This window comes from Trachypithecus francoisi, unplaced genomic scaffold (genome assembly GCF_009764315.1).
Source record: "Trachypithecus francoisi isolate TF-2019V2 unplaced genomic scaffold, Tfra_2.0 Lachesis_group6, whole genome shotgun sequence".
NCBI classification, from domain to species: Eukaryota; Metazoa; Chordata; class Mammalia; order Primates; family Cercopithecidae; genus Trachypithecus; species Trachypithecus francoisi.
In genome coordinates this window covers 5,941,333-6,013,421 of record NW_022681471.1, presented here as the reverse complement: position 1 = coordinate 6,013,421, position 72,089 = coordinate 5,941,333, and the positions used below count along the sequence as shown (strand labels likewise).

Genomic DNA, 72,089 nt, shown 5'->3' with positions numbered 1-72,089 from the left:
AGCTTCGCTCTCATGAAAGGATTAATGCCTTTATCTTGGGAATTGGTTAATTTATCAAAGGAGTGGGTTCCTCATAATGAGGATGTGATCAGCCCAATTCCTCTCTCTGTCTTGCACACAGATTTCATCATGCGATGTCTTCCATCATGGCATGACCCTCTCCCGATGTGGGCACCATGCACTTGGACTTCTCAACCTCCAGAATGATGAACCAAATATATTTATATGGTTTATAAATTACCCAGTTTGTGGTATTCTGTCATAGCTGCAAAAAATGAACTAAGACAGTTGGTTTGAGACAAAAGAGTGGCAGAAAAGGAAAAAAACAGAGACAAGTAGAAATGTCAACTGAAGAGAAATACTCAGTAGCTTCCTGTCATTACATCATAGCCAGCTTTACACTTTCCCTGTCTGTGATGGTTAATACTGAGTGTCAACTTGATTGGATTGAAGGATGCAAGGTATTGATCCTATGTGTGTCTGTGAGGGTGTTGCCAAAGGAGATTCACATTTGAGTCAGTGGGCTGGGAAAGGAAGACCCACCCTTAATCTGGAAGGGGACCATCTAATCAGCTGCCAGCGTGGCTAGAATATAAAGCAGATAGAAAAACATGAAAAGACTACACTGGCCTAGCTTCCCAGCCTATATCTTTCTCCTGTGCTGGATGCTTCCTGCCCTCAAACATCAGACTCCAATTTCTTCAGTTTGGGGACTTGGACTGGGTCTCCTTGCTCCTCAGCTAGCAGGCGGCCTATTGTGGGACCTTGTGATCAGGTGAGCTAATACTTAATGAACTCATCTATATAGGATATATATATATATCCTGTTAGTTCTGTTCCTCTACAGAACCTGACTAATACACTGTCCTTCACACGGGTTCCTGAGATTCTTTAGAACACTTCCTAGAAAATTCCCTTTTTGTCTAACCTAATTCAGTTTGGGTTTTTTCTCTTGCCATCACAAGAGGCCTGAAGAATGCCAACATGCCTAGCACCATTTCTCACCATCTCTTCATATATAGTGCCTCACATGCATCCCAGACACTTGTATCTCTGTACCTTTGCTTAGGCTGTCTCCCTGACTTTCTCTGCTACTTTTTCAAATTCACCTATATTTTAGCACTAAGATTTATTGTCGTCTTCTTCACTGTTGATTTCTACAGGTGGAATTAAGCTCTCACAATTTCTTCTTCTCCCTATGGCATTTACCTCTTTTAAGAATACCTAATACCTGTGTATATGTCTTATTTGCACAAGTCTTGTGTTCACTGGACTGTAAGATGTGTGACAGGTACCACATCTTATCCACGTCTATGAATAAGGGGCTTGTACATAATCAATGCATCCTAATTCTTCAATGAATAAACACCTTTCTCCCTCACTATCTTCGTTCAAACCATCTCTATGTTACCAATCACTTGGTCTCTAATACTTCAGGTCATCACTGACTTTTCTTGTTCCCTATCCTCTGAATCCAATTATTTGCCTTTTTGTGTGTTTCTCCTCTCATCTTCTAGGCCTGATTCAGTTATCATCTGCAGTAATATTTTCCAAACTTTTATTCTATCCCACCAGATTTCATGGATTTGATACTCTAATTAGTAACAATAATTCATACTAGAAATGATTCTGAAAGGCAGTGAAGGTAGGATTTAAAATACATATATGTGGTTACCCCTTCCTGAAAATTTTGTTTCACCTTTTTCAAGGTGGAGCATGCTATTTTATTCCCCAGTTGACAACTACTGATCTGTACTATATCAATAGCATCTGTGGTGATTATTGTTCATCAGTCACTCCTTCCCCTTGAACGTCCATGGGAAGAGTCTTTTATTTTTTCTGCCTCATCGATGTTGGGCTTCCTTTTGTACCTGCTTTGGTCAATGGTAAGACACAAGCAGGGACTTGATATATACTGTGTAGCTGAGCTTGCCCTCTTGTACTGGTGACAATGCTAAGTGAAGAGCTTTCCCTAAATGTCCAGTTTCCCCTGGACATTTCAAATCAAAAATATAGAACTGAACCTTCAATTTGGTGATAAAATAGCCCAGATCAGTCTAGATCAGCCAACCCATGCACCTGCAGTCTAAAGCAGAGCCTATGCAATGGACCTGCAGACCCACAGGCTGAAGTAGCCAAACTGAAGCATATGCAACTGAGTTTGAAGGCAGTATTTTAGGCAGCAAAAGTTGACTGATATTTTAATTTTCTAATTATCTTTGTAATATCCTAATTATCTTCTTGCCTTCAAAATTCTCTCTCCAATCTCCACAAATTAGCAGATTCATCTTTCCAAAATAAAAATTTCAGATAGTGTCTCTCCTTTCTCAAAAATCTTCAATGGCTCCCCATTGCCTGCAGAAAAAAAAAATCAAACATCTTAACATGGCATCCAAAGTTTTTAATAATTTGACTCCAAACTAACCATCTCACATTTCATTTGCTGTTGTGACCATTAATATATTTATTGATTCAACAAATATCTGTTTACCACATACTACCTTTTAGGTACTATGCTAGGCACTGGTGATAAAAGATAAACAGAATATAGATCCTGTGCTCCAGAAGCTCTTATTTTAGTTGTAGGATACAGATAAGAAAACATGCCTTTTTTATTCAAGGTGCCAAGGGCTGAAATGCGTTAGCACAGTGTAGTATGGGGATATACAGGTGGGGCTTCTTAGGGGAGGTGGTGAATAAGCTGATATCTAAGATAAGAACAGAAGTCAACATGGCAAAGAGAGGAATAAAGGGTGTTTTAGACAGAGGGATGCAACTGCCTTGTCCATTTAGTTTACCATGTCACATAAAATATACGAAAGAAAGGGAGTCTATGGTGTGAGTTAAGGCTGGAGAGTCTGGTAAAGGCCCAGCCATGCTGGTTATGTAGACCACGGTAAAGAGTTTACATTTTGTAGGAGCCATACACCATGATGCAGAAAAGTGTGGGATATATAGCCAAAATGCCCGGGTATGCTTTCCAGCTTTGTCACTGAAACCAGTGTACAAGTGTACCAGTGTACAAGTTTGGGCAAATTTTAAAAATCTCCTTTTGCTTCCATTTTTAAGCTGTAAATTAGGGACAACTGTAGTGCCTACAACATAAGTTGCCAGAAGAAAAGATGGGGAAAAGTTCTGTGATACTGATCTTGCCAACAATTGTTTGATATCACGCCAAAATCTCAGGCAACCAAAGCAAAAATAAACAAGTAGGACTATATCAAACCAAAAAGCTTCTGCACATCAAAGGAAACAACCGACAGAGTGAAGAAGGTAGCTTACAAACTGGGACAAAATGTTTGCATACCATATATCAGATAAATGGTAATATCTAGAATATAATTTTTAAAACTCACATAACTCAATAGCAGAACAAAAAAAAAAAAAACCTGATTAAAAACAGACATAGGACCTGAATAGACAATTTTTCAAAGAAGACATAAAAATGGCCAACCGATATATGGAAAGGTGTACAACATCACTAAGCATCAGGAAAATACAAATAGATACAACAACGTATCACTTCACACCTGCTAGGATTGTTATTCTCAAAAAGACAAGAGATAAATATTGGTAAGGATATAGAGAAAAGGGAATTCTTGTACACTATTGGTGGCAATGTAAATTGGTACAGCCATTATAAAAAACAGAATGGAGCTTCCTAAAACAATTGAAACTAGAACTGCCATATGACCTAGCAATTCCCGTGCTGGGTGTATACTCAAAGGAAACAATCAGCACCTATAGACGTATCTGCAGTACTGTGTTCACTGCTGCATTACTCATAATGTCCAAGACATGGAAATAATCTAAGTGCTTGTGGATATATAAATAGATAAAGGAATTGTGGTATATACATACAATGGAATATTACTCAGCCTTTAAAAGGGAAATACTCTCCAGCCCGGGCGACAGAGCCAGACTCCATCTCAAAAAAAAAAAAAAAAAAAAAAGGGAAATACTGCCAATGAGCCGAGGGGACATTATGCTAAAGGAAATAAGCCAAGCATAGAAAGAAATACTAAATTATCTCACTTATATGTAGAATCTGAAAAAAAAAAAGAAAAAAAAAAACTAATGCATAGAAACAGAATATAGAGTCCTGGTTACCAGGAGCAGGAAGAGGGAGGAACTAGGAATAAGTAGGTAAATGGTTAGAAACTTGCATTTATTAGGAGGAATAATTCTGAAGATCTAATGTACAGCATGAGGACTAGACTTAATAGTGGTGTATTATATACTGAGTATTTGCTAAGAGAGTAGACTTTAGGTGCTCTTACACACACACATACACACACACACACACACACACACACAGTAACTATAGTAGGTGATGGATAGGTGAATTTGCTTGACTACAGTAATAATTTCACTATGTATACATACATCAAAACATCATGTCGTACATGTTACAAATATATACTACAAAATATCAATCTGAGGTTCAATAAATAGTATAAATGGCAAAAAAAGAGTTAATTTACATGGCACATGCTAAGTGCTTAGAACAATGACTGGTAGGTAAGAAGCACTCACAATCCCCAGGTCTTGCTGCTGTGGGGTGAAGGACATGGAGGGGCTGAGGATGATGCCCAGGATTCTGGCTGGAGTATCCAAGTAGCTGAGAGGATGGGCACCAGGATGGCAAAGACTAGAAGAATATTCTGTGCAGAGAGAATGATGAATTCAATATGTCATATTTTGAGCTTGGGGTCCCTTTGAGTCAGAGGGACATGGCAGGTAAGCAGTAGAGACAGCCCTCAGGAGGTACATGCTCCAGCCACACTGAACCACCTAATATCTCGAGAACACCAAGCTTCCCCACCCCTCTGTTTTTACACACACTCTTCTCTCAGCTGCAGCATCCCTCTTCTATCAAAATCCAATCCATCCTTCAAAGGTTAGGTCACAATGTACCTCCACCATGAAGCCTTCCTTATGCCCGATGGCTCAGCACCTGCTCAAGTACCACATTCCCTTTATGTTATGGCATTAAGGATGTGATATTCTAGTTAGTCATTTTCATATCTGCCTCCTTCACTAGATTGTAAGGTCCATGGGAGCTGGGACTTGGTATAACTCTGCTGTCTCTTCCATCATCCGGTCCAGAGAAAACACACAGTAGGCATTCGGTGAATGTGCATTAACTTGAATTTAAAAAGCATTCTCTATTAAGGAAAAGTTTCTATGGCAGAGTAGGGGTGGCAGTGGGGTTTTTCTGGCTGAATTTGTTTCAGTTCAAAGACCACAGAAAACAGCTAAAGCTCCAAGATTCTTCTGTTTGTTCCTCATCTCTGTTGGGGCAGGACTACTGGACATAAAGTCATTTATAAAGTGCTAGAGTGTGGTGAGCTTCCACCACAGCCCACCCTGTTGCCCTCTGATGCTGACTCTAGGTGCCCATTTTGACCTCCTACTCTGGGTATAATCCTGCTGCTGGCTTTGCTGTTTCCATGTCTCACCTCTGGAATCCTCAAGTCTTTCTTGCACTGATCTTTGCTTTCACTTTGCCCAGTATTGTGGTCCTGATTATTCTCTACCATTTCTCATCCACCATCCCTTCCCTCTGTGGAGTTTCTTTCTAAGATTCTGTCTCTTGTTAGGGAATGAAGTCCCACAGCTGTTCTGACATCAGCCTTTCATGCAGTCTCAGTGGGGCCAGTGCCAGAAAAGCGTGCTTAGACAGCACGGCTGTCCCTCAGCAACACTGCACATGGTCAGTCACGGAGTCCTTTGTGGAATGCTATTTTTGTCTTTGCTCCCAGGACCCCACAGCCTCCTAGTTTTCTGTCATGCTGTCTGGTCACCCTTTCCCTTTTTTGCAGGTACTTTATCTTCTAAGTTACCTAAACAGCAGACACTCTTACAATTTAATGTGAATAAGAATAACCTAAGAAAATTCAAAATGGACATTCCTTGGGTCCTGACCACAAAAATTTTGATTCAGAAAGTCTGGGATGGGGCCTAAGAGTCTGAATGTTAACAAGCACCTTAGAGATTCTGATGCAGAATGCGCACAGTACAGATGACACTGAAAAAGAAAGCTCTAAAGCACCTGCCATCATTGCAGGGTCTTGGGTTTTTTTTTTTTTTTTTTTTTTCCTTCTGTGACCTTCTTCCATGACCTTCAGTTTTAAAATGATAATACTTCTCCATTCTGTCTGTGGCCTAAGCTTCTCCTCAGAGCTCCTGTTGAACAAAGTCAGTCACCAATCTGATAATTTGAAGACTTTCAGCCACTTCAAATTTAACACGTCCAAAATGGAAGTTTATTTTATTTATTCATTTATTGAGACGGAGTCTCACTCTGTCACCCAAGCTGGAGTGCAGTGGCACAATCTCAGCTCACTGCAACCTCTGCCTCCTGAGCTCAAGCGATTCTCCCGCCTCAGCATCCTCAGGAGCTGGGATTACAGGTGTGTGCCACCACACCCGGCTAATTTTTTATTTTAGTAGAGACGATGTTTCAGTTTGTTGCCCAGGGTGGTTTTGAACTCCTAAGCTCAGGCAATTTGCCCACCTCAGCCTCCTAAAGTGCTAGGATTACAGGCGTGAGCCACCACGCCTGGCCACCAAAATGAAACTCTTACTCTCGTGATGCCTACCCTGCACAGCCACCGCTAACCTAGAGGTCCTCATCTCAGAGAATGGCATGTTTATCAGCGCAGGTGCTCATGGCACAGAACTCAGGGTTTTCCTTAATTCCACTGTCACTCTTGACCTTCATATCCAGTATATTGACAGGTGCTACGGAGTTGACATTCAAAATATAGCTCACAACTCATATTCTTCCTTCATCTTAGCTTGGATTATGTTTGTCATTGGTCAGCACTATTGCAAGAGCTTCCTGACTTGTTTCCCCACTTATAGTCTGCTCCTCACCACCTCTAGTCCAGCCTCCAGAAGCAGAAGGAAGTCTGTTGTAAACAAACTTAATCATATCACTGCACTGCTTTTAAAAAAACCTTCAAGTCAAACTCCTTCAGGGCCCTTCAGAATCTAGCCAAGGGGTTGATACCTCTGGCCTGTAGGTCAAATCCATCCCCCAGCTTATTTTGGATGACAAAGTTTTATTGGCACACAGTCACAACCATTTGTTTACCTGTTGTCTGGGTTTGCTTCTGTGCGACAACAGCAGTTAACTAGTCAAAGCACAGGCAATATGGTCTGTAAAACCTCCAATATTTGTTATTTCAGAAAATTATTTCAGAAAAAGTTTGCCAACCCTTGACCTAGGCACTGCCTACCTGACCAGTACAACATAATGAGTTAATTCCCAAACTGGAGTCAAAGACCATGTTGTTCTCTCAACCTCAGAGGCCCTCCTCAACCCTACTCCTCAGTCATTAATATGAACTTCACCCTTCAAGACTTTCTTTTAAATATTATTTCCACAAGAGAGCCTTACCTAACTGGCTCACACTCCTTCCACTCTAATATGAATAATGTGGAATGAATGAAAGCCACTAAGGAGACATCAGATGGGACTTACTGAGAGAAGGTTGAAGTCAGTCTCTCTCCTTATTGGTCTGAACTGTACCAGCTTTACCCATGGTAAAACTGAAGGATACCAAGGAGGTCCCCTAGTCCACTGCTTGTCCCAGGCCTGAAACACCATTATTGGTTCGACTAACGTGGTCTCGTCTTCCACTCCTTGATGTCCTCTCTGGAAAATGTCTCAGAGTACTGACACATTTGATGGGCCTGTGAATTAGCGGCATGTGAATCTGGTATCCGAATGTGGATTTTCAGAAAAACACTGTTAAACAGAAACAGTTTTAGTGAGGGTGGGGGCATAAGGCCACTGTCCCAAGAGGTAATGTTTGAGTGAGGAGCTATGAGGCTGCACAGGGAGCAGGCAGATAGAGTGGTATCATGCAAAGGCATGTGAGATGAAGAGAGAGGGAAGGGTGGAAGGTCAACGTGCCTTGCACATCAGTGTCAAGTCAAAGTAAATATTTTTATTCGCTTCTATTCTTCTCTACTAAAACATAAAATTACTTGGGCAGAGGTTATTTACATGTTTAACACTGTGACTATTTAAAAGTGAAGTATGACTCCAAAGTATAAAACTGCTAATTTTGAATGAGTTGCTGGTACCTGAGGGAATACTCTTTATTACTAAAGGAACCAGGAATTGCACGGTAGCCACATTTGATGCAGCTCTAGTTAATGATATGGATGGAATAAAGAAAACCTAGGAACTGCATTTCAGAGTCATCCTGGGTGTACCCACAATCTTTAAAAATTAATAACATCCCAAATAAATAAACAAACAAAACAGTCCTTGAGGTCTGAATGGTTTAATTTTCCCTTTACTATTTTTTAAAGAAAACTATCTTTATGGAAGAAAATTCAAATAAATATTTCTAATAATTTTTTATTGGTCAGATAATTTGCAGTTTCTATTCTGAATATAGTCTGTTGAACTGCAACCTGAATTGCAATTCTTTGGAATAAAGTTCAGTTCTATCTTATTGAGAGTAAATTATAAAAAAAACGCACCCAACTCCAATTAGCAAAGATGATGTTACAAGATATTAACCTTTGTGTTCCACTTGGCAAGCTCAAGAAATAGTGTCAAAATTGAAATTAGGATTGAAATAACGTATACCGGCATGTCTCAGCATTTCCAGTGTGAGGTTGTTGCTACAGTGCCATCTTCAGTGCAATGTACAAAAGAATTTCTTTTCCTTTGTAAAAAATTAAACAGCAGACTGTTCGTTTTGAAATGCTGACACTTAAAACACAAACATTATATACTGGGGGAGATTTCACTCTATGTCCCTTTTATCATGATGCCTAATACCTACCTGGTATTTTGGGGGATTATTAATTTGTTATTCTACTAGTAGAGATCATCTGCTGGTCATTAAGCTACAAAGATCAATTAATTAAATATTCTGGATGAAACATACTTGATAGTTTGACTTTCTGGGTAAATGATTACAGTGTATACACTACAGAATCCTTAGTGCCTTAGAGTTTCAAGTGTCCTCCAAGATCACCTAGTCCAAGCTAGCATTCAGATACATTTTCTTGAATAACATCCATCCTCCTTGTTAGAACCATCCTCAGCTTGAACACTTCTAAGGACTAAGAGCTCTGTATTTTGTATCTAGTTCATTCCAGTTATAGAGCATTCTAAAACCTTACAGAAAATGTCCTTATGCTGCATTGGAATGTCTGCCTGAAGCCTCACCCACAGATGCTCATTTTCCTCTCCGGAACTTCCAAACAAAGCAGTGTAATGAAAATAACATGGTCCTGTGAGTGAGGAGAATCAGGTCCTAGACCAGACTGGCCGTAATAATTTTATGACCTTGGGCAAGTCACTTCCCCTCTCTAGCCCTAGTTACTCTTCAAAAGAGAAGAAAATGAGGACCAAATAATCTGACTTGGAAATTCAGAGTACATATACTCAAATACTCAATCTTCCTGTGATGGCCTTTAAACATGGAAACTGACCAACAGCCTCTTAGTTTACCCCTGCTCTGATAACCTTTCAGATGAAATAAAGGTCATTCAGTGAAGTCTCAATTGGCTGTAGTAAAAATATTACGTTAGAAACTGGTCATGTCCAATGTGTTAATATTCAGATGAGCAACTGAAATCATATATGCATTTGGATTTAAAAACAAAGTTACTGTTCACACATTCTACACTGCAGCACAGGCTAGGCAACCAAGAAGAATGAGCAGAGAGTGAAAATGCTGCATATAAACTGAGTCCTATTCCCCTTATAATGCATACATTGGAGTCTTCAAAAAGTTGACAAGTTCAAAGGGAGGTGGTAGATGTAATATTTAATAAAATGCCTGCATTTTGCTTCCTTAAAACCCTCTTTTCTTATGAACACACTAGTTATCTTCTTTATCCTGATGTTTTTATCCAGTTTCCAATACGCATTTTTGTGTAACTGCTTAGTTACATATAGAAAAAAAATTCTTTTTGAATTTTCATGGTGAGAATTGATACAGCAGCATTTCAGCAGCTGTGCCAAATCTGAGAGAATGAATATTTTCTAAAGTAGAAAGTGCAAGGAGAAAATAGCAGCCATGTTTATGGCAACACATGGCAAACCTGCCCACATGTCAGCAGTAATATCATTTCTAGTTATTGCGCGGCCCCAGAGTGAAAACTGATTTCATTGGGTCCAGCTCAAAAGTGAAGGCATTGAAGTCTAATTGCAAAGCAAGGAAATCTAAAACTTAAGAAATGATTTCCTAAAGTTGTTTTTTTCTGGTAAGTCACTCTGTCTTCATATCATGATTTTTGTGTGTGTCAGTAGGACTTCCTTTTAAATCCATCACTTACTGTACTAAATTTTCTATATTTCTAGAAGTTAGAGAAGGAAATGGGCACATAGAAGTGTGATGATCATTTCTATAAGTAACTGAGATTTCAGGATGGTGATTAGCTTCTACTTTGAAAGAGAGGGATGAATAAAATAACTAGTAGCTTCTGTGGGCTAGAGGATAACTGATGAATAAAAACAAAGATGCAATGTGTAAAACACACAAGACCCAAATGCTCTCTAGTATGGTAATATTACAAAGGTGAATATACGCTTGTATTGCGACTCCTAGATTTTTTGTGTGTATTACCACTAACTACCAAAAAACAGTGAAAACAATTCTCCCTAAGCTAGCCCATGCCATAGACAGTGTTGGTTGTTTGTAACAGCAGAAGAGAAAAATTTCCAGCAGGGAGGACTTGGCAAATGTGACACATCCTGCCATGGAACAAGGGGAACCATGGCAGATACATGGCTTCCTGGGGATTCGTACAGGAAATAGCTTCTGAAATCGGCACTTGATTTCTTTTTTTTTTTTTAATAAGATTTCTGAAAACAACCCAAAAGGTCTAGCAGCTTTTTGACCACAAGTTTTTGTATCTGGGAACCCAAATGTTTGTACTCATTTATTTTGCTCCCTATCATGATGGTTTTCTGTGATATGCATTTTTCACCTCTTATTCTCATTAAACACAAATGCTACTTATCATTTTTTGACAGCTAAAACTGTATCGGGAGGCTTTGAGATTCAGTCAATCCTTGATGTCAGTCAATCAAGGGAAAAAAAATCCATAGGGGTTGCAAAGGTAACTAAATGTTTTAATTGACCAGTGGATTCTATAAAAACCATAAACTACTATTATGTTGACAAAGCCTAGATTTCATATTTGTTTAAAAGAAATAAAGCCGAGGTAAACAATAAGGAGAAAGAAATCTACAATTTGACTTATTTTACGATACTTTTGTTCAGTATTTAAGTTCTGAATTCTATCTGATAAATAAATATTTTTTCCCTTAATACTCCTTTGTTCTCATCCTGCTCTTTAGTCATAATTTTCAAACAACTTTTCCTTCTTTAAGGGAAAAAAAACCATACCTGTTCCAATAATTTCTAATTCAATCCTCATCGTGGGATTATTTTGGATCTAAATGCCTCTGTACAGTTCTCTGAATAACGTTTGTGAAAGGTAGTAGCAGCATTGATTTGCACCTGGGCGGGCTGGTTGCCTGAACATCGTACACAGCACTATACATTTATTAAGCATATAATTTGGGGATGATAGTGATGAAAAATGTTAACAAAGAAAATCAAAATAAAATCTGAAGACAACAAACATAACTGAAATCCAGAGAAGTCTTGGGAGATAAACTGGGCATAATTTCTACTATATATGACAAAGTGGTCAGGTTTTAATTTCAAGTGTGGGGGGGAAAAAAAAAAAACAGGACAAATAACATTTAGGTCCCAATCTACTTGGATTTGAAAAATCTAGGTGGTCAAGGTAGAAATATTTTGTTTACATTAACTAGATAATTCCCTTTGTGCATAATTCACTATTTGCACATATTACCCTCTATCTTTCTTACGTGTATGCATGTGTATGTGTGTAGGCAGACCTGGCCTAGACATGTAAACTAACATAATGACTGCATCAGCTAAAACCAGATTATTTGCATTTCTTTTTGAACTTGAGCTTTACTAATTTCACACTAATAAACACACTGAATGGCTACAAATGTGACCTATAAGAAAAAACTTTTATTTGTGAAAACAGCATTAAAGTTACTCCATATCAACTCCAAAAGTTTACCACAATGGTTCAGTTTACATGAAACAATGATGGAAATATACATAGCAAGTCTTAGCAGGGAGAACAAAGCTTACTATGATTTTCAAACACTTCTATGAGCAATGTCCACTGCACAACATGCCTTCCTTCAGCTATTAACCAGCAGCATCTGACATGACCTAGTATTTGTGAGGTGCCAACTAAGAGAAATCTATTGTTCAGGAACTTAAAAAGACTATTTCCTTCATATAGCTAATTTAAAGGCACTGCCCTACGGTTATTCATTATATTATTAACATTATTTCTCTGAAGGCCTCATTCATGACCTTTTTAAATTAAACAGGTAATTTGTCATTTTTGATGTTACTGTAATCACCAGAATTTCTATTTCTATTTAGGCAGTGTCTACAAAAGTAAACTAAAGTGGAGGGTTGAGTAATTCTCTCCTGGTTCTGGGGTCTACTGTCAGTGGAAATGTTAATTATGAATTAATGAGAAGTTTGAATCTTTATTCTGAATAGCAATTATTTGGTCTAAAATATTCAAATGCCTCAGAGCCCTAATTTATCTTCCTCCTGTAGACATAAGAACAACAGGTTAAAATATTTTTTAAAAAATTTTAAAAAGTCATGTCATATAAGAAAAACAACACAATTTCCCTTCCTCGATTTCTCCCTTTTAAAACACAATCCTATCAACCAGTAGAAACTGAAAAGACATTAAATAAATAATAAATAAATAAATAAAATTCAAAATTAGATTAAGGGCAGTTCTGTACAAAGTAAATTACTAAAATTCATTTGACTTCCCATTTGCTTTTAAATAAAGAACAGATCCTTAGGAAATCTGAAATTGAGAGTTAACAATTATCAGGTGAACTTGATATATGTCACCAGTTATTCTCGGTAAGTGAAGCCACAAACAGGATATTTTATTTTAGTTCAGCCCATCTGACCACAGTGACTAATTGGATAGAGCATGAGAAATGATGCCAAACCTTGATTTGATGCCACTTGTCTACATAACAGAAGTGGCTGGAACCCAAAGCTCTGTGCTCAGTACTCATAAATAAATAAAATAACACAATCCTGCAGTGTATCTCCTCAGATGCATAAGGCATTTAGTCTATAAGTACTTGTATATGCTATCTATACTGTTCACACCTTCAGCATACCTATGTATACGTGTAAAGCAACAACAATCTTAATTTATATTCTCTTTCTCTGTTTCTGTCTTTACTTGTCTTACCATAAATATATGAACCTTAAACCCACTGTATTGGGCAATATAGTCAGTTATATTCCTTTCTGCCCTCAAGTTAACCATAATGCAATTAGTTCATTTTCCACAACAGTAATGATTTTGGTCAAGTGATGGATTGATAATTTTGGTCATCTTTAAAAGAACCAAATACAAATCACAATTCACTCCATAAGTGGGTAACTAACCTGTAAACATGCAAACTGGCAATGGAATACAGAGGTACTGAAGGTTTTCTAAAAGTATTTGAGCAGATAGTTAAGATTGTTAAGATAGTTAAGATTTGCTTATCTGAAGTTATGTCAGAATCCAACTGATTCAAAAGAATGGGCAAGAATCAAAGCATGTTGATCTTGGCACTGTCTGACTCTTCTCCAAAGGGGCTGCCAGTGGGAAGGAACACAGATTGAAAATATGTTTCTAAAGAAAGCATTTCTTTTTAACAGAGATTTAGCAGTTAAGTTGAATACAAACAGTATTCTAAAGCTATATCTTACCCTCAAATCTGGGTGAAATGATCAGTTTGGTTACTGCTTTATTTTTTCTGAAAAATAATGGAAAGACAAATATATTTAACAAACTGTGGCTTCAGAAATATCATTGTAGCAAACAATTTTATTAATACTTTCATAAAAATGGCAATTAATAAATTCTAATACCTTGATGTTATTAAAAGCAAACAAAAGTCATTAAAACAGTTCTTTTCTGTGATTTACATTAGCTTTTACAGCATTACTTGATTTTTCTCTTACAAATTAACCTAAAATACTAATAATCAAATCAGGGTAAAAACAATACAATTTTTTTTACTTTATTTTAAAATAGTGATTATAAATACATTCTTAATATAGTTTCTCCCCAACTCTTTGGATGCGACAATAACAACGAAAAAAAACCTCACTGTGCTCATTTCATACAATGTCAATGTACAAATCATGCAAAAAATATTATAGATTAATATTACCACCATACATCTCTAGACGTGTTCTGTTATTTCTGAAATACCTGTTGATATTACTCATAAGGTCATGTCCTGTATAATTTATGCATCCTTATGGCTTAAAAAAAAGTAAGTGTTTAAAAAAAGCGACAAAAGAAAGATGGTCTTAAATAAATTTCTAATTAATATATTTTTTCAGTTTATTCAGAATGAAAAACTAAATATAGAATATAAATTGTCTTATAGACTTGAATCACTCTACTTTAATAGCTGCTTTCTCATAAAATTACACAAAGACTTACTTTTAAAGAATTGAATCATCTTTATTGATTTCATAAAAAATAATTTAAAACTTGATTTATATTACATGGACACAATATATTATCTCAACCCCTTCACTGACTTCATAAGATCTAAATTTGTTTGCAATCATTCTAACATAGTCCATATACATGAACATAGTGCCAAGAAGCCCACGATGTGTCAGACCACATTAGAAATGAGCACTTCTTGGATTTTATAGGTTTGCATCCAAGTTCCACTGAAAATGCTGTACTGATGTGCATACCATACCTCAAGGGGTTAAACTAACATCAAGGTTATAGTTGAAGCCAACAAAATGTAGATACAGTATTTTAACTGTGTTTGTACTCAACTCAGAACTTATACCTAACTACATTATCATAAAATGTACAACTAGAACTAATGAAAGACAGGTGCAAAATTGTATACACTATATAATGTAGGCACAATGACTTCAGTTAAGGAAAATATATTAGCCTTAACCAAGAATTTGTTACTTTCATTTACAATTTGAACCTCCAAATAACCACATATGTTAAATTACTTTTTTAAAAAAAGTTGAACATTTATACCTTTTAGCAGAAGAGTATGAGATAGCCAGTATGCTACAGCAAGCTTTTGAGATGGTGGCAGGTACTCTTGCCATTGAGAATTCTGCAGAAACCTTGAAACATCTTCAAAACATCACCACACTGAATAAAAGGTATCATTCAAATGACCTATTATCCCCAGACCATGAATGGAACTTTCTGATTCCTCCTATAAGTGTCTATTTAAGATCCCTCAAGCCATACTTTATTGACAGACTAAACTAAAACACTTTCTTTGAAGCCTTTGTATCTTTATCCTGTCAGTATACATTAGGAGCCCTTTAATCCGTGTATGTGTGCATGCATGGTAATGGCATATCAAAAGTCCTTATGAAACTGTAGATGAAAAAAGCTGTTGGGCACACATCTTGTCTTTTCTTTCAAGATCAGAAAGCAATTATTTGTTTGAATTATTTTATATTCATATAAAGTTTTCACAGACATCATAAAAATTAAAATTACACACTAAAGTTTTAAGAGCACCAGCACATACACATGGAGACGTTTTTTGCTATTTAAAAAAGATTTCCAAATTATCTATATGTATGAATATATACCCACATATATATACACACACTCACACACACACATACACACACACCCAAGAAAGCCAAGCTTCTTTTATTTTTTTATCTTGCAACAAACACATAAAGCCCTGAAATTAGTGATTAGTAAAGGAACAGCTACTGCAACTATAAACATAGTATCATTTTGGAAGCTGCAACAAAAAAATATGCCACTTGCAATCATGAGGAATGGCTATGTTTACTTTCTTGGTTATCTTACTGATTCATACGGTAATTAAAAAAGATGGGACACTCTCTCACACGCACACACTATATATATACACACACACACATACATATATGTATATATATACACACATATACACACACGCATATATATACACACACACATACATATATGTATATATACACACACATATATACACACACGCATATATATATACACACACACATATATATGTATATCTATATAGATCTATATATCTATATATATATATATGCAGGCAGGCCAAGAAGACAATGTGTTTCTGAATATCACTTTGTTAATCGGGAGCTCCTACAAAAGTTCTGAAATCACCCATTCTCAGTTACTTTATTCCTTTAACAAATTTTGACTTAGATCTTAGCAAAAACAAACACAGGGGTGTATCATTTGTAGTTGCAGACTGTGAACTCATCTGAAACCAATGCAAGCATTTTTACAGTGTGGCTTTCATAGCCAAGATTACCATGATGTTTACAGTTCTACTAGATTATCTGATAGTGGTCTGAATGATGAAAGAACAGGATACTGATGCATACAAGATATACCTATTAACCTTATTCATTATTTTTTAAATACTTGTAGCGAAAACTATTTGAATTAAGCTCATAGAATCCTGAAAAGCAAGACAACTGATGGCAAATAACAACTGCCCCAGACACAATACTAGAAAACTAAGGAACTTATTTTTAAATGCACAGTTGGTAACAAATCTGAAGATAATATGCTAAATTCACAAGAATAGCACAGAGTTAACTTCTCTTTTGTAATTTTTTCTTGTTTTTGTTTTTAATTTTTTTTTGTTTTTAAGTTACACCTGATCACGAAGTCCAGAATATTTCTGTACACATCGGCTTATTTCAGTTTAGTATATTTTTTTCTGTCTACATTTATACTTACTGGTAAATTCACTGTGATCAGGAAAACAAGTCAGGCATATTAAATACATATTAAGGAGTACATATTTTTCTATTTAGTATACAAAGTACTTCATAAATATGAATTATGTTACAAAAATAGCTTTGGGTGCGCTCACACAGTAAGCACTCTGCTTATTTTGGACAACCTTTAAGGATTGTGGGTATTTCACCTAACTGAGAACAAACTCTAGTGTTAATTTAATTTGAGCCATGTTTAATTCTGATAAACATCACATATTTCTTCAGATCATCACAAATGCTATCTAACTCACGTTGATTTTTTCTTTTAGATTTTTATGTATAGACAGGTAATGCTTAAAGTATTCAAATTTATTTTATAGTTATGTAATGCATGTTATATTTTAAACAAGTATTTGCACAATTTAACATTATAAATCCAGCAGTTTCAAGATGCAGGCCATAAAGGTTACCAATTTACAAATACTATCGAGTGTTCTCTCTTTGCATGCTTTTTTTTGTTTTTTTTTTTGTTTGTTTTTGTTTTTTTTTACTTTTCAGATAATCTTTACACAGAGTTGTTACAATGCCACAAATCAAAAGGATTATTCCAGTTCCACCAACTTAATCTACGTGCAAGATAAAGGACCCAACTGAGGTACAAACACCTGTACCAGTTTTCTTGAGTTTGCTTTACAAAGCACAAAGAGACGAAGGTTTTGCATTGGGATACAAAACAGATTTGCCTCTTGAGGTTAAATTCAGTATTATGTGTATAAAGCATCCCTTTGGCAATAGAGTTTGCAGTATCCCCACAGGACTCCACAGTATAGGTTTTATGTAGTAAAATCTATTAAACATATTCTCTTCTACTTGACACATCTTTGCAGCTACAGTTAATGAGACACCCTTGGAAACACCTGCCTCTATGCCTATTGATAATATAGTATTTGGAAGTTAGAAGTCAACAAAAGGCACTTTCATCATTAAATAAATGTCCTCTGTATGAAGTAAGATTACATGACCTAGATCTTGTTCAAAGCTGTTTGCTCCTCAAGGACCTGTAGGTAGTCAGGGGAACTCTGCAGTTTCGCCTTCAGTTCAAAATACTCGCTCTTCCTTTGTTCCACAACAATTTTACTGTGGTTGCCACCTATCAGTGACTTCTTATTTTTTTTGTCTGGTTGTTTTTCTGGATAGCGGATCTCAAAGCCACTGACACCTATGCTATTATACTCCTTTTTGCTTTCAAGAAAATTCTGAATAAAGACATTGGAATCCCTGCTAGGGAATAATTCATCCAGCTCATCAATTGTGCTCAGTCTCTTCCTGGTATCTACATGTAATAAATCTTTTTCCTTGTCGGCCACATTTCTCATAACAACTTTCTGTCCTGGAGGATCTGAAAACATGAACCCAGTTTCTGACTCTTTCAAGCCACAAGTATGGCTCTTGCTCATCTGCTCTATAGTTTGTGGAATGAAAGCTTCTGTGCTCAGTCCATCTTTTTTATTGGTTTTGTGGTCATGCTTCCTTAGCTGCAGCTGCACAGAGCCACACTCAGGATTCCCTAGGCCTTCGTGCTTCACTGTGGGTTTCTTGTTGCGTCGCAGGACAAAAACAAGAAGGCAAAAAGCAACAAACACAGTTAAAATGAGGACCACTAAGATACTTAAGATTAAAATAGACAGAGGCACTGGCCCACCAGGAGGACTTCGAATGGGACCCAATGGAGTGGTGAATGTAATGGCAGGTGCAGGGCTTGTGAATGGTGCAGACGGCTTATTTAAAAGTTTGGGACATAAGATTTCGTTTTTGAGGGACTTCAGTTCGATGTTGGCAAACTGAACAGGCGTCTCACATTTCAGTTCTTTCACAACAATCCCGTCGCTCAACTTCTCCACCCACAGCTTTAATGCCACTAAGTCACAAGTACAGTCCCATGGGTTGCCCTCCAAGTCAATCTGTGTAAGAGACTGCAACTGATCAAGGACCCCACTGACAGGCAGGTACATGAATTTGTTGTTCCTCAGGTTCAGTCTAGCTAAGGGTGCTCCGGAAAAAATGTAAACAGGCAGGCTCTTTAGGAGATTATTGTTTAAGTACAGTAACTGCAAATTTGGCATGGAGTCAAAGGTGCCTGCTAAGATTTCCTTAATCAAATTGTATTCCAAATACAGATACTGCAGGTTATGAAGACCTGAAAATATTTCAGGATAGAGTCTTTCAATTTGATTGCCATTGAGATATAGCCTACGTAAATTAGTGAGATTGTGAAATACGTCTCCCTTAATCACTGTAATTTGGTTGCTGCCTAAGTGAAGCAAATCCAATCCTTCAAAGTCAGTGAAGTCTGACACGTCCACATCCTTGATGCTATTGCCATTGACATGCAGCTTCTTTGCATTTAAAGGTTTCGGTATCAATTCAGACATAGACTGTATATTTTTCTCTTGGCAGTTCACACTTAGTCCCAAATCTGAAGGGTGTGTTTTGCAGAAGCAGGGTGCTGGGCAAGGTGTTAGAGGAGGCACCCTTGTTTGATAAGACACAATCTGACTGAGATTGCGGTTGGAGAGGGCTTTGCCTGCAACGATTCCAGAGATCTTGGAAGGATTTGTTGTTTTTGGTGGTTTAGTTACTAATCTGTGTAAAGATGTTTGGGTGGTGTGACCATTGGGAGTGGTGTAGCCATTTTCCAGCTGAGATGGAGGCAGGATGCGCACATCAAAATCACTGCCGGTGCCCATGGGGCATAGTTCTTGTTTGTTGGTTTCTTTTAAAAGCCTTCCATATAAGTCACTGGGAGTTTCACAGATAGCTTCTCCTATGTAAATGTTATATGGCATGTTCTCCAGCCAAGCTTTTAAAGGCAACAAATCACAGCTACAGTTCCAAGGGTTATCTTCCAGCTGCAATTCAACGACACGGCCAATGTGTTCCAGAACCCCGATATAAGGGAGCTTCTGGATTCTGTTCCCTCGTATATCCAGATGGGTCAAAGATGCGAACCGGAAAATATTATCAGGAAGGAATGAAATCAGATTGTCATTAAGAATGAGAACTTTCAGTTTGTGGAGCTTATTGAAGGCTCCTCGTTCAATATACTTGATTAAATTGTAGTCAGCCTGGAGATACTCCAAGTTCTCTATGCCAAGGAAAGTGTCAGCTCGGAGAATCTTTAATTCATTGTTGTTCAAGTGCAACTGCTTTAATGCACTGAGCCCAAGAAAGGCTCCTCCCTCAATGTTCTGCAGTTTATTATTTCCCAGATGCAGGGATACTGCATGTGAAAAATTCAAGAATGTATTTGGATACAGAATATTTAAAAAATTATTTTGGAAATTGAGGTGATAAAAATTAGACCAAGGTGGTTTCAGCTGATTTGGTCTGTAGACTGAAACCTTCTCACAGTTGACATAGAGCACATTCTCAACTGACACGCAGGAACACACATTGCAAATTTCCACCGATATGTCAGAATCTGCATTTGTCGAAGAAATCAGGGCTGACAAAATCAGAAACAGCCAAAGAAACATCTTCTTGCAATCAGCAAACAACTGTATGCTTCTGAATAAAGAGAAATAATCTAAAAAATAAAAAGAAAACATTTTTTCAATGGTCATTACTTGAAAAATTACTTGTATTTAAATCATACCATAGTGAACACATGGCTATAATTACCAGAGTTGTATTTTTAAGACAACCAAACCTCCAAATATTCTCACTCAAACAATAATAACCACCAAAACTGCCATCCATTTTATTTTCCATACCTGTGGTTTACACAAAATTCACATGTGCAGAACACACAACCAACAATAGGAAAATATATTATTAATCATGCTGAAATCTTACAATCTGAAAATATTTTTTCCACGTGGACCATCAAACTCTGCCCTTGAACACAGGCCTTAAGCTTCCTATTTGCACTTCAAATGACCAAGACCATCAAGTATGCCATCGAGTTTGCACCACAAAGCCATTTTGATGAGTGGATATCTATTCTCTAAGCTTCAGTTAGATAGAGAGGCTGAATACAAAACATATTAGAGCCCAGAGTTCACTGGAGGATGGAAATGGGAGGATTGGGCTGCTGTAGCAGGGACTGTTAAAAGACCAAGGGACAGTGACCTGGGAAGAGATTTGCTTGTGCTATAGCCCCATAGGTAAGCTCGTTTCTGTCAATCAGTTCACTCCTGTACACTGCTGCCTTCAAATACACAGACGAATCTGTGCAGTTCTAGAAAAACAATTGAGTAAGGGATGGCCAACTTTTATTTTCTGGTAAATAAACAGTCTCTAATTTCCTGTCAGTCATTTCCCAAAGAGGGAGCAAAAGGCCTTTTGTCTTTGAGCCTCTGAAAGCAGCAGAGTAACCTGCTTACTCCTGCATTGCTTAGCTAATCTCCAGGCAGCCTTTCCACTTTGAGAACTGGCTCTCTTGCCTCCCTGGCCCTCTCCCACACCTTTATTTACCATTTTGAACCCAGGTCCGACTGATCCTCGGCTTAACTGCTTATCTCTTTTACTTTGACCACAGACTGCAACTGCTGAGAAAGAGGAGTTCACACATCACAATCTTTGAGTAGCTTTTTCTACAGCACCAAATATGTTCAGTACAGCACATTTTTCGTCCTAAAATCATCGCTTCCAAACACCCACCCGCCCTTCCTAATATTACCACCCCATGTCCCTGACTATAAACACATAAAGAATCACTTGTTGGTAGAGTTTAATGCTTAGCAAAATAACCCATCGTATTCGAGTCCTTAAATCCTGCATATATATACAAATATACACAATGCTTCCTGAAAAAGATTAAACAACACAAGCAGCGTGCATTTTATTGATAATATTTTAGCAACGTTAGTCTTTTCCATCGTGAATGGGAAGCTGGGTGTAATTTCAATATCGTTACCTCCAAATATTAATTAAATACGTAGAATACCCAGGGACACACAACAAGGAGATGATGCAAAGAAAGAAGTGTCACACAGAAACTCCTTTGTTTATTTTGCCCACGAGGAATCAGCTAGTGGTAAAACCGAACATGTCTCAAGGTAGACAATCCATTAGCCATGACCCAGGAGGATTTGCATTTTAAGTAGTTTGGTTCAGAATACAGCCAGCACTGCTGAGATGCTATTTGGCTGCCATATAGACGTGCATTTCCCCTATTCACCATGAGAGCATGATTGGCATTGCAAAAAAGAAGTCATAATTCTTAACTATGACATCACCTAAAGCAACTTTCATTGTAAAATCAAAATTTCACTTGATATTTTTTGCCTTGTTATGAATGTGGTTTTCGACAGCTATTTTGGTTCAGTTGAGTCATTTCTTGTTACTAAACCACCACCCCACCCACCTCAAAACAAAGAAACCCAAAAGCAACCAAACTAAAAACCAAACGCAGAAAATTTAAAAAGAAATTCCTTATAATCCGAATTCAGTACAAAAACAAGAACCAGGAATCTCAACAAATCTGAAAATGCGTAAGAAGCTGCCCTCCTCCTCCTGGCAATTTCTACTTTAAGTAGCAAGGGGGGAAAAGTCACTAGGATGAGCCAGGAAGTTCCCAAATGCAGCTCTTGTGAAACAGAGGAAGCCACAAGCAGCTGGAGGGGCAGGCAAGAGAGAGAAAGAATCCAGTTGGTTCACCAAGGAGAGAGGAAAAGAGGTACTGAAAGGGCAAGAGACTATGGAAATGTGGAGAAAGGAAGAAAAAGAGCTCCGAGAGGGGAGCTACGAAGACAGTAAAGGGGGCACTGAATGCATGCGAAAAAGCCTCACACTCGCGTGGTACCACCAAAACATGCACATTTAAACATCAAGGGAAAAACGCAAAAAAGAAAAGGAAAAGCCCACAAAGTACCAGTTGGGTACCAAGAGCCTTCTCTGTGGCTGCTGGGAGCTGTCCGTCTCCCTCTCGGTCTCTCCGTCTTCCTCTCCGTGCCCTGAAAGACCCTTGGCTCCCACGACCCACCAGACCGAACACATCTAGCCCTACCAAAACCAAATCCTGCATCCACCAGAGTGCAGCGCCTGGCAGTCCGCGACTGGGAGGAGAGAGGCGGCCTGAGGAGGGCGGACCACGGATGGGCTGCAGGGAGGTGGGCCGAGGTGGCTCCCCGAGAGCTCACTCGGGAAACCCCGCTGGCCTGCCTAAGGCTCGGATGGAGGTGGTAGAGGTTCGTGGAGAGACTCGGCCATTGCCGCCCCCGGTGCGCTACCTCGGGCGGGCGGCTAGGAGGCTGGAGGGGCCCCTGGCGCGTACCGCAATGTTTGCCGCATCCCTGTTCCCGGAGCCGGCGCGCAGCCCCCTCCGCGTCAGGGGCCCAAGCAGCAGCCTGGCCGGCCGTGTAGTGGAGGCGGGGTACCGCGCGGGATGTCGCGGGGGCCTTCAGTCCCGCTGCTCACACATTTCTCCGCGCGCTCCCGTCCCACAAGGGGCAGCTGCTGGAGTTTCAATGGACCTCTCTAGACCCAGGCGTGCGGTGAGGAGGAAGAGATGGCCAAATCAGGCCGCCTTGAAGACGTTGGCACTAGGGTGTTACTGACCTGCTTGCCACGGGCAGAGGGAACCTGTGGTTTTGTGGCTGCGAGCGGCGGCCCAGGCTCCCCTTTGCCTATGGTCCCTCCCCGGCCAGCTACATAAATCCTGCTCTCACCATGCCAAAAATCAGCTCAACATTTAGGCACCTTGCAAAGTCGCGCTGGCAGCGCTCGCCTGGCTTTGCAGAGCTTTTAGAGTTACCCACCGGCTCTTCCTCTGGTATTCCTAGTCTTGCCGAGCGCTAGCAATCTCCGACCAGCCCGCGGGCCACTGCCCCGAGCCTCAGATCCACATCTGCGGAAAGTGGCTGCGAGTGGGGCGTAAAAATATAGCCCAACCCAGCCCAGCGGCCCGACAGCCGGAGCCACCCGAGACCGGTACACTTGCCCCGCCGCCCTGGTCGCCCGGGGTATGGGGGGGCAGCGATGCCAAGGACACCCGAATCCTTTCCGGTCCTCAGCGGCATGCGACCGCGCCGTAGGCAGGCAAGTGGGAGGTGGAGGGCAGGATTAGCCACCTCGGCCACTTTGGCCACTCAACCGGCCCCAAACGAACAGGACTCAAACTAAAAATAATAAGCTACTTGCCCCCTCCGCGCGCGTGCGCGCGCGCGCGATCTCTCTCTCTCTCTCTCTCACACACACACACACACACACGCACGCACACGCGCTACTGAGCTGAGCGGGGAAGAGGCAGAGCGCGTGTCGGTGCAGCTTGTGCAGCTCCCGCTGGAAATTCACCCACCTCTAGAGCCCAGCGTCTCGTGCAGGGCCCGCGGCGCCGCGACCTGCGCTGCTGTTTCCACGTTGGTCTCTATGTGATTCCGGACAGAGCTCCTTCGCGCCCGCTCGCCCGTCAAACCCGCGGAGCAGCCCCAGCAGGCGGGCAGGCGGGCAGCGGCGCGCGCGCGCACCCGAGCAGACACCGCGCGCGCACCCAGAGCCTAGCACGCGGGCTGCACCTTTACATACACGCGCTAAATCCCCGCCCCCGCTCTCCACTCCCCCTCACCCCGCACACAAGCAGTCCTCCCTCCCAACACTCGACCACTTCGACCCCCTCACATTCCTGAGCTCCTACCCCCGTCCCCCACCCAGACATGCCCATTTGATTCCTCTTCTACCCACACACCCAGAAAGACAGCGCGCTTTCCTCCCGGTATCCGCCCCCTCTTTTTGCCTAAAACATTCCCTAGGGAGGAGCGACCCCTTTCCTCAGACGTGGAGACCCCAGTCCTCTAACAAGGGCGCGCTTGCCTTCATCCCCCCACCACATACACACACACACTCGAGCCTTTTTCTTCTCTTCCAGTCCCCTAATAACGAAGGCGCGTACACACACACACACACACACACACACACACGGGGCATTCCTTTGAGAGAGCAACCAAGAAGCCAGGAAAAGCCAAGAAACACTGGAAAGCCTGGGGAGGGGGGCCGAGGGGGATCGATAGGGTCGTCGAGCCTACGCGGAATTGAATAATTACAGGATGGAGAGGAATGAGTCAACAACAATGACATTCAAATGCAACAATCATACTTGGATTTTGTATCACGGGTACGGTACCTTTGGCTAATTGTCACCCCGCAGAACAGAGGGCTCCTGGAATACTTCTCCGTAGCGGTCGATCCTGGAAGGAGCCTTCTTGGGAACCAGTTTCCTAGGATCCAGTAGTATTCGCACTCCCCCTACCTGTCTGCGCGTAAGGGGCCGGGGGCTTTAAGGCGAAAGTGTGAGGCTTTAGCCTAAAGTGAGACTATTTAGCTGGGTTAGAAGGAGACGGGTTAATTATCCGCACCTTAGAACTCCGTGGGCCTTTGGTGCGGAACGGGTTAAGCCGGATGATTTGGGAGCTGGGGGTGGGGACAGGGGATAGGGGATAGGGGTTGAGGAAAGAGAGGCGTGGGACTGAGAGAGATGCCGCACTTGCGACCAAAAGAAAAAAAAAAAAAAAATCTACTTTGGCTACTGAGCATGCTCAGTTCCCAGCTCAAGCCCTATAAGGGAGGCATTGTGTGCGTTCCACTTCTCCGGGCTTTGGTGGTGACCGGGAGGGGAGTTTGATTGGGGAAGGGGGTGGTAGTTGGGAGACATTAGGGAAAGGGGGTTGGAGAACAAGGTTTGAAGCTTTGGGACTGCTCAGGAGGGACTGTGAAGAGGGAAAGGGAAGGGACCCACGGAATACCTTCGGGAGACGGAGAGGAGGAGAGGAAGTGGACTAAGAAAAGTCACTTCAGTCGCCCCCTCATTGTCTATACCAAAGAGGCTTTAGCAGCTGACTCTGAAATATCCTAGTGGCTGCAAATCCAACGTGTGGATTGTCTGGACCCCTTCTTCTACCTATTTGTTAGTGCTTCAACAAGAGGGTAGGAATATTCTAAGGAAGGGCCAATGTTCAAACCAGTTACATGCAGATTGATAATTTAGTTAATAAGCTTGTTAAGAAAATAAGTAAACCTGGGGGAGGGGAGCAGAGGAGTTGGCTATCACGTCTGTATTTCGGATACCTGGCTTTCCTAAACAAAAGGCAGAAACATTCGTTGTGCTCCCATCCCCCAACCTTGCTGTTTTTTTGTAGGAGCTTGGCTAAGAAAAACAACTCTCTCACTCTTCGTGTCTGTGGGAATAAACTAGCTTTAGGTAAGTAGAGCTAAATTATAAATGGGAAGTATTTCCCTAGGACCCCTGGTAGCCTATTATTTGCCACGTTCAGGTAATACTGCCAGGCCCATTTCTTCAGGACCAATGTGCTGCTCAATTCACTTATTCAAATTCCAGCGGCTCTAGCCACAATAGAGCACAACCGGTATCCAGAAATGTTCTTGCTTAAAAATGAAAAAAAAAAAAAAAAAAAATCTTTAAGCTAAAACTAGCAACAGCTTTGAAACCAGAATTTGGCTGTCTGCCTGAACTCCTACAGTTAAACATTTACCATAATTGGTTGATGTTTTAAAGGCCCCAAATCTAGGTAAAAACATCTGATGGGCAAAGGATTTATTGCATTATTTGTGAATAATGGCCTACCTTCTTTACCGTCTATCATAGTCATTCATATGTTTTATTGTTTTTCTTATTTTGTCATTTTATGGTACTTCCTTCAGGTTATATTCACAGGAATGTTGGCCAGGCACAACATGTATACAGAGATGCACATACAATATGTAAATGAATATTTACATAGATATGCATATATGGGCATATTCTTTATGACCTTGCTAAACATTGTGTCTTTCATGAAGAACTCTTTCTCTACCTTCACTCCACATTGCCTTGAAAACTTTAATCATCCTCTCTCTTAAAAACAACCTAGAGACAGAAATTAGGCAGCATTGGTAACATTTATTATATTCAATGTGAAATCCATTATGAAATAGCATTGCTTAAGGAAACACTAAAATATTCGTCTATAACAACATATGTACTTGTGCAGCTCCTTTTAGTAAAGTGAATGGTGTTTCCTTCATAGGTAACAGCTGCAGAATGTTGAAAAATCCCTCTACTGTTGCACGTTTGGACAAAACAGATCCTGCTAATTAATAACTCACATTTGCATTTTATTGTATAATGCATTTTGAAAGTAGTAATGAGTATCAAAACAAGGTGGCCTTTATTCTAAATGTTAACAATTCAGGAAGCTGAATATATTTTATCCGGATAGGTGCAATGTTTGTCTTTCACTATAAATGTTAACAAGAGTCAATAGAATGAGCAAAAAAAGTTTACCTGAAAACTCTAAGTACTGTGATAACTGAAAAGGCCAGATTTGGACAGTAAATATCAGATGATTTAAATGCCTATCTTTATTCAACTTTAGAAACTGTTCTGAGACTTGGCTATATTTAACTGCAATAACTGTGAAATGTTATTTTTCATATGGATATGGAGACAAATCTGAAAGCAACCGCAGCTAGATCATCGATAAATTACAATTCACAATATTCCTCAGAACTTGTCTGTGATTAATATTCAACTTTTTAAAATGAATGCTTTAAAATAAAATGTTTTGCTACTTAAAAAGATAAAGTGGATGCTCATCAAATGAAACAGAAGTAACAACTTCCATGTTTTCTGCTTATTTTGCTTTCAAAGTAATTTAAAACCCCAATCCTTTAGTCCCGCAGTCCCTTTTCTGTCTCCTAGGACTACAGGTGACATCCCAATAGAACAGTAGGAAAATGACACAGAATTGCTAGCTTAACAAAGGAAGTGAATACATACATAAATAAAAGTGTTAAGAAAACTCCAGCATTATTTATGGCCATTGAAAAAAAAAACAAATTTGATGTTCTTCCTAAAATGTAAGAATTCAAATATTGTGAGTTTTGCAATACCCTCACAGTCTTCCTCCAAATGTTTTACCTTATTTCATCTTGGCTTTTTAGGAGTACAACCAGAATCGTAGGTCTATACTTATATACTGTGTCTCCCTCCATCAGGGAAAAAAACAACTGCACTAAGAGTTTCAACAAGATCCTGAATACCCTTAGTTCCAAGGCAGTTTGGAATTAAGTCCTTAAAACACTGAACAACTGAAAGTGATTATAATGCCACATCTTGGCCCTAGTCAGTTATCTTTCACTTTCACTGTATTCCTCATTTATCTTGCCTTGTCTTGCTGCTGTTCAAAATCAAATCAGCCTTAATTTTTGTATCCAGGTATCACAGATTATTCAGTTTGTTTAATATTGAAGATTTCTTCATATTCTGGCATTTTAACAGTCACAAACTTGATATTTCTCTTTCATTTTTATTTCTTTATTTTTGAGACAGAGTCTCGCTCTGTCACCCAGGCTGGAGTGCAGTAGTGTAATCTCGGCTCACTGCAACCTCTGCCTCCTGGGTTCAAGCAATTCTCCTCCCTCAGCCACCTGAGTAGCTGGGATTACAGGCATGTGCCACCATGCCCAGCTAATTTTTGTATTTTTAGTAGAGACGGAGTTTTGCCATGTTGTCCAGGCTGGTCTTGATTTTCTGACCTCAGGTGATCCGCCCATCTCGGCCTCCTAAAGTTCTGGGATTACAGGCATGTGCCACCACACCGGCCACACACTTGCTATTTCTTTAAGTGGAATACAAGAAAGTTCTTAGGATGTTAATATATCTTCTAGGAAGAAATGTTTCCACGATCAAATAAGTTAAAAGACGCTTGGTTCCATAAAGCTAAACATTTTATTTTTACTTTGGGGTTTTTCAACACAATTAATTATGTTTAAATGAACTTTTGTTTACCAAGGGAAAAGGGAGATGGCATGTGGCATTTCACAAACTTATTTGACAATGGAACCCTTTTTTTCTATCTATACAATTTGAAAAACATACTAATAGCTCATTTTTACAAATTTCGTGGAATTCAGAACATGAAAGGAAGTTTTCAGATCATAATCTAACCCATACAATAGTAGCTACTAGCTGTTGAGTGCCTCTTCTTTGCTATGTTGCCTAAAAATATTTCACTTAGTTCTATGAACAAGGAAGGGATTATTATACTTATTTTAAAAATGAGGTTAAGTGGCCAGGCATGGTGGCTCATTCCTGTAATCCCAGCACTTTGTGAGGCTGAGGTGGGGAGATCGCTTGAGCCCAGGATTTCAAAACCAGCCTGGGCAACATGGGAAAAAACCTTCTCTACAACAAATACAAAAATTAGTGGGGAATGGTGGCACATGCTTGTAGCCCCAGGTACTTGGAAGGCTGAGGTGGGAGGATCACTTGAGCCAAGTAGGTCAAGGCTGCCGTCAACTGTGGCCATGCCACTGCACTCCAGCCCAGGCAACAGAGTGAGACTCTCTCAAAATAATTAAAATAAAATAAAATAAAATATAAAATAAAATAACAAAATAGAATAGAATAAAATAAAATAACAAAACAAAATAAAATAGAATAAAATAAAATAAAATAAATTCAGGGAAGGTAAACAGTTTGCCCGAGGTCACATGGTGAGTGAGTGACAGTCAAGGTTTGACCCCGGGTCTTGAAGTTTTCCACTACACCATGTTTTCATTTTCACAGGGGAATTAGGGAATTTTTAACTTTGAAAGCAGAATAGACTTGAAAGCAGGCTGGGCATGGTGACTTATGCCTGTAATCTCAGCACATTAGGATGCCAAGACAAACAGTCTGGGCAACAAGGTGAAAAGCCATCTCTATAAAAAGTAAAACTAAAAAAAAATAGCCAGGCGTGGTGGGGTGCACCTGTAGTCCCAGGTACTAGGGAGGCTGAGGTGGGAGGATTGCTTAAGCTTAGGAGGACAAGTCTGCAGTGAGCCGTCATCACGCCACTGCGCTCTAGCCTGAGCGGCAGCGCGGCCCTGTCTCAAAAGAAAGAGAAAGGGATAGATTTGAAAGCAGAATACATTTTCCAAAGATAAATACTTGAGACATAAATGTTTTCAAGTATTAAAGTATGAATACTCAGCACAAGAATAAACAAATAAATGACATTAAAAACAGTTGACATCAATTCTGCATGACAAGGTCTCTTGAATCAACTGATTTTACCCTTTGCCAATAGTAGCCTTGTTCTATCCATTCTGCTCTTTCAACTCTCATACCTGAGTTGATTCTGAATCTGTGATGATGTCTCAATGTTCCTTATTAGGAATAATAACTTTCACTATTACCAAATGAAGCCATGTGTATTAGTCAGGGTTCTCTAGAGAGACAGAACTAATAGTATATATATATGTGTGTGTGTGTGTGTGTGTGTGTGTGTGGTGTGTGTGTATGTATATACATATATAGGAGTTTATTCAGTAGTATTAACTTGCACGATCGCAAGATCCTGCGTTAGGCTGTCTGCAAGCTGAGGAGCTAGGAAACCAGTCTGAGTCGCAAGGCTAAAGAACTTGGAGTCTGACGTTCAAGGGCAGGAAGCATCCAGCATGGGAGAAAGATGTAGGCTGGGAGGCTAAGCCAGTCTCGCCTTTTTACATTTTCCTGCCTACTTTATATTCCCTGGCAGCTGATTAGATGGTACCCACCCAGATGAAGGGTGGGTCTGCCTTTCCCAGTCCACTGACTCAAATGTTGATCTCCTTTGGCAACATCCTCACAGACACACCCAGGATCAATACTTTGCATCCTTCAATCAGGTTGATACTCAGTATTAACCGTCACACCATGCAAAGCAGTAGTGTTCATCCCTAGACTTATTCCAGTTAAGACAAAAGAATTGTTATAAAATAGGATACCAAATGAAATGGAAAATGTGAGACTAGTTGATTGTTTGATTAGGTTATATCAATTAACCTGACCTTCCATTTTCCTCAGACTTCTTTATAGTACAGCTGGTAACCTGGTGTCCTTTTCAGAAACCAAGGCATCATCTGTAAGTATATTAAAGTCTGTGTAGCAAGGCATTGGCTAATTTTTCAAATAACATTTCACTCAGAAATTGTTATTTTTAGAATAATAATAAAGAGGAGTAAGTTGTTTTGCAGAATCTTTGTAACTTTGGTCCCTAATGAGTACTTATCCCTATGGCTAACTAGAACCACCTATGTGGTTTAGAATATTGCTAAGCTAGGGATGCTGACAAAATAGTGTCTTTTTTCTATATATTCTCTAACTTGAAGAAATCTCACTGTCAAAGACTAGGGCCCAGCCACAAGCTCAACAGCCCTCAGACAACTCAAAGATAATAAAGATCATAAAATAAAAAAATAGGAAGTTAATAGCTAAACAATCTAGTGTAAGAATTACTCTTATGGGCTGTAAAAGTTCCATAACACCAACCGAAGCTTTAGCAGAGAGACAGTAAGTTGATAAAAATCTTTCTGTTTTTACCATGTTCAACTCTATCTTGGGAACCACAGTGTTGTCCCTAGCTAGCAAAACATTATTGTTTTGCAAAAATATTGAGGGTCTTTTGTTCGATACTTTTAAACAATATTACTTTTCCTTAGAAATATACACTTCAACCTTTTGTTCAAAAGTGATCTTAACTGGGATGAGATAATATCGAAAAATAATTAGAAAGAATGGATGATACCCACTACTTAATAGCACAACATGTGGTCATAGTCAATAATAACTTAGTTGTACATTTAAATAACTTAAAGAGTAACTGGATTGTTTGTAACTCAAAGGTCAAATGCTTGAGGGGCTGCATACCCCATTCTCCATGATATGCTTATTTCACATTGCATGCCTGTATCAACACATCTGGTGTACCCCATAACTGTATATATCTACTATGTACCCACAAAAATTAAAAATAAAAAGTTGATCTTGTTCTCAGCTCCTCCTCCTTTATTTTAGAGGCTCTTGAACAATCCAAAAGTTGGGTCAAAAACGGAGGCATAAAACAAGGCAGAAAAAGCATAATATAAAAATATGAGTTATGGTATGACTGTATTGCAATTGCTATATTAAAATAAAGTTTATCCCTTTCCAAGCCTCAAAGAGTGAGTCAGAGGAAAGCAGAACATCTGTGTAAGCTAGTGTCATGCATCTGTGATTGACTACCTTCTTTTTCAGTTTGAATTTGGAGCTGCTAATTCCCCACTCTGACTCAAATTGAGTGATGTCTACCCACCTAAGGTCGCCATGAGTAAACTGTCCTCAGGTCCCATGTAAAGGGATCATGGTATAGGAAAAAGTGTCATCACAGAGAATTTCTTCTCTTTCAGGTGCACAGTTTGGTTATCAATTAGAAACAGGATTTGAAGGAACCTTAAAGTTTTTCTAGTTTAAGCACTCACAAAACGGGTATTTTATCAGATGAACACTCAATGCTTGAATACACCCAGTCACGGGGAGCTCACTGAGGGTAGACTAGAATCTCCAGTGAATTATTCAGAAAATTAATTACAGAATTTTTGAAATTGTTGCTGTTTTGTAAATATTCAGGAAACATAAAATTAGATCTATCAGGGTTTCAGGAGTGTGAAATTTGGAACCAGATGAACTTGGTGTTAATTTCTTGCTTCACTATTTAATAGTTCTATGATTTAAGGCAGTTAACTTCTCTGAGCTTTCATTGCCTTTCTGTAAAGTGGGCAGGACAAACTCAATCTTCCTGAGTTTACGAGGATTAACAAGTATAATGTTTGACAAACACCTAGCACTGTGTCTTTCTGGCAGAATATTTTTATTTCCTTCTATTTATAAACAGAAAAGGATTCCACATATACAAGAAAAAAAAAAAAAACAAATAATTCAGACCATACATTATTTCCCTTCTTGAGTCTAAGGATGGCAAGTAGAAGAGAGTGGTTGGATTAATCAATGTATCTTTTGTTTATTTAAAAAGCTAGAACTATTATTTAAAAATAAATCCAGGCCGGGCACGGTGGCTCAAGCCTGTAGTCCCAGCACTTTGGGAGGCCGAGACGGGCGGATCATGAGATCAGGAGATCGAGACCATCCCAACTAACACGGTGAAACCCCGTCTCTACTAAAAAATACAAAAACTAGCCGGGCGAGGTGGCGGACGCCTGTAGTCCCAGCTACTCGGGAGGCTGAGGCAGGAGAATGGCGTAAACCTGGGAGGCGGAGCTTGCAGTGAGCTGAGATCCGGCCACTGCACTCCAGCCTGGGCGACAGAGCCAGACTCCGTCTCAAAAAAAAATAAATAAATAAAAAATAAATAAATAAATCCATCTGTTCTTACCCCTCCTGGTATCCTTTAGTTACTTCTCTATTCTCATTTCACATATTATTAGTTTTTTAAAAGTTAATTTTAACAACACTCTCTGTAGAATTGAGGATTGCAGATTCCATTAATATTTTTTAAAATAATCTTACTTGCCTTGCTTGCCAGAATAACCTAGAATCTCATTCTCTACACTTCAGACCCACAAAAGTGGGTATTATCATTTTTGCAACAAAATTCCTCATAATGGCCCTGGAGAGAATGTTAAAAATATTTTTTTCTGAATCCTGTCACTGATTTTTTTTTTTAGGGAAACAGAGGAAAAGAGAAAGCAAAGGAAAAAAGGAACCAACGTGTATATAGCTTTAATGTTTGTAATCTACGTGCAAAAAAATTTCAGGTGAGTTGGGGGCACTAATTTTATCATTTTGCTAGTGGAAATGTACATTTTTAGAAACTTAATGACTTAAAGAACTAGTATTCTTCTATCTAAGATTATTTTGTCATAAGAGTAGCATATGCTGTTTTTAGAGAAAAGCAAGTCAGATCTGACAAGATGTGGTGCAGTTATACCTAAGATCACATTCGTGTGATAAATTATGTGTAAATTAGTTCAATCTCAATCATCCAATAACTATTCAGGCAGATATAGTGCCTATTATATCCATTGTTATTTGACTTTTCTTACAATATTCATTGTTGGAAATGGTGACATCTAACTTACATCATCTCAATTCTATTTATGCCTTCTCTAGTAAAACAATTCTAAGGTAAAAAAAAATTTAAGGATGGCCTCTAGACTTTTTTTCCCCCATAGAGTTCAAGTTGTTGGGCATTTTACTTCCATTTATAGCTGAAGCTATTCTATGAAATTTCATTTTTATTATCTTTATGGATGAAGAAATATCCAGAAAACCAAACTATAGGATTCAGCCACTCAGGGCAATGAAAAAAAAAATCACAAATGGACCATATAATGATTATTCCTTTCATTTCTTTGCCTATGTTTTGAGATGTGAGTTTCCTGAGCTTTGAAAGGAGAGGAATTTTGTTGAAAGTCATTCAGATTTTCTCCTTGAGAATCTGTCCTCTATGACATATGGCAGGCTATCCCTGTGAGGGTACCATGGTTCTGGGAACCTTACCTTTCTTTCCTATCCCTCCTTGTATACTTTAAGAGGGTATCTGGGCAAAGGTAAAAGAAATGCCATTTTCCAATCTAAAATTTAGTGAGTGACCAGAGTTGTGCTGATCTTTTCTCCAATTATGTCTTGCAAACAGAAGATTTACATGATAGTTTGACGGTCTCAACGTTACTACCAAAATTTAAACACAAAATTAAATATATTGACAAATTCTCTTTGGTTTAAAAGCATTTGTGAAAGGTTGTCAGATTTTGTAAAAGAGAAATTTTTGAGGTAAGCATGTCTTACTGTAAAACAAGTTGAGTTGGTAAGCAGTGGAAACTCTATAAGGAATAGTTTTATATAGTATTTTCGTAGTAACAAAGGACTGGCAAGGACTGATGGTTAACTGGATTGTAGCTCAAAAAGTGAATATATTTGGGTCTCTTTTTCAGCTCATTATTAAATATTATATAAGGTATCTCCAATTCATTTGAGATTCTGATTTTATCATTTATTAAGACTAGTAGCAAGAACAGACTAGCCTAGAGGGGAAAATGGATAAAGGAGAAACAAATGACATTTTAGCATACTAGTGCACACAATATCTAAATTACACATAACTCTCAAGCAGCTTTTTGTTCTTAACTCATTAACCACTTCAAGTAATTACCTTTTTAAAAAATGAAGCATATTGTCCTCTTTATCACTGATTGAAAATTCTGAATTAAACACGTTTGTACTCAGAGCTTTTCTGGGAAAGGGCAAATTTAATCCTGAGACTTCCTAGTGAGCCACATCACATTGTGAACCACATAGAAACAAGCTCTCCAGAATTAAAACAAACCAGTACGACTCGCCCTTGCCATCCCCATCCTAATGGTTGATTTGATAGCTGCACATTGGAAGAATCAAAATGTACACCTAAAACAAATGAGCATGTGTTATTCTGTCCTAGTAACAGAAAATTATCTTTCCTTTTGTTCTCCAAGAACTCCAAGAATTTCAAGAATATATGGAGTTTTAGTAGAGGTGACTGACTACAAAAAATCTGCTCAACCATAAAGTTCACTTTATTAAATCTTTATTGAATGCCTATAATTCATCAGGCTTTGGGTGCCAAGGTGAAGGAAACTGCCTCTGTCCTCCCAGATCACTTAGTTTAGTGATAAAGCAGAAGAGACTATGTTACAATAAACAATACTATAGAATGTATATTGTGTTATAATAAACAATACTATATAATGTATTGTGTTATAATAAACAATACTATACAATACATTGATTGAATATGCCCTTTAACTACTGACCGCTCATTTTCAGACTTTACTAAACTTCTCGGTTTTATAAAATGTTGTGAAATAACTATAGTTGAAGGCAATAATGGTAAGCTTCCATGGCACATATTCAAGGAAATTAAGAAAATCAGAACACTGCCTTCCCTCACATGGCAAGGTCAACAACTTGTATGTCCTTCTGGAGATGACACAGTCCAAATTTTTGATATTCCTCCAGAATAGAGAGTCAAAATTTACCATGTGCCAGGCATATTTGGAAAGTACATTAACAGGAAATGTTCTATAAAATAAGAAATTGAATCATTTGGAAGGGCCAGAAATTGAAGTAGTTCACATATGCAAAAGAAATAAAGTGGAAGAAGGTACCAAAACAATCAGGGTCTTCTCAAATTTGATTTTGCAAATCATGAAAAAGGAAGAGATCCTCATGTTGTTTTCAGGAATGTGAATATTACAATCCTCTCTTGGTATCTGTGGGGAGTTGGTTTCAGAACCCCCACGACACCAAAATTCAAAGATGCTCAATTCCCTTACATAAAATGGCATAGTACTTGTACATAACCTATGCCCATTCTCCTGTATACTTTAAATTATCTCTAGATTACTTGTAATATCTAATATAATGTAAATGCTATGTAAATAGTTGTTATACTGTATTATTTTTATTGTTCTATTGTTATTTTTATGAAGATCTTTTGAAATTCATATTTTAAGTTCTGGGATACATGTGCAGGTTTGTTACATAGGTATACATGTGCCATGGTGGTTTGCTGCACCCATCAACCCATCACCTGAGTATTAAGCCCAGCATGCATTAGCTATTTTTCCTGATGCGTTCCATACCTCACCCCCAAACATGCTCCAGTGTGTGTTGTTCCCCTCCCTGTGTCCATGTGTTCTCATTGTTCAGCTCTCACAAGTAAGAACATGCGGCATTTGGTTTTCTGTTCCTGCATTAGTTTGCTGAGGATAATGGCTTCCAGGTCCATCCATGTCCCTGCAAAGGACATGATCTTGTTTGTTTTTATGGCTGCATAGTATTCCATGGTGTTTACGTACCACATTTTCTTTATCCAGTCTATCACTGATGGGTATTTGGCTTGGTTCCATGACTTTGATGTTGTCAACCATGCTGCAGTGAACATATGTGTGCATATATCTTTATAATAGAATGATTTACATTCCTTTGGGTATGTACCCAGTAATGGGATTACTGGATTGAATGATATTTCTGGTTCTAGGTCTTTGAGGAATCTCCATACTGTCTTCCACAATTCTTGAACTAATTTACATTCCCACCAACAGTGTAAAGGCGTTCCTATTTCTCCACAACCTTGCCAACATCTGTTGTTTCTTGACTTTTTAATAATCGCCATTCTGACTGGCGTGAGATGCAATCTCATTGTGTCCACAGTTGGTTGAATGCACTGATACTGAGGGTCAACTGTATACAGTGTATATAGTGTTAGGGACTGGGCTTCCTAAGTGGAACTGAGAGCCAAATACAATAAAAACTATCTTCTCTACTATATATATATACACACACATATACATATATATACACACATATACATATATATATATCTTCTCTACTACATATATATAATAATTTAAATGAGTTGAAGTTAGAGTCCCATAGTCTTACAGTATGGTTGAGGTGTGGAGCCCACAAGCTTTATGAGAATGAATGAATATAATACTTAACCACTCTGACAAGGTACCTGTGATAAATTTGATAAACCAAGGACAGCCAGGACATTTTCAGGCAGATTGGTAGATCGGATAATATATATATATATATATGTGGTGATTGAGAAATAACAACTAGGAAACTGCAACTTGTTCTCAGGAAATAAGAGCAGCTGGAAATAGTATCTTAAATATAAGCAGGTCTAGTTTTACATTATCTCTTTTTATTTTTAACCAGTATACACAGATGTGCCTCAATATTTAAATGGGTCATTTGATAAATATTTCAAGAAAGAGAGAAATCTTACTAAAATTATTTTAACAAGGCTAAAATGTGGATTTTTTAAAATAGTTTCACTGTTTTAATAAGTCAAAACAGACTTTAAATATACTTCTTATAGCCATTAGCCTTGGGACTTCTACCTCAGCCCGACAGTGATGTCTTCTAATTGTTATTTATGGATATCAAGAGATTTTACCCTTTTTAAAAAATTTGCTGGTTTTTATTTCTAACATAGTACTTAACTCGTGATTTTCCTCATCCCAGCACCAATAAACAGTTCTTACGGGATTCTTGCATTGGAGTTTGAGCAAAGATTACATTAGAAATTTAGTAGTCAAGATTTGTCATTACTCTTCTCAATTCCGTAGCTTTACTGTATAAACAAACACCTCCCATCCCCTCTTGTACTCTCTTCCATAAAGAAAGAAAGATAGATGAAAGCCAAAAAAATAGCCATTCCAAAATATTTGGTGTTCAGCATCTTATACTGAAATCCCCTGTTGCTATTCAATCTACTTAAATTTTTCTTTAAATAAATTATTTGGGAAGAAAAAAACATATTTTCCCTGCTACTGCTGCTGTAATTTTATTTGACTGATTTTCTGTTTATTAGTCATTCATCTGGATTGGTGCCTGTATATTTTCCAAAAGGCTTAATATTAAAAATTATTTCTAAGATTCAATATGAATCTTAGAAACAAAATTTTATTCTTTTCTGAATCTAAGGATCTTCACCGGTATTTTCTTATTTATGCTTACAACACTCTTGTAGATTATAAAAAACACATCACTATTTATAATATAAGAAACACACAAAGCTAACTTGATTAAGGTTACGTTAGTCTGTAAGTAGGAACAAGAAAAAGACAAAAATAAAAAAAAATGATAAAAACCTGTGTCTCCTGATTCTCAGTATGATGCACAAAATTTTTTCTTGATGACTCTATAAGGCAGGTAACTAATATAGTCATCATGGATGAACAGAAAAATGTTTTTTGGAAGAAAAATTGAGACCGGAACTAACTGCTACTGGCAGGGTAAAGGGCAGTGGTTGGGCAAGGCCAACAGGATTAGCAAGTAATCTGGAAGGATCAGATGTCTTCTTTCTCTTTCAATTTTGTAGCCTCCCTCTATTGGCAAATAGTGCCCCTATTGGCAAAACCAGGTAGCAAAGGAGACATGTGGTATGCAGAGTCTCATCCTGGTGCCAGCACCACAAAACAATGTATAGAATTGTTTATTTGTAGCTGAGAGACAACAGCTTAATAACCATCACCACAGCCTATTCTCATTACTTAGTATCTGTAGACTCCCTACAAATATTTAATTTCTATAAAACAAAACTCTATGCTTTCTATCCTTCCTCCAAATAAAGAGATTTTCCCCTTTCCCCTAACACAAAGTTCCAACATTTATGATGTCCATCTCTGGCTGATATTAAATAGCCTTAAATTCCACCTAAACATTTTATAATCTAAAGCTTACATTGTAAACTTAACTGCTAGCAAAAATGTTCATATTAAATAACAAGGGGGAAAATCGCAGAGAGGAAAAAAGAAACTGTGTGCACTTTCACACATCCACACACCGTGTATATATACATATATATGAATTATTATGTGTGTTTGTGTGTGTGTGTACACACACAAAAAAATCAAGGGAAGAAATAGGGATAGCGGATACAGCCCTTTTTCTTTCATGAGGTTACAAATAATTCTTATGAATACCTTCTTCCGCTACTCCTGCCATGTTTCTTTGCTGTAACCAGGACTCAGTCAGTAGGTGTTCTTTCCTACACAGTGACATTCTCAAAGGGTCTGATTCCTTAGTCCTGCCTTCCTCCTTTTTGAGTTAGTCTTCCATTACTCTTTTCTCTTGATGATGAAAAGACTAAGAGGCCGCGTGGAAGTACCAAGAAGGCAGTTCCGAACATACTCCATTTTATTTACATTGTGTAGCAGCAACAAAACTTATTCTTGGTAATCAGGATTCATCTTCTGAGATGACAAAACTGTCAATGGCAGGTGACTTTCATAGGCATATTGTTCCATACTATAGTTTATTAAATTACAACATTTATTGATGCCAACCTTCCAAATCTCTTGGCCTGTTCTTACTATAGGATGTGCCGTGGTCACACTGGCAAGGACCGTAGGCAGTGGCATACATCTGTGTACCTGGTGGAAAATCTGGAGAACTCAGCAGGCTGATTTTGGTTAGATATTTAAATATAATTTTAAAGTGGTGATAATAATTTCCAAGATTACATTCACCTTTTATTTGCAATAGTAAGAAACTAAGGCTATGTCTAGTTGATTACAGTATAACAGGTAAATATGACAATTTTATAATGGATAAATCTAGGGGAGCTACACTGCCCTTCCACAAATTAAATGCCTTTGGTCCAGACAAGATCTCTGGACCATCATCTTTTTTCCTTTATACAGGCTTCCATATATTACCCTGTGTTTCTCTCATCTTTTTATCATTTCTGCAATACATTGTAGCCCCTGAAGGTCCTTTTCACTGTACGACTGGTTATAAAATAGGATTTAGCAGGTGGTCTTTTTCTTGTCCTCCCAAATACCCTTCTTGATTAAAGTGTTTTTCTCATAATCACTATGGGGAAAAATATTGAGGTTAATAAGTTAATACAAATGTCTTTTCTTCATTCACTCAACAGGTCATCGTTGAACACTTACTTCATGCCAGGAATTGTGCTAACCCCTATGGTTTCAGTAGTTGAACTAAACAGTGCTTGCTCTCATGGAGATTCTAGTTCTAGGAAATCATATGATACTGGTTATATAGAGTTCAACCATCTTTCAAAGTTATTACACTCTTTGTCTTTCTCTATACATTCTTATGCTTGCCAGAATAAGATAATGTCTCTGTTTTCTAAACGAAAATTGGCCCCAGTCTGATATTACGAGAGACAATTTGATATCAGAAATATTTCAGAGGGCTGGGCACGGTGTCTCACGCCTGTAATCCTAGCACTTTGGGAGGCCGAGGCGGGAAGATCACCTGAGGTCAGGTGGTCAAGACCAGGCCGGCCAACATGGAAAAACCCCATCTCTACTAAAAATACAAAAATTAGCTGGTGTGGTGGCGCACGCCTGTAAGCCCAGCTACTCAGGAGGCTGAGGCAGGAGAATCGCTTGAATCCAGGAGGCAGAGGTTTCAGTCTGCCAAGATCACACCACTGCACTCCAGCCTGAGCCACAGAGCAAGACTTCGTCTCAAAATAAATAAATATTTCATAAAAACTGCAACTTATAGTCATATAATATTCAATGCTAAGTTTACCCACTTAGACTCTGGTGCAAAGTAGATTCAGGCTTGCACCATCACTATATTAATATTTCAGAAGTTCACTTGTAATTTTGAATTTGTGGAGATCTCAGTCTCTTTCAGGATCGCTTTCATAATCTCTGTATGTCCCTCTCTCCCACCTAAAGTTTACTTTTATGATCTCCTTGCTTAAAGCAAGTGGCTTCCTGCATGCCTTCATTTCTTCTATCTCTCCTGGGAAATCTCCAGATCCCAGAAGGCTTACTTTCTTCTCTGTTTCTGGCCTCTGCAGTGAATGGTTTTTCTCAAAAACATTACTAGCCGTATTAGAATACTGGTTCCATATTCAAGTAAATTGTGATTCTTTTACCTATTGTTCTAGGTTAATGAACCTTCATCTATGGACATGATCTCTCTCTGCCCCTGGTTCTTTATAACTCTTGAATTTGCCTTCTGCCAGACTTTGTTTGAGGAGATTTCCATGTATAATTCTACCTACTCTTCCCAACAACCCTATGAAAAAGCAATTTTATTATCTCCATTTTATAGATGAAGACATTGAGGTCCAAAGAGGGTGAGCTGCGTTGCTCAAGGCTACATGGAGGCTGTGTGATTCTAGTGGCTGGTCTTTTTCCTAACACCTTGTAAGATAACTTATATCTGTAGTATATAGATTCATTTTCAGAATTAACTGAGTACAAGAGCAATGTGATTCAATAGTGGGTGTCACTGCCACAAATGCAAACAGGCTTTATTCATGCAAATGGCCTTATAATAATGAATAAGCGTTTATAATAATAATTTTCTTCTGTTTTCTATTGGACATAGCATATCTGGAGTTGGGTATTCAATTCCAGCTACCATATTTCAAGAGAGATATTAAACTAGAAAGTATCAAGGAGGAAACTTTGAGTTTCTGAAAACCATGTCAGATGACAAATCACTGATGGGACTGATGTAAAAGTAAAAAGGGAATGATGTAAAAGTAGAAGTTTAACTGTCCTCAGTCATTTAGAAGAATATCCTGTAGAAAAGAGATTAAACTTCTATACATTTTGCAATCTAGCTAATTGTGTACTTTGCTAAAAGGCTGCTAAATGGTGTTTAATGTTACTTTACTCTGTACATGTCTTGGTTTTATGTTTGGTTCCCATTTTTTGTGTTTTTAAATTCTTTTTTTAAACTGTCTGATATAGGTTGCTAGGTTCCAAGAAGCAATTTATGTTATTCATTTGGTATAAGACCATACAAAATTAAACTTCCAATTATTTTAATGGCGAATATGCTTTTTAAAAAAGGAAACAGTATATATGCTTCTATCAATTTCATATCTGTTGGTGAATAGAAGAGGTCTGCTTCATCATGCTTTAATGATGATTTGACTGAATTATTATTCATCCTAGTGTTACAACTTGTTATTATGTGTTTTTTTAATGGACTATTTTTTTTAGAACAGTTTTCAATTCACAGGAAAGTTTAGAAGAAGGTAGAGATTTTCCATATCCCTCTACCCCTAAACATGCATACCTTCCCCTTTATCAACATCCTCCACCAGAGTCGTACATTTGTTACAGCTGATTCACACACCATTATGAAGCCCAGTCCATAGTTTACAAAAGGGTTCACTCTTGGTGTTGTACATTCTTGGTGTTGTACTATAATGGTGGATACCATGATAGTGTCATATACAAAACCTACTATAATTCAAAGTAAATTGTGATTCTTTTACCTATTGTTCTAGGTGTCCACCATTATAGTGTCATATAGAGTAGTTTTACTACCCTAAAAATCCTCTGTTCTCACATGGATACAAGGAGGGGAACATCACACGCCAGGGCGTGTCGGGGGTGGCGGGCAAGGGGAGGGAGAGCATTAGTACAAATACCTAATGCATGTGGGGCTTAAAACCTAGATGACGGGTTGATGGATGCAGCAAATCACCATGGCACATGTGTATCTCTGTGACAAGCCTGCACATGTATCCCAGAACTTAAAGTAAAATAAAATAACATAACGTAACATAACATAAAATAAAGAGTGCAGATGTGAGAGCCAAATAGATTGGATTCAAATCTGGTCTCCACTACTTACTAGTTATGTGATATTTGGTAAGTCACACATCCTCCCTGCCTCATTACTCTATACAGTGGGCATGATAAAATAGTTTATGGTATTATTTTGAGGACTAAAGGAGATACTACTTGTTAAAGCACCTAATACCTTGCTTGGCACATGGCCCTCCATAAATATTAGATACTATTAAAAAAAAATCCTCTGTTCTCTGCCACTATGTGTTTCCAAAAGAAAAAGAAAAAAATATTCATATAATTCTTGCATTTTTTATTCTACGCCTGCCTAATATGAGGAAGCTTGAACTCTTACTTGTATAGATTGCTTAGTAATGCTATAATGTACTTAAAAACGGCCTTACGGTTTCCTGTAGTGAAACACAGATTCTGGCCCAAAGAGATCTATATACACACATATACATATATATACATTATAATCTGTATATATTTTATGTATATGCATATAATATATGTATTATATACACACATATACATATAATATATACATTATAATCTGTATATATATTTTATGTATATGCATATAATATATGTATATATACACACATATACATATAATATATATACATTATAATCTGTATATATTTTATGTATATGCATATAATATATGTATTATATACACACATATACATAAATGTATATACATTATAATCTGTATATATATTTTATGTATATGCATATAATATATGTATATATACACACATATACATATAATATATACATTATAATCTGTATATATTTTATGTATATGCATATAATATATGTATTATATACACACATACACATATATATACATTATAATCTGTATATATATTTTATGTATATGTATGTAATATATGTATTGTATACACACATATGTGTATACATATATATCTTATTTATATAATATATATAATATGTATCATATATGTATATGTAATCGTGCATAAAACATGTTAGCTTTGAATAACTATGGCCACACCTTAGGTAAAACCATGTTTACAGTGAACTCTAGTATGTACACTAATTTAGTGACCACTTATGCTAATAGTGTCTGGCACAGGTGAAGAGGTCGACAAGTACTTTCAGTGAATATTATCAGACAGTTGTGCGTTTAGAAAGTAGTGCACCATGTAACGTTTAAATGTACATAGATGGTTAAAATAAACCTCACACCTCAATTTCAGTGTGTTGTAATAATCCACGCCAAGAAGGAAAACAAAGTTTATAAAAAGTTCCCTTTCACGTGTTCTGTTTGAAATCTGCTGGCACCTTCAATTTTGACTATTTAAATACAGCTTCCTCCATCACAGCTGGGTGCCTGTGAATAAGAATATTTAAATACACTGCTAAATTTTCTAAATGGAATTTTTAGAAATTCCACATTATACATCTGCATGTGCAATTTCAGCTAAGTCATAATACAGCATAATAGTAATATATTTCTTACTTTGCTAATTACATTATTAACTAGTTAGTATTAAAACAGATTGCCAGAATATTTGATATGATTTTCTAACTGCTGCTTAGTGTTAAAAAGTAAAGCTGCTACCACTGGTGATTCAATGAGAGATTTTAAAATGTTCTTGTCACAGCAAGAATAATTTAAATGAGGTGAAGTTAGAGTCCCATACTCTTACAGTATGGTTGAGGTGTGGAGCCCACAAGCTTTATGAGAATGAATGAATATAATACTTAACCACTCTGACAAGGTACCTGTGATAAATTTGATAAACCAAGGACAGCTAGGACGTTTTCAGGCAGATTGGTAGATCAGATAAGATAAATTCAAGAGGCCATTTTTTGTCTTATTTTTCATCTTTGTATGCCTCCTATTGTGCCTACCACAGTTCATTGCATGCAACAGATAATCAAACAACATTGGCTGAATGAGTGAATGGGCTTGTAGAGACCAAGATCTGTCCAGAGCTGGGGTGGGGTACATAGATGGTAAGTGCTTACCTTTCCCTCTATCCCCTTGGGAAACATGAGCATTTGAGTGACTTGCACACATTTCTACACAAGCCAGAAACCAAGTCAATTGTGTATCAAGCACGGACCTTATCTTTAAGAAGTTATATTAAGCTAGAGTGACGAAATATATAGAATGTTTACAAAATGTACAATCACTTTTGTAAAAGACCCGTACATGTGTATTCATGCTGCTGTAAGATATATATACATATGTATATGTATTTATAATGAAAATATTAATGTTAGAAATATTTAGCATATAAGCTTCGAGAAACAAATATTCAAAATGTTCAATATCAGCTTTATTTTCAACCCTCACATACGAACTTCCTCAGTCATCTTTGAGCTACACAGGTATCCTTTTTCCTTCAAAGGTGTCATGTCACCCTTGGTATAGTAGAAAACTAATTAATTTTCCAGTCATACAGCCCTGGGTTTTAGTGTTGGCCCTTCTATTAGCTCTGCGACCTTAGACACTTAACCTCTTTAAGGTTTAAAAGCTTCACATATGAAATGGGATAATAATGCCATCTACACGACAGGCTTATTGTGATAATTAAGTAAACTCATATGTACAAAGCACCTACCACATTATAGTTTTTCAATGCATGCTAGTTTCCTTGGATCTGTTTACTACAACATGTCTATATATGTGATTGGGAGAATTTCATAGTCAAGTCCATGAATATTTCTCTTAGTAGTATTTTTGTGTGTTTTTAAAAATCATTAAAAAATCTGTGCACATCCTTAAACACTGATGCAGTTCTGCCACTTCAAATCTCTTCATTGTCTATTAGCACACTATTTGTCAGCTAGTGATCTTATCACCGATCAGTACATATCATCACAGTTCATTTACACTTTTAAGCACGTTTTCACATTCAAATTGTGGATCTATTTTATTAACTACTTGAATGTAACAGAACCATCAATGAGTAGTGAACTAAGGTAAATTTTTAGATAATATGGACTAAGATGCTATATCTATAGCTCATGGGTTGGTTGCATAAGCCACAAAACATTGAACTTTCTAAACCTCTTCATCACATTTGTAAGTCATTTCATTATCACTTTTAGTGAATGCATCCTCTTAGGTAACCTCAAGTCATTTACTATTGATGATAACAGAATAATAAGGCTTAGTGAGCCTTTGGATCTTGCTGCCGGCAGATGTAGCACAGAATTCACTGAGTCCTGATTAAAGGTCCAAAGTTTCTTAAGTTCAGCTGACTAGACATTTAAAGATTGCACTGTGCAGCTCAGTGACTCTCTCAGCCAGTATATTTGGTGTGGCATACTTTGTGACACTCTCAGGGAAGGAAATTATCAGGTGTCCTGGGGCTAAGGATAGGATGATGAGCTTAAGACCTATGCAGGAAGCTGCAGCAGTGAAATTAGTGAAAGATTAGTGCTTGGCTAAGGGCCTAGAATATCATGCACAAGGCAAGCCCAAGGAGGAAGAGACAGCTGGCTAAACAGAATAAAAGTCACAAACAAAATAAAGTGGGACAATGATTCTAGGGTGTAATTCACAGCAGGGAGATTCCATGGCTAAAAATGAATGATTTGGTAAGTTCCTATAATAGGCCCAGGATGGTATGAATAATGAATGGTGGAGATATTTTGAAAATGAGAGGTGAATCTGCTCTGATCATCATGGAAGAGTAGGTGGAGAATAAATTTTCTTATAGGAGTGAAGGGAAGTTGAATCATTAGATACAGTAGCCAGCTTTTTGTGCTAGAGTGAACCAAGAGGTTAAGAAAACACTGACAGCTACACATTTAAACCTAAATATTTAGTTAATTATTCTGAGCCCTTTTCAGAAAGAGGAAAAAAAAATCCTAAAATTTGCATAGAATCTCAAGGGACCCTGAATTACCAAAACAATCTTGATAAAGAAGAATGAATTGGAGACCTCATTCTTGCTGATTTCAAAACATATTACAATATCATAGTAATCAAAACAGTGTGGTACAGGCGTAAAGACAGGCATATGGACCAATACAACAAAATAGACAGCTCCAAAATAAATTATCACGTATATGGTCAAACAATATAACAAGATGCCAAGATCACACAATGGGGAAAGGACAGTCATTTCAAGAAATGGTGCTGGGATAGCCACATGCAAAAAATGAATTTAGACTCTCACTTTAAACCTTATAAAAAATAAACTCAAAATGGATTAAAGATATAAATGTAAGACCTAAACTAAAACACTCCTACAGGGAAACATATGACAAAAGCTTCATAACAATAGATTTTGCAGTAATTTATTAGATATGACACCAAAATCATGTGCAACAAAAGCAAAAATACACTAATGAAACAAACATCAAACTTAAAAACTTCTACACATTAAGGAAAAGAATCAACAGAATAAAAAAACAGAATCAATGTACAGAATAAGAAAAATAGTTGTCAATTAATTATACATCTGACAGGGGTTAATATGCAAACTATATAAATAACTCCTACAAATAAACAACAAAGAAGTTAACCTGACTACAAAACAGGCAAAGAATTTGAATTGACATTTCTCCCAAAATGATACACAAATGGCTATCAAGTTAGGCTGGGTGCAGTAGCTCACGCCTGTAATCCCAGCACTTTGGGAGGCAAAGGTGGGCGGATCACCCGAGGTCGGGAGTTCAAGACCAACCTGACCAACATGGAGAAAGCCTGTCTCTACTAAAAATACAAAATAGCCAGCGTGTTGGCACATACCTGTAATCCCAGCTACTCAGGAGGCTGAGGCAGGAGAATCGCTTGAACCCAGGAGGCGGAGGTTGCGGTGAGCCAAGATCACACCATTGCACTCCAGTCTGGGCAACAAGTGCAAAACTCAGTCTCAAAAAAAAAAAAAAAAAAAAAAGTGGCTATCAAGTATATTACAAGAGGCCCTACATCACTAATCATTACAGAAATGCAAATCAAAATGACAATGAGATATCACCTTATAACCATTAGTATGACCACTGTAAAACAAACAAAAACAGAAACTAATGAGCGTTGGCAAGAATGCGGAGAAATTGGAACCCTTGTGCCTTGCTGGTGGGAATGTAAAATGATGCAGCCACTATGGAAGAGAGAGTGAAGATCCCTCAAAAACACCTAAACGCAGAATTACCATATGACCCAGCAATCCCACTCCTGGATGTATTTCCAAAATAATTGAAAAAAAGGATCTAGAAGAGATATATATACATCTATGTTCATTGCAGCATTATTCCCAATAGCCAGAGGTAGAAGCAATCCAAATGTCCATTGACAGAGTAAGGATAAATAAAATGTGGTATATACAACAGCATATCATATTATTTCATTTTTTAAAAGAAAATTCTGTCACATGCTAAAACATGGATGAGCCTAGAGGACGTCATGTTAAGTGAAATAAACCATTCACTGACAGATAAATATTATATGATTCCACTTAACTTAGACATCTGGAATAGTCAAAACATAGAAACAAAAAGTAGAATGGTGATTATGAGGGGCTGGGGTAGGGGGAAATGAAGAGTTGTTCGATTCAGTAGGTATGGCTTCAGTTTTGCAGATGAAAAATTCTAGAGATCTGTTACACAATAATATGAATATAGTGTGCACTACTGAATATATGCTTAAAATGGCTAAGAGGATACGTTTATATTATGTGTTTTTACTATAATTAAAAATGAAAAATGCAAGAAACTTCCATTGTAGCCACACACACACACACAAATCAATCCACTTAAAGCCTTAAAACATAGGCCTTGCATATGTGACATATCTGTGCATCGTGTGGCTTAACGCTTGCCAAAGCTTACACAACCAGCTGGCTGTGAGCCAGAAACCAGATTTTCTGACTTTCAATACAATGAGATTTCCTCTGGAGATTCCTCTCTATCACCTTACCCTCTGTTAGCATGGCATCTAACACATAGGGCCTACTCCAGTAAAAATTTTGAAAGAAATAAATGCCTCCCACATTGGCTAATCACCTCCCTTCTTAGTTGAAGAAAAAAATAGATATTTACCTCTGTTTTCTAGGTGTGTACCAGAACAAGCAATTCTGCATGTAAACAATTTTACTTTTGTTAGTAAAATGGACATGACATAAAGAAACAAACATATTTCAAAATACAAAACAATTCTGGAAAGATATTTTAAAAATACTTAAAATGGAGTATTGCTGTTTCATGTCTCCATTTGACACAGACCACAGGGTGTCTACTCTTGATCATGTAAGATTTACCGGCGGGACACAGTGGCTTACACCTGTAATCCCAGCACTTTGGGAGGCCAAGGCAGGTGGATCACGAGGTCAAGAGACTGAGACCATCCTGGCCAACATGGTGAAACCCCATCTCTACTAAAAAAGAAAAAAAAAAATGCAAAAAAGCCGGGTGTGGTGGTGGGCGCCTATAGTCCCAGCTGCTCGGGAGGCTGAGACAGGAGAATGGCATAAACCCGGGAGGCAGAGCTTGCAGTGAGCCAAGATCATGCCACTGCACTCCAGCTTGGGCAACAGAGCAAGACTCCGTCTCAAAAAAAAAAGAAACAGATTTGCCACTGTGGTGCGTCTTGCCCCAAAATACATGTTTGCCACTGTTTCAGAAATGGATTCAAAATGATATTGTGGAAGCTTTGGTTTTCCACAGTATTTTTGAAACCTATTATATTACATACTTCTTTCAGCCACCAGGTGGCATGTGCTTTGCTGCGAAAATATACAATGAAACTAAAGATGTATTCTAATGAGATGAATTCTACCTAATTTTACCTATCTAACAAAAAATAATAATGTATTTCATCATGAATTCAATCAGTGAAAAGCTATATTATAATAGATTTCATAGTTACGAATATGTCGCTTACAGTTGGAAGCTTCAGGGTAGACAGTTATCCTAGCAAAGAACTCATAAATACAATTTATAATGGATTTAAAGTAGTTGAGCATAGTTTCATTAATTTATATTTTCTTAACTGAAAGCATTTTTTTTTATTATACTTTAAGTTCTAGGGTACATGTGCACAACGTGCAGGTTTGTTACATATGTATACATGTGCCATGTTGGTGTGCTGCACCCATTAACGCATCATTTACATTAGGTATATCTCCTAATGCTATCCCTCCCTCCTTTCCCCTCCCCACAATAGGCCCCAGTGTGTGATGTTCCCCTTCCTGTGTCCAAGTGATCTCATTGTTCAATTCCCACCTATGAGTGAGAACATGTGGTGTTTGGTTTTCTGTTTTTGCGATAGTTTGCTGAGAATGATGGTTTCCAGCTGCATCCATGTCCCTACAAAGGACACGAACTCATCCTTTTTTATGGCTGCATAGTATTCCATGGTGTATATGTGCCACATTTTCTTAATCCAGTCTGTCACTGATGGACATTTGGGTTGATTCCAAGTCTTTACTATTGTGAATAGTGCCGCAACAAACATACGTGTGCATGTGTCTTTATAGCAGCATGACTTATAATCCTTTGGGTATATCCCCAGTAATGGGATGGCTGGGTCAAATGGTATTTCTAGTTCTAGATCCTTGAGGAATCGCCACACTGTTTTCCATAATGGTTGAACTAGTTTACAGTCCCACCAACAGTGTAAGAGTGTTCCTATTTCTCCACATCCTCTCCAGCACCTGTTGTTTCCTGATTTTTTAATGATTGCCATTCTAACTGGTGTGAGATGGTATCTCATTGTGGTTTTGATTTGCATTTCTCTGATGGCGAGTGATGATGAGTATTTTTTCATGTGTCTGTTGGCTGTATGAATGTCTTCTTTTGAGACGTGTCTGTTCATATCCTTTGCCCACTTGTTCATGGGGTTGTTTGTTTTTTTCTCGTAAATTTGTTTCAGTTCTTTGTAGGTTCTGGATATTAGCTCTTTGTTAGATGAGTAGATTGCAAAAATTTTCTCCCATTCTGTAGGTTGCCTGTTCACTCTGATGGTAGTTTCTTTAGCTGTGCAAAAGCTCTTTAGTTTAATTAGATCCCATGTGTCAATTTTGGCTTTTGCTGCCGTTGCTTTTGGTGTTTTAGACATGAAGTCCTTGCACATGCCTATGTCCTGAATGGTATTAACTAGGTTTTCTTCTAGGGTTTTTATGGTATTAGGTCTAACATTTAAGTCTCTAATCCATCTTGAATTAATTTTCGTATAAGGAGTAAGGAAAGGATCCAGTTTCAGCTTTCTACTTATGTCTAGCCAATTTTCCCAGCACCATGTGTTAAATAGGGAATCCTTTCCCCATTTCTTGTTTTTGTCAAGTTTGTCAAAGATCAGATGGCTGTAGATGTGTTGTATTATTTCTGAGGGCTCTGTTCTGTTCCATTGGTCTATATCTCTGTTTTGGTATCAGTACCATGCTGTTTTGGTTACTGTGGCCTTGTAGTATAGTTTGAAGTCAGGTAGCGTGATGCCTCCAGCTTTGTTCTTTTGGCTTAGTATTGTCTTGGCAATGCAGGGTCTTTTTTCATTCCATATGAACTTCAAAGCAGTTTTTTCCAATTCTGTGAAGAAAGTCATTGGTAGCTTAATGGGGATGGCATTGAATCTATAAATTACCTTGGGCAGTATGGCCATTTTCACAATATTGATTCTTCCTATGCATGAGCATAGTATGTTCTTCCATTTGTTTGTGTCCTCTTTTATTTCACTGAGCAGTGGTTTGTAGTTCTCCTTGAAGAGGTCCTTTACATCCCTTGTAAGTTGGATTCCTAGGTATTTTATTCTCTTTGAAGCAACTGTGAATGGAAGTTCATTCATGATTTGACTCTCTGTTTGTCTGTTACTGGTGTATAAGAATGCTTGTGATTTTTGCACATTGATTTTGTATCCTGAGACTTTGCTGAAGTTGCTTATCAGCTTAAGGAGATTTTGGGCTGAGCCATGGGGTTTTCTAAATATACAATCATGCCATCTGCAAACAGGGACAATTTGACTTCTTCTTTTCCTAACCGAATACCCTTTATTTCTTTCTCTTGCCTGATTGCCCTAGCCAGAACTTCTAACACTATGTTGAATAGGAGTGGTGAGAGAGGGCATCCCTGTCTTGTGCCAGTTTTCAAAGGGAATGCTTCTAGTTTTTGCCCATTCAGTATGGTATTAGCTGTGGGTTTGTCATAAATAGCTCTTATTATTTTGAGATATGTTCTCATTAATACCAAATTTATTGAGAGTTTTTAGCATGAAGGGCTGTTGAATTTTGTCAAAGGCCTTTTCTGCATCTATTGAGATAATCATGTGGTTCTTGTCTTTGGTTCTGTTTATATGCTGGATTACGTTTATTGATTTGTGAATGTTGAACCAGCCTTGCATCCGAGTGATGAAGCCCACTTGATCATGGTGGATAAGCTTTTTGATGTGCTGCTGGATTCGGTTTGCCAGTATTTTATTGAGGATTTTTGCATCGATGTTCATCAGGGATATTGATCTAAAATTCTCTTTTTTTGTTGTGTCTCTGCCAGGCTTTGGTATCGGGACGATGTTGGCCTCATAAAATGAGTTAGGGAGGATTCCCTCTTTTTCTATTGATTGGAATGGTTTCAGAAGGAATGGTACCAGCTCCTCCTTGTACTCTGGTAGAATTCGGCTGTGAATCCATCTGGTCCTGGTCTCTTTTTGGTTGGCAGGCTATTAATTATTGCCTCAATTTCAGAGCCTGCTATTGGTCTATTCAGGGATTCAGCTTCTTCCTGGTTTAGTCTTGGGAGAGTGTAAGTGTCCAGGAAATTATCCATTTCTTCTAGGTTTTCTAGTTTATTTGCGTAGAGGTGTTTATAGTATTCTCTGATGGTAGTTTGTATTTCTGTGGGGTTGGTGGTGATATCCCCTTTATCATTTTTTATTGCATCTATTTGATTCTTCTCTCTTTTCTTCTTTATTAGTCTTGATAGCATTCTATCATTTTGTTGATCTTTTCAAAATCAACAATTTTTTTTTTTTTTTTTTTTTTTTTGAGATGGAGTCTCACTCTGTCGCCCAGGCTGGAGTGCTGTGGTGCGATCTTGGCTCACTGCAAGCTCCATCTCTCAGGTTCACGACATTCTCCTGCCTCAGTCACCCGAGGAGCTGGGACTACAGGCGCCCGCCACCCGGCCTGGCTAATTTTTTTGTATTTTTAGTAGAGACGGAGTTTCACCGTGTTAGCCAGGATGGTCTCTATCTCCTGACCTCGTGATCCGCCCGACTCGGCCTCCCAAAGTGCTGGGATTACAGGCCTGAGCCACCGCGCCCAGCCAAAGCATTAATTTTTTTAATGGGCTAATCTTTTAAAATGGAAGTAAAAAGCCCACATACGTGGTTTTATTATAATTTATAACCCAGGTTATCAGTGATAAATCCATACACAATTACCTAAGTATCAGACAAAGTAAAGGTAAAAATAGGCTGTAGTTTAGAAAACTTTCAAATATTAAGAACAATTACAAGATAATTATTTATTTTCCCAAAGAACTATTCTACAAAAGTATTCACTGCTGTATTCCTTGAAAAAGTGAATTTTCTTAGAGGATTTAACTTTTCATCTGACTTATCACAAAAACGGGAAGAAAAGGCAACCAGATGCTTATAAAGTTGTGCCAACCTTGTGGGGGTGAAGAAGTCTTGGAAAAAGTGACAAGATAGTATTAACGATTTTCCTCCTTCTCAATAATTCACTTTTCTTTCTATCTCCAACCTCAAATCCAAGTAGATAACCCTTTTTAAACTCGCTAATCAGAAGACTAATAAAGCAGAAAGCAGAGAATATGAAATGTTCTTAGCTAGGGTTTTCAAAAAAATTGAGCTTTTAGGAAATTGATATGCCTATTTTAAAAATATCTATTCTGTTAATGAAACCCTAAATCATATGCCCTATTTCTAAACTTATTTTTAATTGACAAATAAAAATTGTATATATTTATGGTGTACAACATGATGTTTTGAAATTATACACTGCAGAATGGCTAAATCATGCCAATTAACGTATGCACTACCTCATGCATTTATTATTCTTTGTTGTGATAACACATAAAGTCTATTCTCTTAGCAATTTTGGGATACACACTACGTTGTTATTAACTATAGTCACCATGTTGTGCAATAGACCGTTTGAAATTATTCCATCTAGCTAACTGAAATTTTGTATCCTTTGACTAGCATGTCCCCAGTCGCTGCCTCCACCCCAGCCCCTGATAACCACCCTTCTACTTTATGCTTCTATGAGTTTGATGTTTTAAGATTCCACATATAATAAGATCATGCAGTATTTGTCTTTCTGTGCCAGGCTTATTTCACTTAACATAATGTTCTCCAGGTTCATCCTTGTTATCACGATTGACAGAATTTCCATCTTCTATAAGGCTGAATAGTATTCCATTGTGTATATATATATACACTACATTTTATTTATCTATTCACCCCTTGATAGACACTTAGGTTGACTCAATATCTTGGCTATTGTGAATAATCTGCCGTGAACATTGCAGTGCAGCTATCTCTTCCACATAATAATTTTATTTCCATTGGATATACACACAGTAATAGAATTGCTGGATCATGTATTAGTTCTATTTTTAATTTGAGGAAGTTCCATACTGATTTCCACGATGGCTGTACTAAATTACTTTCCTACCAACAGTGTATAAAGATTCCCTTTTCTCCACATCCACGCCAAAGCTTGTTATATTTTATCTTTTTGATAATAGCCATTTTAACAGATGGGAGATGATATCTCATTGTAGTATTAATTTTCTTTTCCTTGATAATTAGCGATGTTGAGAATATTTTCATATACCTATTGGCCATCTGTATGTCCTCTTTTTAGAAATGTCTATTGAGATCCTTTCCTCATTTTATAAATCAGATTGTTTTCTTGCTATTGAGTTGTTTGGATTCCTTATATATTTTGGGTATTAACACTTGATTAAATGTGCAGTTTGCAAATATTGTCTGTCATTCTGTAGGTTGTCTCTTCACACTGTCAACTGTTTCTTTTACTGTGCAGGAGCTTTTTAGTTGGATACAATCCCATTTTTCTATTTTTGCTTTTGTTTCCCGTGTTTTTGGGTTTATATACAAAACATCATTGCCAAGGCCAATGTCATGGAGTCTTTCCACAATGCTTCTTATAGTAGTTTCACAGTGTAAAGTCTTTCTTATATTTAAAACTTTATTTTGATTTGCTTTTTGTATATGATGTAACATGCAGTCTAATTCCCTTCTTCTGCATGTGGATATCCAGTTTTTGTTAACATTACTTAATAAAAAGAGTGTCCTCCCCTCACTGTGTGTTCTTGGCATCTTTATGAAAAATCGATTGACTGTAAATGCTCATATTGATTTTGCAGCTCTCTATTGTGTTCCTTTGGTCTATGTATCTGTCTTTAGTCCAGTATCATGTTGTTGGCAACTATAGCGAGAGTGAGCAGCCTTGCCTTGTTCCTGATATTAGAGGAATGCTTTCAACTTTCCACCATTGAGTATGATGTTAGCTGTGGGCTTGTCATATATAGCCCTTATTGTGTTGAGGTACATTCCTTCTATAGATAATTTGTTGAGTTTTTTAAATGAAAGCATGTAGAATTTTGTCAAACGATTTTTTCTGCATCTATTGAGATCATCACATAGATTTTGTCCTCCATTCCGTTAATGTGGTATATCATCATTTTTTGATTTGTATATGTTGAACCTTCCTTGCATCCCAGAGGTAAATACCACTTGATCATAGTGAATGATCCTTTTAATGTGCTGTTGAACGTGGTTTGCTAGTATCGTGTTGGGGATTTTTGCATATATTTTTATTAGGGATATGGCTTGTAATTTTCTTTTTTTGTAACATCTTTGTTTGGCTTTGTTGAATATGACTGTTGACATAGTAAAAAAAAATACAAGGGGAAAACAGAACAATATGAGCTGGGGATTTGAGGAAACAGGTTTTTTTCTAGAGGTTAGATTATATATCCTTGTGTAGAGAGGAAGGCGGCATTGTCATATTCCAGAGCCAGAGTTTCCATACTCTGTTTCCAAGGTGAAGCCCTGGGGAGGCACAAAACCTGAGAGAATAAGTGGCTGTGTAGTCAGTCTAGACACGTGGGGCCTTAGAGAGTGCCTCATAGAGACTTACTCAACTCAAAGTAGTAGAAAGGCATCAGATAGAGTCCCGTGTGCCAACAATGGACCTAAAGGGGTTTCATGGGTGGAGCAAGGGTCATCTCATAAGCACCTTATCGGTACTGATGAGGCCACAAATGTCTCAGGAAGTGTCTTCATGGACAAAGGAGTGTCTGCAAGGACAAATGCCACCAAGGTTAATATGTGCCCTCTACCCTGCAATGTCTTGAGTAGATTTTAGCATTCTAAAACTTAGATGTCACTCAATGGCAAGGGGAACCCTAACATTTTCAAGACGATTTATTTAAGGCAAAGAGACTGAGAGCTGAAAATTGAAACTGTGTTGAATCATAGAAAAAATAAGTAAGGTTGAATATGTATATATATGCACAACCGAACACATGGAATGACATTATGCTTCAGAAATCTGATGCTGTTAGCATTTTCTGAGATTACTGAGCTTATTTTCCTTTTCTTCTGTGGTATTTGGTAAATTTCTTTTTGGAATATTGACCTTTGTCAACCCTTCAGTGGGGCACTAATAAAACTAGTTTTGTTTCCACAGGCATTCAGTAGTTTTGCATGAAGTGTAGAACAAGGTACTTAAGGTGCCAACCTTGTAATTGATCAGTTTCTTAAGAGAACTCACAGGGAAGACGAATCTCAGGATAAATGTCTTCCAACCAACTGATTTTCCGTCTTCCATTTCACCCTCATTGTGTGAGTGCCTATAGTCATAGACAAGGTTATATTTGATAGAGTTATACAAGACAAACAATACTTTACCCTTATGTAAAATACCCACATTCTTAAAGAGGATGCAAAGATGTCAATTAACATGTACACAACTTATTACAATGGAGTCTGAGAAGTGCCTGGATAGATATAGCACAAGATATTATTGATCTAGATAGGCTTTTATTTTCTGTTGTTGTCAATGTGTATGTATATATCCATGTGTAACTGGGGTGTTTTACATGTTTTTTTCCTTTCTGGTGCCAGATCTCGGATGTAACCAGTAAGATCTCCTCAACCCGGATATCTATAATAATAATTTGAGAGTTCCTTAACTTGAAGCTTTATGATAATGACAAGAAGGTCTGTTGAGAAGAACTGTTCCCCCACTCTGAACTGATGATCTCAGTACCTTAGTCTATATAATTATCTATAATCACCTCTGCCAGGGCTGCAGAGGGCCCTGATTTCAGTCTACAGCATGGTGAGAGGAATAGTTCCCATCCTTTCTGAAACAATTCATCTGTTCCATGAGGTTTCATTTGCATGGGAATATTTACATCTTATTTGTCTTAATTAATTACTAATCTTGGAGAGTTCTTAACCCTGCTTACCAGCCCTGATGATGACTACATGATACCATGACTCTCCTCATCCTTAACCTGAATACTACAAGGTTGGTGTCCATTTTCTCTGAAAGCTGCGATAGTAGAAAGCGTTGTCTAAGATTCATTGAGCATATACTATGTGTGAGAATCTCTTCTACGCATACAGATGCATTAAGTCTTTTACTATTCATCACACACTATGCGTGGTTCTCTTATGTGAGAAATTCCCTTTAACTTCAACTGAAACTGAAAATAGATCCCTGGTTTTGCTGTCATGACGTTTCATAGTTAATATCATCAAACACTCCCATAAGCAAGCAGAGTTCAGGACTTGAGTGTACTCACTTCACGTGCAATATCACGCAGAAGATACCAGGAATAGCCATCCCTGGAGGTGTCAGAGTATGTTTCACAAAGAAAGTCATGCTTCAGCTTTGACTTCAGTGGTGACTAGCAATTTGATGTGAAGGTGAGGATAAGAATAGCCCAGCAGAGGGAGCAGTATGTATTTAAAAAAAAGTTCCCAGATCATGAATGGTTGGCACATTTTAAGAATGGCAAATGTTTGTCCCATCGCATGCAGTAAAGAAGGTTTTGTTAGAGATGCATGCGTTTGAAGCATGCACACTCTGAGGCTGATTAATCAAAGCAAGCCACTTACCAGTGTGTGAGCCTAGGTTGCTGCCCAATCGTGTGCCTCTCTATTCACTCTTACTCACATAGTAGCTATCAAAGAGTTAGGAAAATGAAGTTTCTCTGTGGGAAAAAAAGAAGCCTCTAAAATGAAGCCAAATGCTAGAACTGGTGATAGAAATGATGAGTTTAATAAAGTCATGTTCTTTAGTTCTAAAATAGAAAGTTTGAGCAAAATAAATGATTGTGTGAATTCAGTGGCAATTTGAACTTCTGGCATGAACAAGTCTACTAAATGCTCTGTATGGAAACAAGAAAAAGCAATTCATAAAACTATTCATCATGCACCCCGGTAACAATTCAGAGAAATTGGAAAAAAAAATGGTATTTAATTTTGGGTTAGATGTTTTAGTTATTTTATTGCATTTTAAAAGGTAAATATTTTTAGTCTTAGATTCGATTCCTCAAAAATGTATAGTATCTACTTGAATCCAATTTTATGTCTCACAAAATATTAACTCCAAGCTGTTTTCCAAGCTTTTAAAGGATCCCAAGATGTATTATTTATGATAAATGCTTAACATTATGTTGTAGCAATTTAATTGTTGCAATATACTGAACATGTCTTTGGCTAAGAACTTACATTTTTACAGTTTTTTGGCCACAATAATAACGTGACCATGGACGACTTTTTTACTGACATCAAATATTTTGTGTATTTACGAGGTATATGTGAGCATTTATGAATAGAATCTGAAATGATCAAGTCGGAGTATTCACAGTATCCTTCACCTTGAGTTTTTGTAAATTCTATGTGTTTGTAACATTTCTTCTCTTTTTTTTTTTTTTTTTTTTGAGACGGAGTCTCGCTCTGTCACCTAAGTTGGAGTGCAGTGGTATGATCTCAGCTTACTGCAACCTCCGTCGCCTGGGTTCATGTGATTCTCCTGCCTCCGCCTCCCGAGTAGCTGGGACTACAGGCGCGTGCCACCATACCCAGCTAATTTTTTGTATTTTCAGTAGAGACGGGTTTTCACAGCGTTAGCCAGGATGGTCTCAATCTCCCGACCTCATCATCCGCCCTCCTTGGCCTCCCAAACTGCTGGGATTACAGGCGTGAGCCACCGCGCCCAGCCATGTGTTTGTAACATTTCATGTCCTCTCTTTTATCTACTTTGAACTATGGGACCTAGAAATTAAGACAATTGAACTCATGGAGATAGAGAGTAGAATGATGGTTGCCAGAAATATAAAACACATCGTTGCTAACTATACTGGTCCTGTTTTGTTATAGAATATTGAAGTCTATTTCTTCTATCTAACTGTACGTTTTTACCCACTAGTCAGGATCTCTTCATCCTCTACTCTCACCCTCCCACCCTTCCCACTATCATTCTATTCTCTATGCCCATGAGATTAACTCTTTTTTAGCTCCCACGTATGAGTGAGAACACGTGATATTTTTCTGTGCCTGGCTTATTTCACTTAGCATAATGTCCTACAGGGCTCATCCATGTTGCTGCAAATTGCAAGGCTTCATTCTTTTTTATGGCTGAATAGTATTCCAGTGTGTATGTAGACCACATTTTCATCATCAATTTGTCTGTTGATGGACACTTAACGTTGCTTCCAAGTCTATGGGAATACTGCTGCAACAAACATGGGAGTACCGGTATCCTTTTGAGATACTGATTTAGTGGGATTGCTGGATGTGATGGTAGTTCTATTTTTAGTTTTTAAAGAAATCTGCATACTGTTTTTCATAGTGATTTTACTCAATTACATTCCCACCAGCAGCATATAAGTGTTCCCTTTTCTCCATATCCTCTCCAGCATCAGTCCCACAGCAGCCTCTTTCCAGAAGAGGTAAGGGTGCATGAAAATGCCCACCCTCCTCTCTCCACCATCCTTGGCCTGGTGGTGGCAGTGGCAGCATCAGCCCCAGGGCAGGATGCAGTCCTCTGGGGATTTGGCTTTGAGATTGGCGCCCGCTTTGGGTCTGCTACTGAGGAGGAGGGTGGGGTCACTCTCAGTGGGTGCAGTGCCGTGGGGGGCACAGTTTACTTGTGTCTGAGTCCCCCACCACTACAGTGGTGCTGGTGGAATTTGTCCTTGGGATATGTGAATGTGCCTGGTCTCCTTCTGCCTTTTTTTTTTTCCCCCAGCAGTGGCAGGAGCAATGTGTGCCCCAGAATAGGAAACAGTCCTTTGGGGACTGAGATCTTCCAATGATACCATGCTGTAGCTGCTCAGGGCTCAGAAGCCTGTGGGGTTCAGCGTGAGTACCGTCTCTGGAACAATGCCTTCACGATCTCTAGACAGCTTCTTGTGCTCATCTCCAGGCCCATGACAGTGGACGGGCTCTCCCCATAGCTAGGATTGTAAGAGTCCGTTGTCAAAATGTACAGCCTTGGTGGGCTCTCACTTACCTTTCCCCCACACAGGACCTTGTCCCAGCTCCTGGCACATCTCTGCCAAGCAGGCTGCCTTGCTTCTTTCTTCTTTGCTTTCAGTGCTTTCCCATCACTGCTCTGTTGCATTCCAGTGTTCCCTCTTTCACAATCTATTTTAAGTGTGAATAACTACATGCTCTTTTGGTTCCATTCTGTGGAAGAGAGCTGCATCGATGTCAGCCATCTTGCTCTGCCATCCACCATGGCATGTTAATAAAGCAATCTTACATAGCTTCGCTGCTTTGATTAGTCACTTAGGGTAAATTTCCATGTGGGGAATTGTTGGGCCAGAGGGTATAATTATTTTATCTACCCCGATATACATCATTCATTGTATATTCATTGTATATCAATGAAATTATTCATTGAAAGGATTATGCTAGTCATAAATAAGCGTGTTTCTTTTCAGTCTTTTCCAGGATTGGGACTTATTTCATTTATTTTTTTCTTCTTTTCTATACAAAAATTTGCATCTCATGTTTGTTAAATATTTCATTTGTTTATTAACCCCTTAACCAAGTTGAACTTATTTGTTATGAATATTTACTATTTGTATTTCTTGTGGGAACTGACACTTCAAGTAAACTGCTAATTTATTGCCTGGGAAGTTGGTGTTATTACTTGTATTTCTTCATTCACGTAGTTCTCATCCAGGCAGTTACCAGAATTACCTATCATACTTTGCATCTGTAAACACAATTTTAATGAATAACGCCTGTCCACTGGTGATTTTACTCATTAATTTGTCTCTGAAGTGGAAAAGTATGTAGAAGGTTGAGGACAAACAGTAAATAAACTAAAAAATGTTATCATTAAAGAAGTTAATAACTGATGAAGAGTAATCTATAGTCCATGATTCGAGAAAATATAAGAAAATTATGGCAGTTTGATGGGTTACTTTAGAGTTGAATATTCAGATTCAGTTCCCGTAAGTATTCAAATATGCAATTACCTATCTGAAGCTTAGTAAAAATGAAGATTCTTGGACAATTTCGAAGCATGTTCTTTTTGTAAGTGGTCTTAGAGTCACCTAGATATAGTTGAAAACTTAGCTGTTTTCTACAGATATTTCATGAACAGACTTTTCTAGGCTATTCTGGCAATTGTGGTTAAGTAGGATCAACATTTCAAACAATGTTAATATTTATGAATTTTGTAACTGATTTCAGTTTGTTTTATAAAATAAGCAAGAGTTAGGGGTTCTTTTATATAATATTCTGTATTATTACTAATTGTAACAATGTGTTGGAGGCATTGGACCATAATTATGTTAAGTAAAATTTTTTTTTTTTTTTTTTTTGAGATGGAGTCTTGCTCTGTTGCCAGGCTGAAGTGCAGTGGCACGATCTCGGCTCATTGCAATCTCTGCCTCCCAGGTTCAAGTGATTCTCCTGCTTCAGTCTCCTGAGTAACTGGAACTACAGGTGTGCACCACCATGCCCGGCTAATTTTTGTATTTTTAGTAGAGACGGGGTTTCACTATGTTGGCCAGGCTGATCTCGAACTCCTGACCTCGTGATCTGCCTGCCTCAGCCTCCCAAATATGTTAAGTAAAATTTTTAATTACATAAGGAATGTTTGTTATTATGATATAATGATAACAAAACAAGTTAAGGCACTAAAAGATAATATTCAGTATGAGGAGTACTATTTATCTAACATTTATTGAGCATGTACTCTGTGTAAAAATCTCCTTTAGGAGGAGAAGAGCAGACACTGGGGTCTATTTGAGGGTGGAGGGTAGGAAAAGGGAGAGTATCAGAAAAAATAACTATTGGATACTAGGCTTAGTATCTGGATGATAAAATAATCTGTGTGACAAACCCCCATGACACAAATGTACCTATATAACAAACATGCACATGTACCCGTGAACCTAAAATACAAGTTTTTTAAATAAAGAAAAAATATTTTTTAGGCATTATGCATGTATTGATTATTTTAAGATTCATTACAACACTTTAAGGAAGGTATTGTTGTTTATAGATTTATAAATGAATTTATAGATGAAAAACCTGAAGCACATAAGCTTAAACTTGAGAAAAATATTGTAACAGATATATTTAGATGGTGAGTATATACACAGTCTATTCCCTTACCTTCCATTTTTCTATTATTTTCAAATTTTCTAGAATGAATATGCATTCCTTTTATACTGGTAAAAATAGAGTATACTTTTAAAGGCATTGCATCTTTTATGCTGACAAGGGCATGTTTAACTTCACACATGTTCAAATAGAAACATGTCAGTTTCAGCCATCCAGACAGGCTTTTGAGTAGTCACTACCTGTGTATTTAGTTTTACCCACAGGTCACAGAGACAGAATAGTCAACATAAGAAAAAGCTGTCCTTTTCCTTTATGAAATAATAAGGAAAGAAAGATGTAAGACCTGATCGATCTCGTAAGAGGAGTGTGCAAACAGTCTCCTGGTGAAACCAACAAGAAAATTGTTGTTAGGTAGAGTTTTTCTTGGAGAAAAGGAAAACAATAGTTTGTTGCAAATCCCAGCTGAAAATACAGGATGTCACAAAGATTTTTTTTAGACCTTATGTTGATGTCAACTGCAGTGAATATACGGCCCCTTCCATTCTCCAAAGTGAAGGCTTTGAATTCAGAGTCTTTTTTACAACACAGTTAACTCTAGCAAAAGACAAGTGACCACCTAAAAAGGCACACACATAATGTGATAAAACAGCTTAGTTCCATTCATCTGACAAGCAATTATTGAGTGTATAACACATGCACAAGGCGCAGGGAGTGCTAGGAACTAAGAATATAAAGATAAATAAGACATGCTCCTTGGCTTATCAGAGGTTTTAACCTAGTGAGGATACAGACATGCAAGTAGTTCATTTTAGAATGATGGTGTAAGTGTAAGAGAAGCTTTCAAACAGCTGCTCTTTTTGTGACATGCAAGAGAAATGGGATAAACATACACCCTCAAGGGATTACAGTTGCTACTAGATATGAAGACCTCCTTTATGGACTAGCTGTGTGCCTGCTCTGTAAACTCTGTGAAGGCAAGGACTGTGCCTATTTTGCTCTTTATTATATCTGACCTTAAATAGTAGGAATAACAACTTTGCTGCTTCCCTCTCTCATCCTCAGATGTTTCTACTAGAACAAGGGTTGGCAAATATTGGTCAAATCTGGCTCTGTTTTCATATGGTTTACAAGCTAAAAATGGTTTCTACATTTTAAATGGTTATATAAGTACCTATGTAATGCCCTAGACTTTTATCCCACAAAGCCTAAAGTATTTACTATCTGGCCCTTTTACGCTAAAAGTTTGCCAACCTCCGCGTTGGAAATCGGAAAGCAGAGATGGTGAACGGGTGGTGAACAGTTCCACTCCACACTGCCAGTTCTTGCTACATAAAAGGAGTTGAATCTGTAATATATTTAGGGGAAATCTTAACCAACAGTAAGGAGAAATAAAGAGAACAATATTGTCCCAGACAGCCAGTGAGTCTCTTACAAGTCATTGACTCTACATAAAGGCCTTGGTTAGACTGAGCTTTTTAAGTACAAGAAAGGCATAAGTTATTTCTTTTCTGTATCTTTCACACCCAGCATACAGGGTCTGGCACATTTTAGGCACTCAGTAAATCTTTGACAGATTAATGAATAAATGAATTTATGAATCAAAGAGGAGAAAATTACTTTACATTTTAAGTTAGCCTGCACTGAAATTAACTATTCAACTTTATTGATTTTCAAGGATTACAAAATATGATAGCCCTGATGATCTATTCTAACCTGATATTACTAGTTGTGCCAAGTCATAATACCCCCCTCCTTTCCCTTCTCCTCCTCCTCCTCCTCCTCCTCCTCCTCCTTCTTCAGTTTTTAACAGGAAGATTGGCCGGGTGCAGTGGCTCATGCCTGCAATCCCAGCACTTTTGGAGGCCGAGGCAGGCGGATCACCTGAGGTCAGGAGTTCGACCAGACAGCCTGGCCAACATGGGGAAACCCCATCACTAGTAAAAATACAAAACCTCGCCGGGCATGGTGGCATGCGCCCATAATCCCAGCTACCCAGGAGGCTGATGCAGGAGAATCGCTGGAACCTGGTGGGCAGAGGCTGCAGTGAGCCAAGATTGTGCCACTGCACTTCAGGCTGGGCGACAGAGCAAGACTGTGTCTCAAAAAATTAAAGAAAAAGAGAAAGATTTATTTGGCAAGTTTCATGTGGTACAATATAGCTAGAAGAAAATCACAGTACAATGAAAGATTAAAATCAAGGCCTAAGAATTTCATGTAAACACCAAGACAAAAATCTAAAGTATTGGTATTGGATCTCTAATTTTTTCCCATTAATTTAAATAAAGCTTAAACATACATGTCCTACAGGTTATTAAATGAAACTAGAATTTAAAAACATGCCAAAAATTTTTACTTTAATTCCAGACACAGCTCCTATATTGAGTTTTACAAAAAAAAAAAAAAAAGCATGTATTTCAACATGCATCCAAACTGTGTTCAATGTAATGTGGTATAAGGGTAACAACTAACTTAATTCAACTGCTTTAACCTAAATACGTGTACTGCTTCAGTACATTGTACAATATAACTAACTTGAGAAAAACGAAAACTTTTTTAACAGTTATAGTTTACTCAACTTCACTGTTACATCCTAGAGGAGTACTGTGTTCAAAAACAATGAGCTTTAATTAAGTCTGCAGAACAATCCGGATTTCCACTTAGAGAGTAAGCATAAACCACAAGCTTGTATTTCAAAAACTGTTAAACTGAAGTTTTTTCTTGAAAAAAGTTGGCCAAGAGTCCGTGATCAGGATCAATTACATTCTCCACCACCACTCATATCAGACATGCTAGACATCCCTCCCATGCTGCTCACGCCCAGAGATGCATGGCTTCCTCTATTGTAGTAGCTGCTGTTCATTGCTCCTTGGCTACTTACGTAATGTTTGATTGAAAATTACTGGAGTTTTCCTGTAAAACTTGATCGTATCCACTCATGTTGCTCTAGCCACCATAGCTGCCTCCATAACCATCACTAAGCTGTGGGCTGGCTGGACCACTGTAAGTGAACTGGTTTGACAAGCCCATAACTCCCATCATTTGGCTACCATAACCACCACCACTTGGTGTATTGTAGAATCCAAAAGAGTCCTACATATCTATGATGCATATTTGCTTTGTCTTTTGACATAGCTGCCACAGCGTCTTCTGAGTTACAAGCTCGACGTTTGCTTCACCAGTTACTCTGCCATCAGGACCAATTACAATGTGTACTCTCCACGATTGAGCAGTGGAAAAAAATATAAACATCATTCTCAGTAGCTCTGTAAGGTAATCCACACATGTGTACACAGTGTCCCATTGTGCTCTGGAAGGTACAGCCACCGTCCTTATGTCTATGATCAGACATTCCTAAAAAACTATAATTGAAGTTTCTTCCAAATCTATCTGACCCACATTCATAGCCATCATTATAACCATTATAATCATTATAGCCTCCATAGCTTCCACCATAAGCACCACACCCCATCCGCTCAAAGTCAGCTCCTCTGCTAATGCTGTTACACCCTTTGACAGCCCCAGGTCTGTCATAGGGACCTGGCCACTGCATGGCCATAAGCTTTTGTGAGTTCTAACTTCAGCTCTACTGCTTTTAATATTTTGATATGCATGTGCCTTCTTTTTTCCTTGTGTTTCTCTAGAGTATTTTCAGCTATTTCCTGTGAAGCATACTGCACAAAGGCCTCCCCTGTACTCCTTCCCTGGAAATCCACGATCAGTCTTATGCCATTTGGCATGATTTCCAACCGTGAGAAGAACTGAACAATTTCTTCCTTGCTACATTCAAAGGGGAGTACAAAGCCATCATGGCCGTGTCAGAACTATCTGGACCACTATGCTTCAGCACCGCATCCATCTCAACGTTGTTTGACTTGAATACTGAAACATATCTGTGTCTTATAATTTCTTTGTCTTTTTTCAAGTCCAATTTGACCTCATACTCTCAAGTTCAGCAAAAGTCTCACCACTTGGTCTGCCTTCTCTGCTGTAGATGAAATGAATACGTGGAGCCCTATTTTAAATTTTGCACTCAGAAAAAAATCCACTGCACTTTATTGGCTGAGCAAGACTAGGGCAATCTCTGGACCTTCATTACGAATCTCTGTCCACCTTTAGTGCCCAACATCATCATCTTACAGGATCTGACACTGAAACAGACTAGACACCCGACTTTGACGTGGCTGAGCAGAAAACCTTCTCCTTTTTTTTTTTTTCTACATGTTCATTTCTGTTGCTTCCATGGTAACCCAACTTCCGTCTATTGTTTGTTTCATTCACCTTTAATAGAAACGGCTTTAGTTCATGTGTTTCTTTAATTGTAATTTATTTTAGATTCCCGGGGGACGTGCAGAACGTGCAGGTTTGTTACATAGGTAAATGTGTGCCACGGTGGTTTGCTGCACAGGCTAACAGCAGACCTCTCAGTAGAAAACCTACAAGCCAGGAGAGAGTGGGCACCAACATTCAACGTTCTTAAAGAAAATAATTTTTAACCTATGTGGTTTTAATTCTGATGTTCTCAGCTTGTGTTTTAGCTTTGGAATACTTATTTCAGCATCTATGATTTTCTTTTATTATATATATTAAAACCCAAGAAAGACAATTTAAAAACTAAATGAGTGAGAATATATCACCTATTCTTTTAGACTCTGTTGAAATGTTATGTCTTGTAGGATCTGGATGTGATGTGAATGTACATTTTGTTGGTTTTAATTTAAATTGACAAAAAATTGCTCATTATTTTTAAGAAGTCAAGCAATTCACAAGTAAAGGTAACAGTTAAAATGCCCTTTGACTCTCTTGGATTATCAACCCCAAACTCTCCTCCCTTATTTACAAAGGAAACATTTTTGCTAATCAGGCATACCTTGTAAAATTTTGTAGACATTTACACACACACATATACACATAAAGGGTGTTTTATCTTTTATTTCGAATAAGTGACATAAAAAGTCATAGTCATATATATTTTCAACCCACTTCTTTCCACGAACCTTTTTCCATATTAATACTTCATCTCGGCTGGGCACAGTGGCTCATGCTTGTAGTCCCAGCACTTTGGGTGGTCGAGGTGGGCGGATCACCTGAGGTCAGGAGATAAGAGACCAGTCTGGCCAACGTGGTGAAACCCCGTCTTTCCTAAAAATATAAAAATTCGCTGGGAGTGGTGGCACTTGCCTGTAATCCCAGCTACTCAGGAGGCTGCGGCAGGAGAATCGCTTAAACCCGGGAGGCAGATGTTGCAGTGAACCGAGATCCTGCCACTACACTCCAGCCTGGGCAACAAGAGCTAGACTCCATCTCAAAAAAAAGAAAAAAACACTTCATCTTATTGACTATTTCCATACAATTAAATAGTGTATGTATAGTATAACTAATTTTATTTTTTGAGTTCATCTTTACAAATGAATGATCATGTTATTTAGAGCACTGCAGACATTCATGTGGATTCTTCATATTCCCCTAGTATCTAGCCATTTATTTCATCTTGTCCCATTTTTCCTTTTATTCCTTTAATCATGTCAGTCCTGCAGGTAGGAGACTTTCTAGCATAGCATCAATTTTCTTGGAATGGAGTACCTCATATATCTATAAATGAAAACTTTTTCTTTCCCAAGAATATCTTTAAGGTGTCCTCACTTTGCAGGTAAGGTTTTGATTCTTTCTCAAACCATTTTCTAGGCCTGCACTATATTCTTTTCAACTGTGTGACAATTCATCTAATTTGGGACTGTCGATCTATCCTTTTTGTTTTCCCAAATTAAGTAAACCGTAAATAGAAGCAGAGGTAAATTCAAACCTAGGACTGCTTTTAGGCTGTCCGCATGATATAAACAGCTAGATGGAAACGGTAAACCTTTCAGCCCCCAGCTGAGAGTAGTGGCTCAGAGCGTAATATATTAAGTGAACTAATAGAAGGCATAACTAAATGCTGTGGATATGCAGAGAAGATCTTAATTCTGCTTGGGGTACTCAGAGAATGCTTTAGAGAAGTGACAATTTAGCTGAGCCTTTAAGGAAGAGTTTTCCAACAGGGCCAGAGGAAAAGGGTATTCCAGGGAGAGGAGAGAATGTTTAACAAGGGTACAGTGGGATGAAAGTTTATGTTATGTTCACAAAAGAGCAAGTAATTCAGGCTCTGTGAATAGGGAGTGTATGTTGGGGCCAAGTTGACAGGGACTAAGTGATAATTAGGGTCAGATGTTGACGAATGTAGACCTTATCCTGATAGTGATGGAAAGCCATGGGAGCATTTTATGCAAGGGCTTGAAAAGACGAAGTTTGTGGTTTAGAACAGGGATCAGGAAACATTGTTTTCTGTAAAGAGCCAGATAGTAAACATTTTAGGATTTGTAGGCTGCATATAGTCTTCGGTGCATATGCCTCATTTTCTTCTTTGCTTCACTTCCTCCTCTACCTTTGCCTTCTCCTCTTCCTCCTTTCTGTTCTCCTCCTCCTTCTTCCTTTACAACCCTTTAAATAGAGAGAAACTATCTTATCTCAAGGGCCATATGAAAACAGGAAAAGGGCTGGATTTTGACACTGGGCTGTAGTTTGAGGGCCTCCACTTTAGAAGATAGTGGTTCAAAAGTTTGAAGTAATTGTAGACATTGTTCGATTTCTGTCTCTTTGGACCTTTAGGGCTTGGAGTGGGGACTAGTGTGATTCTAGATCTGCCTGGCAGTGCTTTCCCTGCATAAGCCTGGACAGAGTATAGGTTAGGGCACTGCATCCTTCTTTGGGGAGATGGGTAACTGAGATAACTCTTATAGCAAACATCCTTAAGGTTTGAAGCCAACTCCAGACTCAATACAAAGGTAGGCTAAGACTGCATGAAATGGTTTCAAGACTGCAGAAGGAAAAAAAATGAGGCTGCAGGCTTGGGCTTACGGGAACTCCATGAGTTAATGAAGCTTTTATATGAATCCCATGGCCTAGTTGTGGGTAAGCTGGAAGCAGTTAACAGGATAGTTGCAAACAGTTACAGACGGTTCATGTCCAGTTGCCTAGAATCACATACAAAACCATGCTTAAGAGTCTTTTAAAACTTTTTTTTTTTAATTTTAATTTTAGGTTTGCAGGTAAATGTGAAGTTTGTTACATAGATAAACACGTCACGAGGATTTGTTGTACATATTATTACATCACCCAGGTAGTAAGCTCAGTACCCAATAGTTATCTTTGCTGCTCCTTTCCCTCCTCCCACCCCCTCCCTCAAGTAGACACCAGTGTCTGTTGTTTCTTTCTCTATGTTCCTAAGTTCTTATCATTTAGCTCCCCACTTATAATTGAGAACATGCAGTATCTGGTTTTCTGTTCCTACATTAGTTATCTTTGAATGATAGCCTCCCGCTCCATCCGTGTTCCTGCAAAAGACATGATCTTATTCATTTTTGGCTGCATACTATCCATGATACTATATATATATATATATATATATATATATATATCGTTTTCTTTGTCCAGTCTGTCATTGATGGGCATTTAAGTGATCCCATGTCTTTGCTATTGTGAACAGTGCTCCAATGAACATTCACATGCATGTGTCTTTACGTAGAATGATTTATATTTATCTGGGTATGTAACCAGTAATGGGATTTCTGGGTCAAGTGGTAGTTCTGGCTTTAGCTCTTTGAGGAATCACCCTGACTTCCACAATGGTTGAACTCATTTACAGTCCCACCAATAGTGTATAAGGGTTCCCTTTTCTCTGAGACCTTGCCAGCATCTGTTATTTTTTGACTTTTTAACAGTAGCCATTCTGACTGGTGTGAGATGGTATCTCACTGTGGTTTTGATTTGCATTTCTATAACGATCAGTGATATTGAGCTTTTTTCACAGACTTGTTGGCTGCATGTATGTCTTCTTTATAAAAGTGTCTGTTCATGTCCTTTGCCCACTTTTTAATGGGGTTGTTTTTCTCTTATAAACTTGTTTAAATTTCTTGTAGACGCTGGATGTAATTAGACCTTTGTCAGATGCATAGTTTTAAAATATTTTCTCCCATTCTGTAGATTGTCAGTTTACTCTGTTTATAGTTTCTTTTGCTGTGCAGAATCACTTAAGTTTTATTAGATTCTATTTGTCAATTTTTGCTTTTGTTGTGATTGCTTTTGGTGTCTTTGTCATGAAATATTTGCCCATTCCTAGGACCAACATGGTATTACCTAGGTTGTCCTGCAGGGTTTTTATAATTTTGGGTTTTACATTTTAGTCTTTAATCTGTTTTGAGTTGATTTTTGTATTTGGTGTAAGGAAGGGGTCCAGCTTCAGTCTTCTGCATATGGCTAGCTAGTTATTCCAGCACCATTTATTACACAGGGAGTCTTTTCATCACTGCTTGTTTTTGTCAGTTTTGTCAAAGATCAGATGGCTTTAGATGTGTCGCCTTATTTCTGGGCTCTCTATTCTGTTCCATTAGTCTATGTGCCTGTTTTTGTACCAGTATCATGCTGTTTTGGTCACAGTAGCCCTTATCCCCAGGAAACATATATCTTTTAAGGTTCCATTGCCAAATTAAACATTTACCATTTACCTTTCATACTTCCTCCTCTGAACTTAAATTTCTCGACTAGTCTTGCGCTATGAATTTTGAGGTTTCATGCAATTGATTGCACTATCAGTTTCTGGGCGTTTTCGAGAACTCAGAAAGCATGACAAATTCTCTGAGGGGAAAAATGCAAGCTTATAAATTCATGATTAAGCAATTTAGTCCCTTTTACGACAAAGAGACCTTTGGTTTTCATGCATGATGTGACAGAAAAAGATAACAGAATAATGTCATTCAATGTTAATCAGCACATTTCATTTTTACCCTAATTGTGTGCAAATGAAAAGGGCCTCTCAACATTCCAAAGGGCTTTTCACTACTCATTAACCACATATAAATGCATGGACAGTGGTTTGCCCCAGAAAATTGCCTTGAAGGTGACTTGAATGTATAGCTTCTGATTAAAGGGCAGACCTTTTCTCCTGACCTCATCAATTCTTTGGCTCTCTGTTGTTAGAATTGCTAATAATTATGGAATTTATTACAAGCTATGATGAGGTTTAGATCATAGTCTGGGCACCAGGGTCAAAGTAAAAAGAGTACTGCCATGTGGTTCAGTGTGTGTGACCTCAAACCACATTTAAGTGGTATAGCCCTAGCCCTTCAGAGATCAGATTACGGAGAGCTCTGCTTTGTCCCCACGCATGTGCCCTTTACTTCAGCTTCATCAAACTAATGGGAGCCCTCAAATGTTTTAGCTTTTTATTTTTTGTTTTGCCTCTAATCATTGTGTCTTCTCTCATTCTGAAATATTTTTTTTCTTAAAATTTATATGAACAATTTTTGGGTATTCTTATAGTTTTAAAATCTATATTGATATTTAAAAGTAAATTACATATATGATACATAGAAATGTGTATTATTTGTGTAATATGTTTAACAACACAGAAATATACAGAGCCAAAGGTGAAATCGCCTCTTTATCAATGCTACTCTGTTTCATACATAATTTTTTTGAGATCTTTTGTTATTTTATAGTACTATGTAGCACATTTTTAAAAATGCGTAAGTACTAAAAATAAATATGTATCTATAATTTTTGGATTTTCTTGCGGTCTAACCTTCTAGGTTTGCACTCCTAAATATATACTTTAGTTTAAACAGATTTTGCACTTTATTTAAATAGAATAGTGTATAATGTGTCTTACTTTATTCGCCCTCCATTTGGTTTGTGAAATGATTCATTAATGTTTATATGTGGCTATAGATTGTGGAGTATTCCACTGTGTGCATAAAGAAAAAAAAGGA

General features: G+C 38.0%; 1 protein-coding gene and 1 pseudogene across 3 annotated transcripts; both read right to left on the bottom strand.

Annotated features, from left to right (window-relative positions):
- Nucleotides 1–12,036: 12,036 nt before the first annotated feature.
- Nucleotides 12,037–25,353, bottom strand: SLITRK4 (SLIT and NTRK like family member 4). Of its 3 annotated transcripts, none has more exons than XM_033201343.1 (2): nucleotides 24,973–25,353; nucleotides 12,037–20,436 (listed from the first exon to the last, which is right to left on the bottom strand). In XM_033201343.1, the coding sequence occupies exon 2, from the start codon at nucleotides 20,384–20,386 to the stop codon at nucleotides 17,873–17,875; it is 2,514 nt and encodes an 837-aa protein (XP_033057234.1). In that variant the 5' UTR covers nucleotides 20,387–20,436; nucleotides 24,973–25,353; the 3' UTR covers nucleotides 12,037–17,872. The 3 variants fall into 3 exon arrangements, with proteins under 3 accessions (XP_033057234.1, XP_033057235.1, XP_033057236.1); XM_033201344.1 differs by lacking the exon at nucleotides 24,973–25,353 and adding an exon at nucleotides 24,151–24,457; XM_033201345.1 differs by lacking the exon at nucleotides 24,973–25,353 and adding an exon at nucleotides 23,612–23,972.
- Nucleotides 24,979–66,418, bottom strand: LOC117078415 (annotated as a pseudogene).
- Between the last annotated feature and the right edge of the window lie 5,671 nt (nucleotides 66,419–72,089).

Coding starts and splice junctions, on each gene's coding strand:
- SLITRK4 (XM_033201343.1), bottom strand. CDS start 20,386: ATGTTTCTTTGGCTGTTTCTGATTTTGTCAGCCCTGATTTCTTCGACA.